Below are 65,647 nucleotides of genomic sequence, written 5' to 3' on the forward strand. Positions count from 1 at the left end.
TTGTTAGCTGGCGTGAGCTTTAAGTAGGATAAATTATTTTTATATATTTTATATCCACTGAATGTCAAGGAATTTGACCCTCGTTAGATTATTATCTCTATCAGGGTAAGAGCAGCAGAAACAGAAGATGTAGATTTCAAGATTCCAGGCATAGCCCATCAAAATGAGCAGTACTGTCAAGGAAGGTAGCGATAACTTGTGTGCCTGAAAGAAGCAATCTCTCGGTTTCCACCGATGAAGCCCCGCCAAATACGAAAGGTTAATGTTATTTTCGGAGGACCCATGATCTCATGTGCAGGATTTATGAACCTGTTGAGACAGTGGTTAGCTATCTCCATTTGAGAGTGGTCCAGTCATTGAATTGAATGCTCCTACTTCATGTTACAGACAAGTACAAAGTTGCCACTCTCTACATTCTTGATCAAAATCTTGCGTACAAAGACAATAGAGGGGACTAAAATTGATCACAAACCATAGTATATTCACTAATATTTCTTGTTCTTTTGTTTTTTCCCCACATTTACATCAGTACCTAGAGGAGGTATACTTGATAAATCGCCTAATGACTGTTAGCTGAGAAGAAAGGCAAAACAATTTGGATTAACAAGGAGATAAATATAAGAATAGCCCAAACCGACTGAGTGATCTCGAGATGAAACCCATATCACCCAACAAGAAAAAATAGGAAGAAAAAAGAAGAAAAAATCCCACCCTATACCATTAATCCCTTAGGGACATCGCACATTTCTTCCAGGTCCTCCATAGTAAAAATAATTACCCCAAACTCTATTAATACCTCCTTGTATATCATAGCAATTCGGATGATCAGCCAACACCCGTAGATTTGACAATGGAATTAAGTTATTGTCCCAATCAACAACCTGCAAATTTCTAAAATACGAGGCTTTTCCAAAACCTTCTCCTGCAAAGTGGCCACTTCCCATTTGTGTAGAAGTGTGGAATCCTGATGGCCTAGAGTTAACAATCTCTCCACCAAATTGTACCATGCTTGCATGATCCCTTAGGTGAGTGAACAAAAATGATGGCCAATACCCTACTAGAACCCCATTTCCGAATTCTAGCCACCAATTTCCATGTTTTGGATCCTGCACAAAAGTGAATTTAAATCGTTGTTAATGTTTCTTTGATATCACACAAGAATTATATAAAAATGCTCCTTGTAAAAAAGAGGGTGTAAAAGAAGGAAATCCAGTTTCTGCTAGGGACCAAAAACATGATGATTTTCTATTTTTCTTACTCACTAAGCCAGGTTGTTAAACAATTATGTAAGAAATTATAAGAAAAAAAAAGGTAAAAATACTGATGATAAAGTATAAAAAGAGAGCGTATAGAGGGGGTCATGCGTCAGGAAGCTAGCTCTTTTACTAAGGAAAAGAAGAGAATCTAATAAAGCAGAAAAAGCAGAAGGGAATTACAGACACTGTTTGAAGTTACGAGTGCACGCCAATTTTGGCCCATGTATGTTAGAGCTGCATTATGTTATAAAGTCAGTGGTATTTGATAATATTGTCTCCTAGTAGCTAGGGTCCATCATTGACCATCCGATCGGAGACCAACGGAGTTTCTTTTGCAAAACCTTTTTACATCATAGTTAAAAGTAATCGCACTGGATGGTTTAAAATCTAATTAAGATCACCCATCACTGAATTTTTCTGGTTTTTTTTTTAATAAATTGTGGGTCTAAAATTATCTTGGCAGCGGATGCTAGATTACAATCCACGCATCACATAAATGGTACGCTAATCTTTATTATCTTGTAAGAATTTTATTCTTCTTCACTCTAATTCTCTATATAAGGATACAAGTGACTAGTTTCATATCTGGAAGGGGAAAAAACAAAGAATTTAATTTTACCTTCCAAACCAATAAGCTAATATCGAACTGTCCTCCACTGTAGGAAGATGTTGGAGAGATAGCAGCCCCAATAGCAATTCTACTGTTGGTTTGAACAAAGCCTGAGCATAGCAAGTTGTAGCATCCAGTCGCTTGATAAGCGTCAGTCTGTAGTTAGAAATTAAGGTATTAGTTACAAAGTCGTCATGATTAATGTTACAGTTGAAGGTAGGAGTAGATGGAGAGAGGAGAAGAAGCCAAGTTTTATAGCATATATATACTCACAGTCCAGTATGTAAAGAACCGTGGATAGTTGTCACCGTATAGTTCTGGGCTAACCTGCAGATAAATATTTAATGCAATGGCTACATCAAAAAACAATAATGGAGTTGAGAGGTGGTTGAGTTCTGAGAACTGCTTTGAATGTGATTATGTGAATACAAGATGTTAAGCAGTCTGTTTCAAAATCTACGGTGTTTCTATAATTCATAAGTCATGTGTGTGATGAACATATGCAAAGGTAAAGACTTGGTTATTGAAGAAAAAATGAAAATAATTAAGAAAGAGAGTAATTTATTGCTAGTAGATTTCTTGAAAAGCACTTGTCGTGGGAGATCAGTTCTTTATTATACCTGCCAGCCAGCTTCAATGGTATTGAGATCATCGCCAAATGAACCAGAAATGACCCACATTTGTGACAAGCTGAATTCATATTGGTTAGAAACCCTGGGTGCCCACACATTTATGCTGGCTTTTGCTCCATAATACTGATCGCCGGTCACATATCCAACCGCATGCTGTAACCCAACAGTTTGAAAGCAAAGGACAATAAATATACGCTGGAAACTTCAAGTGTTAAGCCTACAGTCCTTTTCAAGATAATAATATCAGTGGCCCTTGAGGTTTAATAGCCTTATATACTTGATGGTACCATGCATGAATCTGAATAGCTAGATTATATGTGTTCTCTTTTCTTTTTCTTTGAATTTGGCGGGTCTGTCAGGTTAATTCACAGAGCTTGATCTTCTAGGCAATATTAGATCATAGTTCGTACATAGAGTCAAAAGAGAGCTCATTGACCAAAAACGATTTAGTTCAAAAAAAGTGAAGTAAAATGGTGAAAGTCTGAATTCTATGAATAGAAATCTGATTATGTTTTTTCTTTTCTTTTATGGTAGAATAAAAGAACAGCCAGCAGCCAGAATTCCTTTTTTTCTCATGATGGGAAACGCATGCAGATTACATATAATTGGATATTATATATCAAATCTTACATCAAATCAAATTGCATATCACCATTTAAACATGAAAAGAAAAAAAGAACAATAAGGGAGGAATTCCCTTTGTTTTAATAAATCTGAAGGCTTTAAGAATTCCAAAAAGCAGTTTTTTTGTTTCTCTTAAGCTCTTAATCTTTCTTTGTGTTTCTAATACGATGGTTGCCTTCAGAAAAAGCAACATGAAAAAAGAATAGACAGACAGCAGGTCTGACGGACCTTCACCATTTTGTTTGACCACTTTCTTTTGTGTTGTTGAGTTCATCAAGGCTTAACCAACAGGAAAGGAAGGGAAAAGAAGAGAAAGAAAATACATGTTTTGTTTCTCCTCTTCTAATGTGAGTAATTCTTATTTGGATACTAACCTCATGGCCATTGCTGTTAGTGTCTCTTCTAACATGCCTTCTTAGTTTTCTGCCAAATCTTCGAACGGAGCTTGCTCTTAGCATGTCTTGTTCAGTTGTTCTTCTGATAGGAACTGTCCCTTCTGGGCACGATTCACCAGACAAACCCCACGATTGAAAATTCTCCGTTACCATGCCTGATGGATCATGACCTTTAGGTCTCTCTGGAGGCTCCTGCAAAAAATTAAATACAAAACATCATGTATTAGTTCAGCTTGAAAGGAAGAATTTCCCAAGAAGAATTCGAAATGTATGAAGTAGTACGCTAAAATTCAAGTACCAACGGTTTTTGTCCTTTCAGTTGAGGGTGATCAAAAGCTGGTTGCAGATGGGACAAAACACAGTCTATAAGATCACCATCAGGACTCTGCAGTGACAAACAAGAACCAAACAACTACATGTTAAACCTCCAAGAACAGAACAGAAACAGGGGAAATGAAGTCAAATGGGGTTATATAGTATTAGGGACAAGAGTCGAATGCCTGAATTGACTTGACAGCAGGCTTGTTAATCTTATCAAGACGCTGTCTTATAATCTTCAACTTTTGTAACTCTTCTTGGGGTCGGAAAGTTTGGTTGGTTGCATGGCCACTGCGGGTTTCCGAGGAGAAAACTGGACAGATATTTGAAGAAGCAACAAGAAGAAAGCATAAAAAAACCGAAATGATTGATGACATCTTCTTATAACACCAACTAGAAGCCATGTTTGAGAAATTTCCCTGTCCTGTTTCTTTTGCCAAATCTGCAGTCGTTGTAGTATTTGTTTGTTGTGTACATTGATGCTGTCTTCTTCTGTGATCAAAATAACCCCGTCTATTCCTAGTTCTTGTATCCATCCAGCACATAATCACCATTCTAAGCAACCGCATTCAATTTCTCACCATTTCCAAAGCTCTTGAACCCCCAAAAATAACAAAACTAAGGCTTCTCTCCTCTCTTTATCTGTGTTTCTTATCTCTCTCTCCCTCTCTATCCTCTCGTCCTCGCAGCTTCTAAAACTCCACCTTGGTTTTATGTGTCTGACACCTTGAGTTTCTAAGCACGAGCTGATTAAAATAACAACACACTGTTGGGATGGGTTTTCTTAAAGTTTTGCCCATCTGGTCGTTGAGTTATAAATACTGGGAAGTGATGAAATCATGCTTAGTTTTTCTTTTTTTTCCTTTTTTTTTTGTAAATATAGTACTAAATTGGAAAGGAGAGAGGGAGAGGGTATGTTTCCAGCCTCCTATACAAGTACTGAAACTTTAGCTTTTGTGTGAATTTTATAGGGGTTACTGAGTTCTGTTATTCTTTACTTTGGTTTTGAGGATAGATCCTTCCCTTTCTCACTTCAAATTATTAAAATTACACTTGACTCTGCGTTTTCAAGGTTCTTTGCTTTGATGTGTTTCTCTTTCTCACTTCCCTAGATGTTCTTTGTGTCAGCAACTCTGTTTTTACGATTCTCCAATTTAATTAATTTCCGTTATTTAACAGAACAGAGTTAACCTATTCCATCAACCTAAATCTCGTTTTATCCTTAATTTTCTAGGTTTGGATAATTTTGATAACAAATAAATAAAAAAATTAAATTCACATATTGCTGCCAATAAGTGTTTCTTCATCGTGTTTGTGAACACGGTACAAAACATGTTTTTTAAAAAATTTAATTTAAAAAAAAACAAATTAATTTTTGTGTGTGTTTTGAATCATTTTGATGCGCTGATTTCAAAAATAATTTTTAAAAAATTAAAAATCATTATTTTGATACATTTCAACATGAAAAATATTTTAAAAAACAATCACAACCACACTCTCAAACAAATTCTAATAGCTCGCTTTTAACGAACAATAAAAAATGAGGATTAACCTTTTTTTTTTATATAGCTGCATTAAATTAATAATTTTTAATGATTTTGAGTTACTAATGTTAATGTTAAGAATTTAAAACTAAATTGAAAAAAATATTATTTTAATATATTTTTAATTAAAAAAAATACTATACACCATATATATATATATATTATCAAACACATTCTAAATCTACTCCAACCGCAAACAATTTGAAACCCTAGCTAGATACACAACTAGGCATGATTTAGTGGTTGAAACCTAGCAGCTTCCTTTCTTGAAATAGATTGGGTTTTAGTGAATTCACTTTATTCGACTTTTATTCTTTAGCTTAAGACCTAACGGGCTTTCTGGTGAAAAAATCCCGAGCTAAATAGCTCTAAATTTTATGTAAACTATTAAACAACTTATTAGAAACATTATAGTAAATTAAAAAATGTCACCAATTATCTAGGGATGCCTTCAATGCCAAGTAACATGAACTAGGGCGTGTGTCCATGCATGAAACTATATAAACAGTTCTACATATATAATTTATCTAATTACTTCATATTTTATTTTTTTTAGATTCGAGAAACCCCATCCCAGAAATTATAACATTTACTTCATTTTAATTAATTATAACAATCTGTCTATACAACGTTTAAATTGTGAGACCTTTTGAAGTTCTAGAGACATTCTTAGAGTTTTCTATATCTAAATTATTGTTTTTTCAACCACATAATTAAGTTTTTAAATCAAGTTTTGAAAGTAAAAGTTTTTTAACCAAATAGGTGTTTTTTTAAAACAACCATTTTCCGCGTTTCTTCAACAAACAATATGTATTTAATTTTAATAAATAATAATTAATTTCATTTATATATTTTTTAAAATACATTATTTATTTCATTAATGGTCATAATTCATTGAATTGAACATAATCTTCTATAAATTCTCCACAAGAAAAATACATTTTCAACCAAAATTCATATATCTTTACAACATCAATTTTCAACCAAAATAAAAAATAATTTAAAAAATAACCAACACGATATTAAATCTTTTTAACTCCTCGGTATTTCTTGTAACTATGCCTTTCCAGTATTTCACTGTCCCTTTTTAGTGTTCTGGCAATGATACCTACCACTTCCCCTTTAATATTTCTTATTTTGATTGTGTTTTTCCAACTCTCTCGCCTTCAGCTAGCCTTGCCCCTGAAAAAATTTATTTAATTTATATCTCTAGATTTAAAAATTTATTTTAAAAAAATAGGTTCCTTAAATAAAAAAAATTTAGATTCTATCTTGTTATTTAAAGAGAAAGTTAAATATCAAGTGACAATGCTTGACAATTCAAATTTCCCATTAATAAAATATGATAATGTCACATGTTCTTTCATTGATTTATGATAATAAAATATTCGTTTACACATTTAATTTAAAGAAAAATCATATTTTAAGAAATTAAAAAACCCTGTTTATCATATTAAATGCTGTTAAAAAATCATAATTCATCAATATTGTGGAAAGGACCATAAAATATAACCCATGCCTTGTGGCTGCCAGGATTTTGAGATCTAAACGTGTTTGGTATTTTTGGTATAAGTTATTTTTTAAATTAATTTTTATTTGAAATTTATTAATATAATATTTTTTAATTTTTAATATTAGTACATGAGAAAACATTAAAATATTAATTTAAAACTAAAATAAAATTAAAAAAAAATGGCAGAACAACAGTGCCAAGCGAGGGGTATCGATATTGTATTAGAAAGCTGTGAGCAAAGCATCTTATAATGAGTGTGGGTTGTGATGTTCGAGTGGTAGTGGATTATTATTATTTATTTATTTTTATTTTTTTGGTAATTTGAGGTGTTTGAGTCAGTTTACACGCATTATAACTAATTTTTGGATTCACTGAACACCCTACAAGCTCAATAAACATATAAGATACTGCGGAAATAACAGACATAAAACTTGAATTCAAATTACAAAAATAAAGAAACGTTACCTCTGCCGCTGGGCACCAAAAATTATTATTAATTATACTTGAATTAAGCCAAGACGTACTGCCGGAGACTAGAATTTGGAGATTAGGATGAAAATTAGTGATTTATTTTAAAGACTGAAACCGAATCATTGCGACCTATTGCTGCTTAGTCCCACCAATTTATTTATTTATTTTCTCGTACACCTCAATCTTTCCTCTTTCTAATGATTTTTTTAGCTGTCATTAGGGGCGGATTTAGGATTGATAGGTTAGAATTATTACTCTACTAAATATTATTTTATTTAACCAAACTATTATATCAAAATTGATGTAAGCCAGTCGTAAAATAGTCCATACTATTATTTCACTCGCACTTCATTGTGGATCATGTAATACGTTTTGAAAAAAAAATTATAAATAGAATGGCCTATACATATATTTAATTAAATAAATTAAAAATTATTTGTGTCAATAAATATAAAAAAAATATTAAAATATTTATTTGGCTCATCTAGCTACAGGTCGAATAATTTTTTTTCTAACATAAATAAATTAATATGTAGGCGTTATTGATATTTTTTTTTACAGTGAGTAAAAAATATAATTGTAAATAAAAAAATTAATGTTTACATATAATAAAATATAGTAAAGATCAGATACGGTAATAAAAATATGTAACATCTCAAGTTTATTTTTAATGTAGTAGAAAAATAAGATAATGTTGCAATTGCTATACTGAAACACTATTTCCTTTATCTTTGTATAATAATTTTTCAAAAAACAAAAAGTATAGGGAAAAAAAAGAAAAAATTACAAAAGAATGAAGATAAAAACAAAGAAGAATTGTATAAATATGCTAAGTGTAGAGTGATAAATATTTCAGGTGTAAATAATAAAAAATAATATTTTTTCCAAAAACAATGTGAAGAAAAAAAAGGGGAAAAACTTAAAAAATGTTAGAAAACAATAAAAATAAGAAAAAAATGGTGATGAATTGGCCAAGTGTAAAATGATAAATTAGGAAGTATAAAGAGAAAAAGTAATATAACAAAAACTTGTTTTTTTTTTAAAAAAAAAAACAGATTTGCCACCACTATGGTGAAAAAATTGGAGAAAATTCAATTATGTTATTTCTATAGTAAAACCGTGTTTCCTTTTAGTATATACTATACTGGGAACTCATGCTACGCCGCGAGCCGATAGTGTTTTGAAAGAATCAAGAAGAACTCGATACTCGAGTTATTAACTTGACTATATCAAATAAGATCAATTAATTTAATAATATGATTTTAATCGAAGGTAACAATAGAAAAAGAATAGTAAAAAAACACTTGGAAATGATAAACAAAAAATGAATCATCGATATCATATCTATAAGGAGAAGAAAGAAAAAATTGTAGGAGACCCACCGCTACTTGACCATAGACATCGCCTGCAACCAAAAAAGCTTGCTGAGTTGGTTTAAACTTCACTGCAAAAGGATACAAAACGACATCGAAAGAGATTGCATGGTTTGATAGAGTAATGTCATATAAAAACAAATTGAACAAAACACAGTGAAATGAGTATTTATTTATATTCAAATAATTAATTCTATTTAATATATATATATATATATATATATATATATATATATATATATATATATATATATAACAAAGAACAAAACATGAAAGACTCTAGATAACCCAACTAAATTAAAAAAAGATGAAGAAAACATATATAAAAATAACACAGAGCTTATTCTTCAAAAAAATAAATATCAAATAATAAAATCTTAAAAAAAACATTAGCTTAAAAGAATAATAAAAAGAAAAGGCAACCCCTAGCAAACATCCTTAAATTTGGTTAATTTTCCAAACTGAAATATGTGAAATTCTAAAATAAGGTTAATCAAGAAGCTCAAATTTAAATCAATTTAATGTTGAAGAATTAAATGAATGTAAAAAAAAACACAACAAAAAATTTTAGCAAAGCAAAAAAAAATCAAAAGAATAAAGATGAAATCTTGTAGGAAAAAAAATGATTGAGGGTGAAATCGTCAAAAAAATACACTATAGAAATTATCTCATTTGACATAAATAACAATTAAAAGAATGGGGACTAAATAAGATAAATTTATAAAATCAAATAAGGATGAAATTTAAAAAAAAAATTAATTTTCATAAGTTATTTCAAATAAAAGAAATATCAACTAAAAGATTAGGGACTAAACAATAAATAAATAGAAGTAAAAAAAAATAAATGAGGATGAAATTGAAACAAATTTAGATTTTTTTAAGTTATTTAAAATAAAACAAATATCAACCTAAAGATTAGAGATAGAATGAAAAACAAAGAGAAGCTAAGGTGCCAATTTGAGAAATTGTACGACAGGGTGCAATAGTCCAAGGAGATAAAGGAAAAAAAGAAGAAAAAATAGAAATGGCGACTAAAGTCAAATCGAAGCTTTGTTTTCTGCATGCGCTATTTCTATATGGAAGAGACATCAAGATGATTCTAATGACGCCTTAGAATGACATTTTGGTCGTTGAAATCAACCGCATACACCGTCCAAAGATGATGGAGCGGCTAATGTGTGCCTAGAACATACATCCCTTTAATTTATTTAAAGACAAAACTAACCCCCACATTACCCAATAACCAAAAAAAAAAAAACCAATAATACAATAACCAAAATACCCTTAGATCCAAAGCATAAAAAATTAAAACTCATGAGCAAAGAGATATTTTTACCATGCAAATAAAAATAATAAGACAAAAACACCACTCCTCTAGCCAAAGTACTTTTGCATATAAGGTTAAATTAATTATTTTATTGTGCACTTTATAAGTAAAAATAATAGTTTACTAAGGTAACATTTGATTATTGTTGGAGATATAAAAATAAATACTTGGTTGGAGATATAAAAATAAATATGTCTCTAGAATAATTTTAGAGTGAATTTTAGTACTTACAAAACATGAGATGTAAAGAGGATATGTCTTCAGAGATAATATTTTTTATTTTTTATTCATAAAATATCCTTGTAAAAAACTATTAATTTCAAAATTGTTCAACTAAGACATGTAAAAATAAAAATTATTATTATTATAGTTTTAAAACCTAACGTCAGGGCTGATCTGGGCAAATCTCGAGTCACTAGTCGAGACTCTGATTGACCTAAGTCAATGTAAGAATAAAAATATTTATTATTATAGTTTTAAAATCCGATTTGGGGGTCGACTTAGGGCAAGACCTAGGTTATGAGTAAGGTTGACTATTGACTCAAGTTAATGTGAGAATAAAAGTGGTTATTATCATAGTTTTAAAACTCGACTTGGGAGTCGGTCTGGGGTAAGGCCTAGGTCACGTGTTAGAAATGTCAACCTAGGTTAATATAATATAAAATATGATTATTATCATAGTTTTAAACTTGATTTAGGGGTCAAATCGGGACAAAGTTCGGGTCATGTATTAGGAGGGTCAACTCGGGTGAATGTAAGAATAAAAAATGCTATTATTATAGTATTAAAACTCAACTTGAGGGTCAACATGAGTTGACTTAAGTCAATGTATGGATACAAATAATAATTATTATAGTTTTAAAACCCCACCAGGGACGGTTAGCCTGATTGGCTTAATTTGTTTTTAAAATAATCATAGCAACCTTATTTTAACTTTTTTTTTCAAAAAAAATTAACAGGTCTTTGACCCATGTTTTATCCTAGGTTAACCTGAGTTTTTGACCAGATCAAGTTGAGTCAATCATTTTTTTTTTAAACTCGAACAAATCTAGGTCCCAGGTCGACCTGTCAAGTCAGTCTTGATTTTATAATTAGAGTTATTATAATATCATTAATTTTAACACTCAATATAAATTAAAGTTAAAAAAAATATATAATTATTTTCTTAAATACTTGAGTTTGATAATAAAATAAATTTTTTTATATTTTATTTTGTCTTATCTATAATAACCAAATATAATATAGATAATCACTCTATCTTATATATTATTATGAACAAAATTTTATCTTCAATTTTTTTTTCTATCCTATCTCTCCTATTTTTTGTCTCTCTATCTCAAAATATTAACCGCGAAGTACTCAAAAGCATTCGCTAGCTTCTTACTGTGTAGCCAAAGAAAAAAGAAGAAGAAGTTGGTCTCAAAATCGCTAATAAACCCGGAGCAAATGGAGCATAACTAGGACAGGGCATGGTCCCCTGATGCATAAAAAATGTCGGTGATCCCCTACAGGTTACTTTGCCATATCATTAGCAGCTGTCATCCTGTCGCTCCATTGATGGTCAACCCAACACTAAAGCAGCGGCATCAGACGGTGGTCTCCGAATGACTGGAGAGACAACTATACTCTTTTGACAAAACTTGGTAAATATAATCTTTGGAAAAAGACAGAGTGATTCTCGACTTGACATGGACAGTGAAAGAATGAAACTTGTATTTTAATATTTAGAATTTGATTGTAATTTAAAGTAATTTTTATTTAAAAATATATATATTTTTTATTTTTAAGATTAGTATATCAAAATAATTTAAAAATATAAAAAAATAATTTTTAATAAAAATAAATTTTAAAATGTGAGGGAAACCACGTTCCCAAACAAAGTTTTAGTTAATTTAAATTTTAAATTTTAAATTTTAAAAAGAAAAACCTTAATGTAATCTTAAACGTGTTATACATCTCGTTATTAATTAAATATCAAATCTTTTGATTTATTTAATTTATTATTATAATCAAATCATATGTTAGAGGTATGCTTTTAAAAAATAGTTTTTACCTTTTTGATTTAATTTTTGGCATTGTGATTTTTGTTTTTTTAAAAAGAATTAATTTACTCATAAGAGATTAGTTTAATATATAGTTATGTGCAAATTAACACATAAATTTCTTCAATGAAGTAGCTAAAAGGGCTATCCTTGTTAATTATTTATAGTTCAAATCAAATCCTTTAGATCAATATCATCGATAAAAACCAAAACAAAACAGTTTTGCTTTGATGTGATCATTCAAGCTGATAATTATGCAATTTCCTTTTTGAGGGGAACTCGAAGCAAGGGAAGTTTTACAGAGAAAAAAAAAAAGTTTTGGTGTTCATAATTAGATGACCTGCCGCAATGCTATTGTGAACACAAATTTCAAAAACCATATATATATATATATATATATATATATATATATATAGAGAGAGAGAGAGAGAGAGAGAGAGAGAGAGAGAGAGAGAGGAACAAGCTAGCTAGTCATCAAATGACCAGGCCATGCGTGTGGTGGGCAGCTGAGCTTGCATAATGCGCTCACACCGAACATATATAAAACCATGTTGTTATAATAATCAAACCCTACCTACCTGGTCGGGTCGGATAGGTAGATTGAGTTAAAAAAAATAAATGAAAATTAATATAATTAAACCTAGATGACTTGATAGATAAAATCTCTATCCGTTCAAAATTTAATTTAACTTTTAATTTTTTCATCTTATGAAAGTACTTAACTTTGAATTTTCAACCACGGATCGACCAGGATACGATCTCCAAGCATATGATGTTGCTTGGCTTGACAACGTAATTTTAAGGTTTAGATGGTATTTTATATTGATTATTGTTTAATTATTATGAAATTTTATATATTAAAAATATATATTCCTTTGAAAAATGAACTAAAATTTATAAATTGACTATAGAATGTTATACAATGATCAATTTCTTTATAAAATGTTTACACAGACCAGAAACAAGAAAATAAAATTAAAAAATATATTTTTATAAAATATTTTATACAAAACAAACACCCTCTTGATAATTTATCTCTTTGAACTTGCCCCTCGATTCTTAACCAGGCGTGATATTGTTAATTTGCATGGCAAGTTAATTTTAAAGGGAGAGACCGCCGACTGGTAATATAACAGGAAAGACTGCTATAACAAGTACGGCCACCGAAGGCTTTTCACATGCCAAAGCACTTGCACATTTTTTTTACTTTTCGAAACATTTGCTCGTCACAAATTCGTCATTCACGTTCCTTTTAATTATTTCACTCCCTGTATAGCAGTATGTATTGATAATACAGAGAGACAAACTGCTTCCTGGTAGAATCTACATGTACGGGATTCAGTGTTTTCTTTTTTTCGTCATCTTGAGAGGAGGAAAGGCTGGCGTTGGTATGGCAAAAAGATGACAATAAAAAACACCAAATTGAGGAAATTTAGGATGTGTGGCTACTTTGACTATTGACCTGAAATTTATACAAGCTCAGTCAATTGTTGCTTCCCTCGGGTCCTCACCTAGGCACCTGGGAGTTTCTAATGTCGAGCAAGGAGCGCACTGTTTTTAGTCGAAGAAAAAGTTTAGCCGAAGTTTCTTGTCTAGGCACGCAAGTGATTAATCAACCTTCTGATCCATTGAAGATGATTTTTTATTAGAGGGGCCGAACGGCACTAATTTAGCGTACTCCATACCATTGAATTGTGATTGGAGACATACCTATCTGTAATCATGGTGTCTCCTACTCGAAGCCATTAATTTGGCTTGAGGGCCACACCCGTAGAGAAAGGGCCACAAGTATGAATGTTGCGAATTGACATTTCTTTCTCGATAAATTCTAATTTGACACTTCAGAGTGGAAGCAAAGTTCTTGGATGGTTGCATTGACTCTAGAAGATGAGTCGAATGACATGAGAGGTCACATCAGAGGATTTGTAATGGGTCAACATTGTTCATTGTTCATGGGTTTAATGTTATTGCATGGAACAGTAATTCTGATGATGATGCATGCAGTTGTAGCCGGAATTTTTGTCAGCAGAACCAGGTCCTCCACACACGTATGCTTCTCTTGACGATCAGCCCCTGTAGCCAGATCGTGTCCCTATCATGAATTACATATGATATGAAATTAAAATCCCTTATAATCTCTCTTATCTCTGCAATCTTCTGATCTTATTTATGGTAATTTTGAGGACGTTTTCAATCTTAGAGAACAAAACATGTTTTGGAAAAATCTGCAAAGGCTTATGTCATCTGGTGCAATGCTGAAAAGCTTGGTCGATCAAGCAATTTAGCTAGCTAGCACTAGCGATATTCAAAAGCCAGTTGACCAGGACATGACATTGTTAATGGCTTAGAGAAAGTCTGACCAAGACAAATTCATGTGCGTGATCGAGCGATAAACCCCACAAGGAAACAAAGGTGAGCTTTTTAGGACTGGACAATGGATACACACACACACACACACTCTAGAAACCTTGAAAAAGATGAGCAGATAAGAAATATGTGAAAGAGAATGTAAGGTTCAATTCCACTTCGAGTGGGCTGATCTGCTGGTCTTCACATTCAACTCTCTCCCGTAGGATAGGAATTATACCAGCCTGTTTCTTGTAATCATTATCAGAACCATAGTTCCTTGACTTAATTTACATGGGCCGCTTATTCTGGTCAGACCCTTCGGTTTATTTTTCCAAGTTTATATTTTTAAATCAGTATTTAGAAAAAAAAAAAAAAACTTATTCAGTGTTCTTAAAATAACTTGAAAAGAAAACCTTGATTTAATTGATGTATAAAGTTGATCCGAAAATGTAATGTTTCTTATTGATGGAATAAAAAATATGAAATGGTATACCTGATCACTAAAGATTTGAGAAAGTAAATAATAATAAAAATAAACACGCATGATGTTAGAAATTAGGGCCTGTATTTGATGATACATGCATATAGGTTTCATTATCCCTTACAAAAGAATAGCATCAAAGCATCTAGCTTTTGAACAGTAGCCAAAAGGTGGAAGAAAATAAAGAGAATTCCACTCGGACCCATATGAAAAGAAGAGACGGAATAGAATATCATGATAAAGAATGGTTTTGGTAATGATGAACTCAGAACCACTGGACAATATCCTTTTTTATATGTCAAAACTCCTAACATCTTCCCCTCTGCGAGTACTGTGATTTGTATACACACCAGAGCAGGAAGACATGATTCATTTGGGCGATCGTTTCTCTGAATGCGTGTAGCATAGGAGTATTTAATAGTAAAGGTTTTTGAAAGGTGAAGAAAAAGAAGATGGCAAAGGTTTCCAGGCATGGAACAGTGAGGCCAAGCAATCATTTTGTCCAGGGAGCATGGGCAGCTTTCCTAGCTAAAAATCACACGAAGAACAGCGATTGACATGTAAATGCCTAAACTATGATTTAAGGGGGTGGGTGTAGCATGCATGTTTAAGTTAATTTGCTACCAACTCGTACTTTGTTAATGTGAGCATAACATGCTGCTTAAGGTATCATTTTTATGGTCCATCTCTCCTTAAAATGGTCATGTGTATCATGATGATGTTGCTCGGACAAAGTACATCTGAATGGGAAAGCCTTTCCAGAATTGCTTGCTATGGGGAAGACACTTGAGGATTTTCATGTTGGTGTGTTTTGATTCATTTATTACCTTGCGTGCATAAACTTGTCCCAACCCGAGAACAGACCAGCTGGTTTAAGGGCTTGGTTTACAGGATAATTAATTTAAATTAATCATTTTCTTTAAAATGTTAAACTGATGTTATTTTATATTTTTTAAAAAAATAAAATCTGAATCCTGACTAGATCACAAGATGATTTTTTGGTTCGATTAGGTTAATTTTAGATTGATGTTTTTTTGACATTCAATTAAGGCCGGGGATGGGTCGAGCAGTTCCTAATTGACATGCCGAGCCGAGCCGAGCCGGTTAATAACAGTTCTTAACACCTGTGACGTGAATACAGAATCTAGCTTGCATAATTTCTTCTTTATTACATGATTAATGTTGCTAATACTGCTAAAGATCAAGTCACAGTGTCTTCGAGTTCTTTACAGGTTCAAATTATAAACAACTGAAATGGCATTGGAGTACATTCGCTTATAATGGTCCAGCCCTGAACATAATGATTCCACATAAAACTTGAACGAAGCAGATCATGACCAGAACAGAGTCATAGACAAGACAAGAAGCCCTTTACAGCCTATGGGCCCAAATTAAGCCCACCTGAGATAACGCTGTTGCCATATGGAGCCGGGCAAGAGTCCAGTCCTCTAAAAGCCCATCAATGTTAGAGCCATAATTCCCCACTTCGTGTTTAGGCTTCCATTTAAACCCTTTTTTATGCTTATGCCAATTAAAATTTTAGTGTACCTAATACACATAATTAGCTTCCCATTTACTCCTCCTTTTTTTTTTTCACCTCCTTCAATCTCGAATTCTTATTCTCAAGCAATTTAATCAAATTAGCCGTGTGTTTTTTAATTTTATTTTTTATTTTTTATTTGATGAGTATAAATAATCCAAATGGAAAGTTGCTGAATTATAACCTATAATATGATTTAAAGTTGACAAGAGCTAATCTTAATGGGTATAACTTAATCGGTCATGCTCTGAGTTTGCTCCTTAGAGGTCACTAATTTGAGTTTCATAAACTTCAAAGCTATTAGAGGTTTACATGATCGTTAATTTTAAGACCTATAAGATTAATTAAAATACGCACAGATTAATCCAACCACTCACCTTAATAAATAAATAAATAAAGTTAACAAGAGCTTAGTGAGAACACGCCTAGACGTTTTCTTTCGGAATACAGAATCGATTCTTTGGTATGTAGTATTTAAATCGGAATGATTCAAAAATCGATAGTGATACATTGTGGCTGTTTTATTGTTGATAGTTTTGGCATTTTTCTGTGTGCCAAAAAGGAAAAGAGAGTAGGCAGCTGCCAGGAACAACCACTAGTGTTTCCATGTCCAAGTGCGTCTATGGCTCCAATAAATATATATATATATATATATATATATATATATATATATATATATATATATAAATTAGTTTTTTTTTTAAGTAAAAAGAGTTTGAAAAACAAGTTGAGCAGCAAAGAATAAGTCATGATTTAAAATACAACACCTTTTTAATAAAGTTAATATAAATAAATAGATAAAAAAAAAAGAGAAAGAGAATGGGTGGTTCGGAGAATATATTAGAGATTGTTTTTCAAAGTGTTTTTTATTTAAAAATATATTAAAATAATATTTTTTATTTTATTTTTTAAAATTTATTTTTGATATCAATATATTAAAATAATTGAAAAATATTAAAAAAATAATATAAAATTTAAATTTTAATAAAAATAAATAATTCAATCTCAATTTCAAATATGTTCGAAGAGCACTCAAATTGTTAATCTACTCTTCACCTGATATCCTTGACTGAATCTTTGACCTGACAACTCTCTTAGCACTAATTGAAAGAAAATGCACCCTTGTTATGCTTTCTTTGCTGTGTATTGTGAATGGATTTATAGTTCTATTTTTCTTAATTATAAAACTTTCAAATAATATAAACTTAACATAAGATGTTTAGTATCTAAATTAAAAAACAAAAGGTATCAAAAAATATTTTCAAGAGGATTAATTTACTAATTTAATAAGAATTTTATAATTATATATATATTTCTTATCACTATATTATCTCGGCTAAATTAGAAAGACTAGTAACTGTAGATTCAATATAATTATAAGCATGGATATATATTGGTATTTGGTAATTTATAAACTTTGTAAAAGTACTTTTGTCATTTAAATTAAAAAGAGAAGTCATCCCTTCATAATTCTCAAAAAAAAAAAAAAGTGTTGATTAGGTATTCTCATACTCTTTTTAAAGAATAAACTAGTCTCATTTAAGATTTGTGACTGTCCCTCCAAATAAGTGTCGATAAAAATAACACTAATTTACAAATTTATTAAGTAATTTCAGATACTATTTAAAGCAAATTATTGAATCATTGTAATAAAAAAGAGAGAGGGAGAGGTTAAATCATAGGTGAGGATGCGAGAAATTAATTTCTTGTTAATGCACCAATAAAATATAAAAAAATTATTTAAACACCGATTAAAGAGAAATTTAATCTCAATATATGAAAACTAATTCAAAATATCATTATCACTATAACTAAAAACAAGGGAGAATTGAGAATTTTATTTTGGTTACCATATCTCATCTTAAACGTCTCCATGGATATGGACAACTGAGGTTGGAAGGCAAACTCATCAATGGGAAACAAAAGATGGTAGCTCTTTTTTTTTTCTTTTTCTTTTTCTTTTTCTTTTTCTTTTTGATGGGATCATAGCCACTTCCATAGGATCATCGAAGATTTGAATCTTAGTGTTTGTCGGGCATGGTGCCGATGCACTAAACATGTGCATTATAGCAAGTAGCAGCTACCACCATCTCTGTTTTCCTTTTTTTAAAATAAAATTAAAATAAAATGTGATGACTGCCTCTATCATTCTTGTTGCATTTCCAAAAATTATATATATCCTTTTCTTTTCTTTTTTTCTAATACAAAAAAATATAATTGATGTCATGTGAATGTTAACATTCATAAAAAAAAAATATAAACATGTAAACCTGATTTAAATTAATTTGATAATTTATTAATTTTAAACTTGATTTAGATTGGATTTTATATCAAATCGAATAAGATTTGATTTATTTAAAATTCTAATGTGAAATAATTTAACTTTTTATTTTATTTTATTTTAAATAAAATATTATGATTTGAACTATCCAACCTATAATTTAAATTTATAACCCGGGCTGGATTTTATAATTACGAGCAAGAGACATGAGACATGGTTTGTCCATAAAAGCTAGTGCAAAGTTGATGAAATTTGTTGAAGACGGAATGGAGAGTCCTTCCCCATACCACTATGCCTTAACAGCATTTCACCTCAGTTTTATTATCAACCTTGTTTTCTCTGGTCAAGCAGTTGAATCCCCGGAGTATACACTGATACACCAGCAATCAGATTTTGAGATCAGACTATACAAAGATATCTCTTGGATTTCTGCTCCTGTTCTCCAAGCAACTTCTTTTCAGAAATCTACCAAAGCTGGCTTTCACAGGTTTCCTTTCCGATTACATTATAATAAATCAGACTTTATGTATGTATGCTCTTTCTTAGTTTCTTTATGATTCTCAGGCTTTATCAGTACATTCATGGTGCAAACCTCAACTCTACTCAGCTTGCCATGACTGCTCCTGTTCTAACAACCATCACAGAGGCACCACATGGATCTTCGTTCTTCGTGAAGATGTCCCTGCCAGCTTATTACGAAGGGACCCCTCCGCAACCGAATTCTGAACTTGATTTGCAGTTGGAGAAATGGAGAGCAAAATGCATTGCAATTAGAAAGTTTTCTGGGTTTGCCAGGGATGATAACATTGGCGAAGAAGTAGAGGCTCTCGGGACCAGTCTAAATGAGCACTGGAATGGAACTTTGGAAAATAAAAGTTCCTACACGATTGCCCAGTATAATGCTTCCAACCATCTCTCTGGGCGCTTCAATGAGGTGTGGATGGCGGTTTCTGGCTTTGGTGCAGAGGGATGCTCATCTCATGGCAGCCATGATCAAGGGATATATTGATTTGCCATGCGTAGAAATTAGCAGCATCTAGACAACTGCTGATTTGGTAATGTGATTACATGATCTTGGGATGATCAGTAATTATTCTGTCCAAAACATCATCTGGACATGCCACTTATTATTGATAATAAAATGCTAATGTGATTAGATATCGGGATTTCAGGCATCATCAAACAACGAATTTAATGAATTTTGTAATCGAATTTATTAAATCCAATTTGATTATAACTACGTTAAGAAGGTTAATAGCTATGTCAATCTAATCGGATTAACCAAGTCACAAATTGATCCTATTAGTATCAGCCATGTCAACTTCAATTTGATTTTTTTTAAAAAAATCAAGCTAGATCAAGATGGTTTCTGCTGGAAAAAAAAAACACTTGGGAATAAATACAACATTATTCATGATTGTAAGCAGGTGCGTGACTATAATCAATGCTGCAGTTTGGATTTATTGTTCTTTTCATTTCCTGATTATTTATGTATGTTTCCCCCGTCTTCATTTCCCTCTCTGTTATTTTTCTAATTTATACAACCCTGACAAGCAAAATCCGATTCGGAAAAGAGAAAAAGACGATTACATCTGGGGTCTTGTTTGAACTACGTAGACATTACCATCACGTATCACGCCTTCAATGTCTTGAGGAGATCCATACAGCTCTTCAATTGCACTTCCTGCACGAGCAATGCCAGAGAGGATTCTTCGTCGGAACTTTTCATCGGTGACCAACGGATCAGATGAATAATCGAGCACAACCTTCTCTTCTTCATCCATTGGCACACTGCACAACAGATAGCTGCTAAATGAGCAAATAATAATATGATAATAACACCAATTCTTTCAGTACGATTTAGTTTTCAACTAGGCATCTTGATTGAATGCACACTGTATATCCTCCCCACCAGTTTCTCGAATGATTTTTACCTATCATAAAGGCCCGCACCGGCATAACCTTCTAGATCTTCACCATTCGAGTCGGATCGGAAGATGATAGAACGTCTTATAAAGAGCCCAATGGGTTTGCTCGGGTAACCCAACACCTGCAGCATGTCAAAGTTCAAGGGAAAATTGTAAGTAAACATTACAAAAAAATTGGGGTGCTCTCATGGGTTTGCTCACAGCTTCTTTTATTTTCAATTTTTTCCACTACTTGGAAACTGAGTAATTATACATCATATAGATTCAGTCCTCGAAGCAACAATAAAAGCAATTAGTTTACTTGAACTTGGGACTCTTCCATGTCCACTGTAAAGTTCAAACAACCTTTAAAAGTTCAACCACCATTGAAAATACTGTATAATTGGTATAAGGGGCGCACTACGGGTTAGATCAATTATTTTTTAATATATAAAAAATATTTAAACATTGCTAAAACTATTCTAATAAAAAATAAATAATCATAAGCTCAAAATATAATTAATAGTTAACATCTTTTAAAAATATTTGATGCAATGACAATGTGACATATTGAATGTTATTTATTTTTAAATATTAAAATAATGATATATTAATATCCGAAACTCGGGTCGTGAAATTGGAATAACCCTACAGAAAACAAATCAAAAAAAATTACAAAATCTAGTTTTCAACTAATTAAATATTAAATATTGAATGGTGATAGAAAATAAATATCAAAAAACAAATCTCAGGTCACCATGAACTAACCTATTAAACTCGTGACAACTTCATAAAAAACATATAACAAAATTATAAAGCTCCATTTTTAATATATTCAATATTAAAATCAAGAAAAGAAATTAAAAATTGAGAAAAAATACGAAGCTAAATTGAAAAAAAAACTAAATAAAAAAAATTTGTTGTTGGATGGTGAAATTGAAAAAATTTTCAATTAGAAACAAGCATAAAAATAAACCGAGTCAACACGGTTTAACTTATCAAACATCCAATCCAGATCCTGAGATTAGAATAACCTTATGGAAAGCAAATAAAAACAAATCACAAAGCCCATTTAAAAAATAATCAATTAAAAAATAACTCATGGTCAACCTGAATCAGCCTATCAAACTCACAAACCGGATAATGAGATTGGAATAACTCTATAGAAAGCAAATCGAAAAAATTTTGAAACTCAATTTTCAACCAACTTATTATTAAAGAATGGAATAAAAAAAATAATTTAGAAAAAGTAAGAAAAAAATTATTCGAGTCAGAATAGATTAACCGATTAAACTTGCAACCTAAATCATGAGATCATGATAAATTCATAAAAAATAAATAAAAAAAATTATAAAGCCTCACTTTCAACTAATCTAATGTTGAAGGTTAAGATCAAGAAAAAAAAAAAACCTAAATCTAAGAGACCAGAAGGTTGAAATCAAGAAAAAAAATTAAATCCATGAAACCAATATATAACCTAACATAAAAAAAATAAAAATTATAGAGCATTAATCTCAAAATAAATCTTATATTAAAGGATAAAATTAAAAAAAAATTTGGTTATTGAAGGGTGAAATTACCAAAAAAAAAAAACAAAAAACAAAAACATCACAAAACACTATTCTAATAAATAGTATTTTATGGTTGTGGCAAAGTGATTTAGCCTCACCCTTTAATATTTTGTTAATAATAAAAAGCCCTTTAGTAGTTTGTTAATAATATAAAGGTGCTTACCTGAGGACTGTTTAAATCATTTTTCTTGCAGATAAAACTCAATGCACGGCCAGGATAAGCTCCGACTAGAGTTTCTCCAAGTCCCTTCACCACCTATGTCAAGAAGGAGCGATCAATCAATGCCTTTTGCTTCTTCCAGCTATATTGTGAGTGAATTTCCACTAGGAAAAGCAAACAGTGTACCAAATATACAATACCTCAGCATATATCTCGGATGAATCCCCCGAAGATGGATTGGTTGTATGAATAACAAATGCATAATCAGCATTTATTACTTCCTGAACCAGGACGGCCATGCAGAGATAATCATGGTCTAACTTCACTTTTCTCGTGCTGAAGTATGCTCTCTCATTCCATTTTGAAGCCCAGACCTGACAGGAATTATGTAACAGATCAATGTCATGAACAGAGAAATAAAATAGTCAAACATAATAAAATATGCTTGGAAAGAATTGGAAGGAAACACTGTAAGCACAAGCTACAGCAAGCATTCGCAATGATCAAAATACAGCACATGCATGCCATGTTTGAACATAGACAAGTTTAGGGGACTCCAGCTAAGCATTGAACATTTAGGAAAAGTGTAACTGTCAACATCTACAACAAGCAAGCACGAGAAACTATTCCAGTTATACAACCAAAGATTTAGTTCTCTCCAAGGTAGGCTCTCAAGAAAATCACAACATGCCATGCTTACCTTATCACAAAGAGTTAATGGAATGGAATTGCATGAGTAAACCACAAACCATCATAAGGATGTGAGGGTTCTTCTACCAAGAAGCGACAGAGACTACATTGACAATTATTTGAAGATCAAAATGGTCATCTCCAGTAAAGGAAAGCAGTCTACCTTCTTTATAGCCATCCATGCTTGGTCCCATCGTTGTTCACCTTCATCACCAGGCCATGGCATCTCAGAACTTTGCATCTTGGTCTTCAGCTCTCGAACCTAAAATTTACTCTAGCTTAGGTATTACATTTCAATTGAAGTACTCTTTCCTGATACAGCAGTATAGTTTACAAGATACAACATTTATATACACTATATTCAACAAAAAAGTCGCTGCCAATTATGTCACTTCCATGTATATGGACCTTTTTCTTCTAATAAAACAATTGATTACCAAAAACAAACGTAGCTTGTACCAAAATAATAAAAAGGTTCAGGCAAAAATCTGTTTTATTGAGAGGTTTAGCAAAAGGATATCCTCATTGCCAGAATTTTACAACCAAAGTTAAAGAGGCTAATTTTTGGTTGATTGATAGTTCAGAGGATGGGGGCATAGAGAAACACTACTGAGAACTCTTTGAATAACAGGTTTTTTTTTTTTTTTTTAAAAAAAAAAGGCACTTTAAAATACATAATGACTTTAACAACTGAAATTGTTTTCTAGAGAACTGAAGACCTAGGAGGAAATATATTATTTTATGATTGATATCCTCAGCAGGAGATGTAAAGATATCCATGTATATTGACTGAAATATATCTCAGGCATCATTAGTAGAAAGCACATACCAGTTGCGGCGGTGCTGTCAGCTGTAAAACTGTTTGGCGAATCTCCCTGAGAGCACTCAACTCTTCTCCTAAGTTTTTCTTCAACAGTTGCAACTTATTGGCCACTTCCTGCCGGTAAAAAAGAGGGGGAGACAGAGAGAGAATCAGGCAGAAAATTCCTAAACAACTCAGGAGTGCATGCCAAAAAATCAGATATCTTCTGAAGCTGACAAAAACTAAATCTCGGCTGACCATTGTGCAACTTCAACTCATCCTCGTTTAGACAGTTAGAATATTTAATTGAAGTAAAAGTTCATTTTGCACATTCAGGAATATCTTACTATTTTCTCAAAGGTATCAACGAAGGATAGCAGAAAGAACACATCAAAGAGGGGTTCTCTTCCACATTTAAGACTTTCAAGAGCAATACAGTAACATCCCCTGATCATCAAGAGGTTTCATAATAACTAATCTGGACACCTAGCACAAAATGTTAACTGGTGGACGTATCATATATATGCATCATACAAATGTCCTCTCATTCCTTTCAGGTTAGGCCTATGTTTTACTCAAATTCTATTTTGTCAAAAATAATTCATTTGCAAGTCAGTTAATAAATTTTATGCCTTCCAATTGAATTTCTACATTAGCTGAGCATGCATCCATTACACAACAGAAATGGTGTTCACCCCATCATGCAATCATTATCTGAATTGAGCAGCTAGTGTTGTCGATGTATACAACTAAAACTGCTAGCAAAAGACAAAATGAAATTCAGAGATTGCAATTACCTGATTCGAATCTTCAGATAGAACCTTCTCAAAAACTCCAAATGGTAAAGCAACTGATGTAGGAATCCCAATCCAAGACGGCACTTTTCCTTTCAAATATGAGATGTTGCGTGATTTGGCACCAACCTATAAGAGAATCCCAGAAACATTTCTAAAAATCCATAAATACAGTTCAAATGACAGTTGGGGTGTTGTATTGATTTCTAGAATGAGAAAAGGGAAGAAGGCGGTTCATTAAACATGGATTGGATCCCATTTTAAAGCCTAACCATTTCACTGGTAAACTCCTCAGAAGATATGGCATATCTGCCACTGAACTCCTTTCTGACCAACTTTATAGGTGAAGGACTGCCTTCTGTTAAGTTAGTTGAACTTGAATCTGCTAGTTCACCCTCCTTAAGCTCACTGTGATTCATCATTAGTAATATGAATTTCAGTACAACAGTTGCAAAACATGTTCGATGCAGATTGTGAGAAACAATGGATAAGGATGGCATGGAACAATAGGATAACCTATAAACTATATCTGCTGATGTCGGTTTCAGACGCAACAATTTCCCTTCATATGCTTGAAGGTTGGCCAGAATATCGGGATCAAAGCATGTAGCAAAGCAAACCTGCCATTGACAATGTTATCCTCTTAACATCACCCGGAAAAGATTTGGGCATAAATTCAATGTAACAGTTGCTTACCTTGCTATTTCTTGCTCGCACAGAAACATGAGATAGTACGTCAGGCATGTCAGGCGTCAGCAAAGCAACTGCACCATCTGGAATTTCTTCTTCTCCTTTTACTCGATTTGCTACTAAGATTGTTGGGAGATTGTAAGTTTTATTCTGCACAGTGAGCAACTCATCCACGGCAACAACATATCCAACAGCTTCAACTGGGCTAATAACCTGCCAGCTGTTTGAGGCCAACAACAATTGCATTTCAGAGTTACAGTTTGTAACCGGCAGGTATTCCTTATCCTATGTTTACTGTTCAGATGTGTGATCACTCTCATTAAGACTAACATCCCTAATTTCCTAGTAATCCAACAGGAGCTAGTTGCATAGGCATGGCATGAATAACATGCTAACCTTCCAAGATGAGCAGTCTGCCGAAGAACCGGATCAAGTCGATTAAGAAGTACAGATAACGCCGCAGCTGATCCAGCACGGATAATTTCTTCAGTGAATATGCTCACCTGAAAGAATTGACAGTGAGGGTTTGTAAGCAAATAATCTAGAGTATGAGGGAAAAAGTTTTGGACTTTGAGACAATTAAAAACATACAGCCCCCTGGTCCACTCCAAGCAGTGATCCAAGATACTCCGCTGATGGTTGCAAAACCTGCTGGTACCATTCTGCCTTGCTAGCAAGGGCAAGGCGAGTTCTGTCAAGGACTGATTTTGAATATAATGCCCAGTGATCACTTTTGCTATTTGACATACTTAGTGCATGTTTCCATTCCTGCATATACAGTGAAGGTAATTTCAAATGATAATGGAAAGTTTCCATTATCTAAATAATTGTGTGCTACCACATGTTTACTTCATGCAAGTCGTCACATATATTTCAGGGTACTAAAGTGAAATTTTACCTTCACGCAGTAAATAAGATCTTCATTATCATCTGAAGAAAGTGCGAGATTTTCAAGAACCAAAGTGATGAAGTACATAATTTTCTGCCATCAAGGAAGTAATTAAGAATATAAAAATTAGAGAGTGAAACTAAAGCAGCACATATGTAGAGAAGAATTAATATAAGAATCCATTAAGACTAACACAAACTGAACAGAGTCTATATCCAAAGATAATTGTTGATAAGATAGATTTACCTCCGGTCCAGCATTGCTTAATTCTTCGTACCCCCGTTCAATAGCTGTCCTAACAGTGGAATCAAGTGCAATATCCAAAAATAAAAGATCCTTAAGACGATTGTTGGACTTAAATAGCAAAGGTCTAAGCTCCTGACGAGCCTCTAGCAAACCCTGTATTAAAAATAAGCAAATAGGCCAAGGTTAAAGTATAAGTGCAAATCATAGTTACAACTTCTGACATTTAATTTTCAATTACCTCTATAAGTGCTTCTACATTCTTATCTTCAACGTGTTTTAGTACAAATTGAAGCAATTCCTGTTTCAAAAGATACAGAACATACACAGATTGTTTTATCATTCTGTATTGTATAGATGGCATCTAGATTGAACATTCAAAATGAAGTTCAAAACATTACTGGGAAACCAGATGGCAAGCCTGGAATGGGATTTATCTGCACTCCAACCATGAAGCCTTGACCCTGAGGAGAGAGGAGAGAGGAGAGAGGAGAAAAGTATTATCAAACTCTACGAAAAGAAAACATTGCAGAGAAGCTTCAGCAAGTGGCATTACCTCGGATCTGTAGCCCATACAATTCGTAATAGCAGACTCAAGATCTGCACCTGAATGAACTGCCTAAATTCAAAATAGAAAAAATAGATTGAAATCAAGATAATGAAGCCAAAGGTGAAAATCCGAGGAAGTTCACATGGCATCAAAAGCAAATAGTACAATTTAATGGACTCATAAACACAATGGAGAATTCTTATCACTAAAACCTATGTGATCAGCTCCAGTCAACTTGGTTAGGGTTGGCTACATGGATCCACTTCCTCCATTTAGTTTTCTTACTAGCTAAACTTCTTATACACTGCTTTAACAACAGCAGAACAATACTTTGGAATGATCATCTTGTATCGCTTCAGCTTGTTTCATTTTGGTCTACCTCTCCCAATTCTCTCTTTCAAAACTATAATTCTGAAATGGTCAGTCATCATAGTCATAATTGCAAGCAACTCTTAGCAAGTATCTAATGCATGAATTTTAAATGTTTCACTAAGAAACATTATCAATGAATTAATGCAGTAATCTTCACAGCAAACACAATACCTCCTTTCCTTGTTACAGGTCATGCATAGATTACTACATTGTCTTCCTTGGCCATATTTCTCATCTCAATCAAGTGAACTGGCCACCAACTTTTCCCTCTACAATGCGGCTTCCAATCTCAACCAACAACCCAGTGTGCAAGTATGTGTGTATATATGTCAAGCACTGACTCTCAAACCAATGGAGATAGGAGAACCAAAAACTATACAAGGTACTATTTTTCCGTAGCAGGTGTTTAGTGTTTCAAAGAGAATATGATCATTATTTAGCAAGTCAAAATAGAAATAATAAGACACGGTGAACTCCATTTCCATTGTGTAATGGATGTTACAATCAGTAACATGCATCATTTAGAACCATGGAGCTCCCTTCAACTTGTCTTGAATTGGTGCCACCTTCCATCTTTCCAAAGGAAGTACACATTTCTTATACAATCCTTTCTTATATTATTATAGATATATTTTAACATCCTTGTCTCATGCTAATTTACCAAGATGTTGCTTCTTCAGCACCCAACAATAACTAACATAGAGTATGGCTGGCCCGCCAACACTAACTAGGCGATCACAAACAACATAAAGTTCTAAAGACCTCATCTCATCCTAATCATATTAAGATGTTGCTTCTTCATTAACCAACACTAACCATAGAGTATGGCTGGCCGACCAACACTTCCCAGGTGATCACAGACAATATACATGGTTTCTATATATGCATAGGTCCATGCAATTCAAACCATTTGTTCTCCTATATATGTTTAACAAATTCTTAAATTGATCAGGACATAAATCACATCGTGTTTGGCACTTGATTGAAACCCATTATCTGTATGAAGGCCATGTCAGAGATATACGAGGTAAGCAATGACTGCATAAGTATAATATTGATAGCAAATCAAGTGAAGTCACTGTGTTAAAAGTGAACTAAAGACAAAGCTTTGATACTAATGACTCGAACAACTAACCTTCAAAGTCCTCATATAGTTTCCAAGATCACGCAAAAGTCCATCCCTCTGATCTCTCCTGAAGTTTGGTTCAGAATGGATGGCACGATCATAACTTAAAAGTCGCTCTTTTGTGATTCCATTTTCTTTCAAAGTTTTCCAGTACACACTGATGTCAAAGTCGCTTTTAATATGATCAATTAATGCCTGAAAGAAAAGGAATTTTTAAGGGAAAAAAAATGAAAATCACTAAAAGTGCATGTTCAAATTCCCATTTCAACCACCTGACAGATTATGACATCATCAGGGCTAGTGTTATTATGCAACTTCTGATGCCATTCCTCCATCATTCCACCCTTGCATTCATTGTTTCTCTAGAATCAACAAACAGTCACCTTATCAGTCTTACAATGAACTCACATGCTAAGGAAATAAATAGAGAAAACAAAGGAAAATTAACAAGAAAGATCCACTATAGACCTGGATAACTAGGATTTCATCCCGAATACGTTGTCCCACATCCCCTTCACCTCCTCGACCAACAGTAGACATAATCATTCGCAAGAGCTCCTGATGCTGTGGATTGCTTGCATAAATATCCTGGAGCAAGTCTGTAAGCCTATCCTGGGCTTTACTGATTTCACTGCACAGGCATGCAACTAATAAGAACTATTTTTGTTTTTGGGAATTATGGCACATGGTCATAATCATATCTGAAGAATGACAAATTGTTCATTCCACTAAGAGAGCAATGAAAAAAATAGCGCTGGGTTGGGTCATTCACTTTCAGTCCAATTTTTAGAGGAATGAAAACCGTAATTTTTCATATCACAAAGGTCTGAAGCTCATTAGATAAGATAGTCCATCATACACTTATTTAATTAAATCTTTTACCGTGGTTTGACATTGTAGTTTTTATTCCATATGAGCTGCCTCGTGGCCATAAACCGCATCCACACCAAGATCCCTGCAAGACCCAATTCGCCAGCATCCTTGGCTTTATCCATCAAGTCTGCTGCAATATTGAATCTAGCAAAATGAAAGAGAGGTATAACCTATTACTACCAGAACAACAAACAAAATTATCTTAGAAAGGTAGATATGAGCTCACATGTCAAATCAGTAAAGATCTAGTAAATTAATCGAATACATCCAAAATTTCAACAACATCATGAATAAAAAGCTAAATAAGAGACTTTCTTATGGATACTTAAGGCCACTACCCAATGTTCAATTGTTGTCCAACAAGGAGAAAATCAGGGAAAGTGGGAACAAACAGGGCTTCATGGCCATTTCTTCATTATCACCTAATTAGCATGGCACCATGACAAAAAATTTGAAAGCAAAAAATAGAAAAAGAAGACACATTAAGTTTCATGGAACTCCAAATTATTGAACACAAAACAATACAGCATTGTCACTTTCTTTTCCTCTGTGATCTTTAGTATTATTAAGATGCAAGCAAAGATCTAAGAAGAAAGAGTTTAGAGCCACTTCAAATTGCTTCTACGAGTAATCATTCTACAAGTAAATATTAAGCATTTAGCAAAGCTAGTTAATTATCTAAGAATGACAATGTAAAAAGGAACATTGTGATCCGTTGCTTAACTTTATGGAGTGGAATGTGATTCAACTAACAAGTCATATTGGATACCACTTGAAACGGGTGACAAGCTATATGAGATGGAAGCCTTTTACTGTAAATGACAAAATAACATCATAAATTTTTTAATTCCCAAGATATCAAAGTGCATATAACCCAGCTTTATTCCTATTCCTTTAAGTGTTAATGCCACTCCATAATAGTATGGAGGGACAAAATAATTTTCAATAAGAGTTTTCTTTGATTACAATTGAAATACAATGGTAGAAATTTTAAACATTATAAGAAAATCTGTTGTTATTGATAGTATTATTTTTTAGAAAAAAAAAGTTCTTAAGATGTAAAAGAAACATGCTAGTAGTGCATGTGGCGTCTTGACATGATCAGCTGTGATAATAATTATAATAAACAGTTCTGTTATTTCATATTTCATAACTTAAAATTCTAAGCATCCATGATCCTTTCTCTGCAATCTTTTCTGCACGTGTTGGGTGGAGCATCCAAAGCTGTTTTCAAAGCCTTATGCAAAGCTAGAAGCTATCAAATGAAACGTTGGGGGCTGTTTAGCATTATTTAAAATAAAAGCACTTTTAAGCATGTGTTACAGCACCTTTTACAGAACCTAAAGCCACCATTGAACCAAAAAAAGCCGAGGTAATTTCCTAATTCACCACCTGTACTTGAGCAGGATTTCCATCACAAAATGTTCTCTAAGATATTTAAGTGCTCAGCTGTATGTATTCAGTATTTCTATATGTAAGTTGCATCTCTTAAGATATTCATCACTCTTTTATTCACTTTGAATGGTTTATGACAGGCAAATAGATTCTGATTAAATGATGACTTTGTGACTTTATAAGGGCTGAACTGGAACATTTTGGAAATTATAGAGAGAGAAAATGGTTTGCACTAAAATTTTACGAAGGAGATAAAATAAAAGGGTTAGTTATTCGATCATCAAATACAAAAAAGTTTGGAAAATTAAATAGAAGCAAAAGTACAGGAAACATCCACTAACCACAGATAAAACAAAACAAGCTTAGAAAGTTATATGTCCAGAAATCTATGGCTGTTTCTCTGACACCAAAAAGGTAATAACACAGAATGGAAACACTCTCTATGGCACTTTATTCCTACAATTTCAATTGGCTTCCCAGTTGGAAAGAATCTAAGCAGCAGCTATCAGCATCCTCACCTGATTTTAAAGAAACAGAGATGCTAAGGACCGCTAATCTCTAGCTACTGAGAGCAACAAAGAAAATGAACCAATGACTCATGACAACATTTAAACAGAGAACATTAATCTAAACTAGAGTGTGCATACAACACATGCAAACAATATAAAGAAAAAAAGATGAGCATTTTGAAAGATGTTGTGTGCTATGCTGAACATAACTAGCACATATCCTGCAACAAGAGGAGCAAAACTCTCATAAACACTCTGAACTACAAAAATGATTATGAACATTTTACTGACCGGTGCATGAAAGACTTCTGTGCCTCACTCTCCAGTTCTGCAATTTTATCCAACAACGCCCTGGCTGTTCCTTTGCCATCACCAGCATCCTTTGTCGAGAAAATTTCAGTTAGTTAAAATGATGAAAGAAACACAGAAGAATATAAAAAATACTTGTTGGAATACGAAACTGAGGACAACCTTTTGGACATGCTTAGATCCTCTGCTAAATTCAATATAAAAGTCCGAGCCATTATTCTTTATCCATCTTCCATTAGACAAAAGGACAAATGGCAAACCAACAAAAATATCTTCTTCAATCTCTATTTCAAAAGATTGCACCTGTTATAAGGTAGATTGTAGAATTGAAAGGCATGGTTAGATTTCAAAGCCCTATGGGGCAAAGGAAGATATAAAAAAAAATTAACATGCTCACCTGGTAAGAAAATTTAGCAGAGGACTCATTTTTAAGTTGTGTTTCAGCAGCCTCCTTGAGAGCAACTGAACCAGGAGGCAACACGGTTGGAGGTGGCTCCTGCAAAATCATGCATGCAAGCATTAAATCTGATCAAGTAACAGAGAAACTGGCTACAGGTTATAGAAGATGAAGACATTGATATTGATTCCAAAGGTCTATATCATCCTGAGTAATGTCTAAAGTTAAAAGTTATAAAAATCTTACCATCCACTCTCCAGCCTTTTTAGATAAAGCCCAGTGAAGAGTAACTGGCTCTTCAAAATCAGTGGCCAAACGAACCTTCAACTTACCACCAGGCTTTGTTACAAGTACCTTGACAATGTGTGAGGAGTTTTAAATTTGAGAGAAGTTTCATCAAGTCAAAAACTGTAATTGATGGAGCAGGGGCACACAGTTGATTAGCACATCCCTTACCAGAAGTTCCTTATCAGCAAGCTTAAATATTTTCTTGTTCAGCACAGCACCACCATCATGTTCTTCCTTTTCCTTAGCAAAAAGCTCAACAGCCTTCAAGAATTTTGGTTCTATTGAAGCTTTTTCCTCCACAGACATGAAAGCTCTGTCCTCTACTGATTTAGCAGAATGTCTGTTGATAAGCTGCGCTAAGTCTCTCCCTTTGCGCTGAATTCTTTCAGTGCTGAAATATCTTTTGTTTTGAAGTTGCTTTGACACATTAGTCTTGATTTCTCCTTTACTAATCTTCTTCCGAATCTCATCAACAGAGACACCTTTGCCCAGTTCAGCTTGCAACTCTTCTCTTGCTTTCTCAAATTCGCTCTATATGCATGGAACCATTATGCCAATAAATATCACACACAAGCAATCAGAGGCGATCTCATTAAATTGCAAAAGGAAATTAATAAGTGTCTGTTTACCCCAGCAGAAGCAACTAAAAGGAAAACATTATGGAAACTAACCGACCAAGAAAAGAAAGGAAATTTACCTGTTGCTGCTCCGGAGAAAAATTGGGTTTCCCTGCCTTTTCCCATCTCATATAAGCTTGTAATTGCACAAGATCATCAGGTAGGTTGTTTTCTATTTGAGAGACAGATGGCTCCTTAATTTCACGTATATCATTTTTGTTTGTCAGCGTTGCACGGAGATCCTCAATGGAAGTGCCTCTGGCTACTTTCTCCATTAGCTCAAAGCGAGCAGCTTCATATTCCTCCTAAGACAAGAAAATTTATCCATCAAAGTAAGACAGTGCTTGAAACATGAAAACCATAGAATTAAACTATCTGCAAGAGTTTATCAAAGGAAGTTATGGAGAATTGCATGTACAAAGAAAAAAACGGTGACACAGGTGCTTCCTTGCTAACAAAAGAAAAACTAGACAGGAAAGCACAGATGCAAAATTAAAGTACTATAACTTAGCAGTACAAATAGTTTGTCTCTTTATACTAAACGATGTTTTAACACTTGCCTTCTCTTGCTCAGGGGTATACATTTGTTTCCCATTTCTTTCCCACCTTAGATATGATTGAATCTGCACAAGTTCTTCAGGAACCGAGACATTAGGAATTGTCAACTTCTCTCTCGTGGGTAACTCAACATAAAAGTTCTGGCCATTGTTCTTAAACCTGCCAAATTAAGAGAAGTAAACGAAAAGAAATAATACCACACATTGTAATGAGCTCAAACAACATACAGGGAGCTAGCAAAAGCAAAACTTTTGAAGCTCACCATTTATTCTGGGCTTCATCAACTATAAGAAACTCTATAGCTTGTATCGCTGGATCATCAATCGCTATGTTGATGTAAGAATTGGAACCAGACTAGGGCATAAACAAAGTATAAACCAGCCAAAATTAATTATTTAGGTCAGCCAAACATTTTTCAGTAAAATGAAAGGCAAAGAATCTTATTTTTGCTTTTTCGCTCTTACCTCCATAAAAGGAGATCTGAGGGCTCTGTTCTTATAATTTTTGGTTCCATCTGGCTGAAGAGAAGGAAGCACCCATTTTCTGACACAAAAGAAAACTAACATAAGAAAGAGATATAACCAAAACTATAACGACAACGGAGAACTAAGTCAATATAGCCGAAAGCAAGTACAGGCAGACTTACTCCTTTCTATCACGTATTACACCCCAGTGTAGGAGCAAAGAATCACTACTATAATTGATCTGAATATTTACTTGTGCGATGGATGAACCAGAGGAATGGCTGACAAAAACCTGCTCATTACCAAAAAAATCAAAATCCGTATCACATCTACAATAACCAACAAACTCACCAAAACTTGGCTCCAGTAATTAAAGCCATGCTCACTCATCCCTTGTTGACTATAAATACCTGCATTTCAATATTTCCATCCAGATTGAATCTCCCTGCAAGCTGCTGCAACGAAAGAGTTTGTTATTCAATTTAGTTACCAAAGGAAGAAAAAGCATTTCATTTTATTTCATTGAAAGCTATCTCCATGTCTACAAACTCTAAAACAAAAAATTACCTCAGAAGGTGGATCCATGGCTAAGACAGCTCGCGGAGTGAATATAAAAGAGCGGCGTGCTCCGGCGATGCCTAATTTTGATTTCCTGACTTTTAAACTGTTCCCATAAAAGCTGGACAACGGCCTACGTGCAGATTGAAACAAAGAATTTGCAGGAATGCCTGTAGAATTGAGCTTGCTGCTTCGATGCTCTGAAGCCGTTGGACGAAGCAAACTCTGGTTGTTGAAAACTTTATAATGCCCGATTATGCCACTGTTATTACTCATACTCTAATTATTATTATTACTATTCCTTCAAATTGGATTCTCTTCTTTACCTTCAAGGATGATTCCAAGAATCCCCTCCTCAACTCACTTGAAAATTAAAAATTAAAACAAAAACAGATTCAGATTCATATTGTTTAAGATAAATTAGTAGAATTCAATCAGTATTAGCATGTAATCTAACTAATTGCCTAACAAGATTCAAACAATTCAGAACATTTCCAAAAACAATTTCAGGATTTCTAAAATAAAGACGGGGATTCTGTGACAGAAATTGATCAAATTTCCTTTTCTTCAAAAAAAAAAGAAATGCTTTACCTTGAATTAAGTCACAACAAGAAGAGAGAATTGAGAGTGTTTTTTTGCAAGGAAATTTTTGTAGGCAAGAGAGAAGCAGGAGGAGCTTGGAAATTTTCCACTGATTCAGTGCAGTGCAGTGCAAACCATGCAAGTTGACATGGCGTGGCCGCTTCTTATATGTCCACGTTGCTTGAAACTCGGGATTGGGAGCTTGTCACGTGCCACCACAGTGATAGCGAGTGATATGGGGAGGGAAGCGTGGGGTCCGTGACCGCCGGTGGCTTTTTGATATTTCTTCTACTAGTTTCTTTTTTTCTTTTTTAATCCTTGATTGTCCCTTGTTTACACTGCGATTTTCATGATTTACCATTTCACGTTCTCAAATATCTAATAATTATGAAAAATATTTTTATTTAATGAATTATAAATCCTTATGCTAAGTTTAGATATTCATAGGTATTTAAATGATAATTAAATTTGGTAATATTTAAACAATTTCTTTTTGAATCCCAAACATTTCATCTAATCACTTTATAATAAATATAATTATGGTGTTTAGTAATTTGATAACGATTGTTTTTTAAAATAATTTTTTAGAAATATATTAAAATAATATTTTTTATTTTTAATATTAATATATGAAAATCATCTAAAATATAAAAAAATAATTTAAAATAAAAAAATAAATTTTAACGGGGGGCTTAATATAGCATCATCCACTAACAACTACATACAACAGCCGCTAAACAGTGGCCTAAAGTGAGTCCTATTAGCCTTTTCCTTTTCTAAAAGCTAAAGGAGATTTGCTAATTATGTTTGAATTTATTTAAATATATTTTTTTAAAAAAAGTTAAATCCTTAGAACCAGAATTTTTGAAGGGTTGAAGATAATCAAGCAAATGCTTCTGGGGGCAGTGTCCAATTTGGTAAATTTGCAGCGTTTTCAAACCAACGGCATAAATTTAATCCTCACTGTACAAATTTAAGATGCACTCCATTTTGTACTCTTTGATGGATCCAAGGAACAGTAGATTCAACACCGAATTCCTTGCAGATGCATTCATGATAATATCTAGTATTTTATTGGAGGAAATATATATATATATTTAAAAAATGGAAAAAGGGTACGCCTTAAATATCTGAGCTATGGCTTTCGTCTCCACCAGGTTTTTTTTTTTTTTTCAAGTGGAACAGAGAGAAAATATCTAGGAAGTATAAGGACAGGGAGCTGGATGCGTCTTTGAAGATCTATGGCTTTTGAAAGAAAGGACCCAGAAACTAGAAAACAAATGAAGGAAAGCTGATGTGAAAGATGGACAAATGAACAAACGGCTTCTAACCGGGCAAGAAACTTACCAGCACGCAAGGAACTTTTCACTTCTTTTTATTTTAATTTTTTTGGAGCGTGTTTTACATACGGTTGTTTTATAAAAACAATTAAAATATATATATATTTAAATAACATATTTTTTATTTTTTAAAATTAATTTAAAAAATTAATTTATATTTTTTTTTTCCTGCAGCACTACCACCGCGAGTGAAGAATAATATCCCCATAAGAATCGTCAAGATTTTTTTTCTTTCTCTGGAATGATTATCATGTGTTTCAGCCGTTAATGAGAACCGTAGAAACACGACCCTATCCTTGTAGCCGACACCATAGTTTATGATGATCTAGAATTATTTTTGATCGTAAATTGAAGCTATCTCAGCTATTCCCCCCCCTTCTTTCTCCCTCTCGATCATGGTATTTAACACGTATATTAATCGTATATGATGAATAATATAAATGGGTATAAGTAAGCAACGTGAATATTCATCGTATTTCATACCTGTTTTTATTTATTAAGCACCTGCTAAGGTTGCGTTTAAGGACCTAATTGAAGAAACAAAAGTAGCAAAAGGACTGACAATATTTTGGTAAGAGATTACGAGGATAAAAATATTCTAATGGATGACTAATTTGTAAGGAATCAAATACAAGGATCAGACTATTTTCTAAGAAAGTAACAGGGACTAAAACGAACATTAGTTAGGGTAATTTATTTTTCTTAAGCGGTTATGGGCTGGGTATAAATGGGTATGGGGTCCGGCATATTTTGGACGTGAGTTTGAAGGGGATAATTTTTTAATGGTTTGAAGGATCGGGCACCGTCCATTGCCGTGATATTCTCTATTTTCATTCATTTTTTCATTTTTATGTCACCATTACAGCTTTGTTTGAGTTTGGTGTCGTAATATAATGCATTTTTTATATTTTGATGTGCTGTAATTTTTAAAAGTATTTTTTTAATTAAAAATATATTAAAATATGTTTTAATTTTTTTCATTCTCTACATTGAAATCATAAAAAAATATTTAAAAATATTAATTTGATTTGAAAAACATTTAGACAACAGAGATAGAAATGTTTTTGGTTGAAGAGATAAAGATATAAAAATAAATTTATCTTTAAAACAGTTTTAAAATGAATTTATGTACTTTTAAAATATGAAGTCCAAAAAAACATTGCTCTAGAGACAATACTTGTTATTTTTTATTTCTAAAATATTATTGTAAAAAACTCTAAATTCTAAAATTGTTCAACTAAGACATATAAGAAAAAAAAATAATTATTATCATAGTTTTAAATCTCAAATTGAGGAGTCATTCTAGAACAAAGCCTAGGCTATTAGTTAAGGCTCAAGTCACTAATCAAGTTGACCCGAGTCAACATAAAAATAAAATGTGTTATAATCGTAATTTTAAAACTCGATTTGAGGATTAATTCAAGACAAGGCTTTGGCCATAAGTGAGGTTAACTGTTGACTCAAGTCGACATAAAGACAAGAGTGATATTACCATAGTTTAAAAACTTGACTCAAGGTTGACCCAAGAGTAAAGCTTGGGTCGTGTGTCAAAAGGGTCAACCTGATTGACTCGATTCAACATAAAATAAAAATTAGTATTATAAGATTCAAGGGTTAACCCGGGGCTAGGCCTAGGTCACATATTAGAAGGGTCAACTTGGGTCAATGTAAGCATAAAAGTTATTATTATCATAAATTTAAAACTCGACTTGTCAGTTGATCGGGGCAAGACCCAGGTCATGAGTTAGGATGGGTTGACCTGAGTTAATGTATGGATAAAAATAATTATTATTATAGTTTAAAACTCGACTCGGGAGTTAGACTCAAGAAAAGGCTCTGGTCACAGGTTGAGAGGGTTAATTCGGCTGCTCTAACAAAAATTTAAAATAATCAAAGCAACCTTTTCTTGACAAAATGTTTTTTTAAAAACATCAACATGTTTTTTACTTGTGTTTTATCCCAAATTAACCTAAATTTTTGACTGAATCAATCATTTCTCTATTGTTTTCTTAAACTACGATAAATTCACGCAATCAAATTAGTTCTAATTTTATAATTAAGGTTATTATAATATTATTAATTTTAACATTCAATATATAAACTAAGAGTGTATAAGAATTTGACAATAATACATATTAAAGTTAAAGGTAAAATAATTTTTTTTATATTTTATTATATATGGTCCATCATAATTAAATAATATATAAAGATAATTATTTTATTTTGTTCATCACCACTAAATATAGTTCTATTTTTGTCTCCATTGTTTTTATTTCTTTTATCTTTGATGTCTCTGTCTCTTGTGTTACGAAACTATAACCGAAGGCTTCCTGACACAACAAATCTTTTGTATTGTTCTTACTTTTTATAAGCTGAGAGATAACACTCTTTGGTGGTCTGTTACTCAAACCTCTCAGTTATGGGTTTCCTCCGTTATGCTTTGCTTTCCTAGGATGTTGATGCAGATTTCCTGTGTATTTTTCACCATTTTTATCAAGGAGCTTTATAATATATGCATGATCTGGTTTGTCAAAAAAATCAGAACACTCCAAGAGGAAAGCGGGTGATTGCTAGCTAATTATTATTAAAAATTAAAAAACCCTTAAACTTAAATCCAAAAAAACAGTAGAAAATCATCACCTTCCCAAAATAAAAATTTGCAGAAGGGAAGCTTTGACTGAACAGAAAACAGAGGAGAAGAAGAAGAAGAAGAAGCTAATACACGCTGTTATAAATACTCATGGCTAACAAATATGTTCAGACGAGACCTTGCGGTTCCCTTTTTTTGCTGCTCTGCGACACGCGAGTGAAGAATAATATCCCCATAAGAATCGTCAAGATTTTTTTTTTCTTTCTCTAGAATGATTATGAATGTGTTTCAGCCGTTAATGAGAACCGTAGAAACACGACAACAGAGAGTGTGACCATAGCCTTCTAGCCGACACCATAGTTTCTGATGATAAAAAATTATTTTTGATCATGATTTTAAGCTATCTCAACTATTTCCCCCCTTCTTTCTCCCTCTAGATCATGGTATTTGAAGGTAAAAACACGTATATTAATCGTATATGATGAATAATATAAATGGGTATAAGTAAACAAAGTGAATATTCATCGTATTTCATACCTGTTTTTATTTATTAAGCACCTGCTAAGGTTGCGTTTAAGGACCTAATTGAAGAAACAAAAGTAGCAAAAGGACTAACAATATTTTGGTAAGAGATTACGAGGATAAAAATATTCTAATGGATGACTTATTTGTAAGGAATCAAATACAAGGACCATACTATTTTCTAAGAAAGTAACAGGGACTAAATCGAACATTAGTTATGGGATTTTTTTTTTTATTAAGCGTTCATGGGCTGGGTTTTAAATAAATGGGTATGGGGTCCGGTATATTTTGACGTGAGTTTGTAGGATAATTTTTTTAATGGTTTAAAGGATCGGGCACGGTCCATTGCCAAGATATTCTCTATTTTCTTTATTTTTATGTCAACATTACAGCTTTGTTTGTGTCTCCTGCTGTAATATAATGTATTTTTTATATTTTAATGTAATATAATTTTTAAAAGTATTTTTTAATTAAAAAACATTTAAATAATTTTTTTTATTTTTAATACCAGTATATCTAAATCATAAAAAAATTAAAAAAATATTAATTTGTTTTAAAAAATATTTTAAAAAATAAGTTGTAATACAAAAACAAACACTAAAAATAACGATTTTTTATTGTTCTAAAACAGAAGGGATGAAGATAGTAGAGATAAAAAAAAAAATTTGGTTCAAGAGATAAAGATATAAAAATAAATTTGTCTTTAAAATAAATTTAGAGTGAATTTTTATATTTTCAAAACTGGATATACAGAGAAAACATTTCTTTAGAGACAATACTTATTATTTTTTATTCCTAAAATATCTTTTCAAAAACTTTAAATTTTAAAATTGTTTAACTAAGACATATAAAATAAATTATTATCATAATTTTAAATCTCAACTCAAGGGTCGTTCTAAAACAAAATCTAGGTCACTGGTCAATACCCGGGTCATGGGTTGAGTTGATCCGAGTCAATATAAAAATAAAAATTATTATTATCATAATTTTAAAACTTGATTCAAGGGTCAATTCAGGGTAAAAACTGAGTCATGAGTGAGGTTGACTGTTGACTCGAGTCAATATAAGGACAAGAGTGATTATTACCATAGTTTTAAAATTCGACTCAAAGGTAAGGTTTGGATCGCGTGTAAGAAGGGTAAACTTGGTTGACCTGATTAAACATAAAATAAAAATGATTATTATCATAGTCTTAAAATGATTCAATGGTTAAACTGGGGCAAAACCCAAGTTACAAATCATGAGGGTCAACATGGATCAATGTAAGCATAAAAGTTATTATCATAGTTTTTAAACTCGACTTGAGGATTAGGGTAAGGTCTAGGTCATGAGTCAGGACGGGTTGACCTTGAGTCAATGTATGGATAAAAGTGGTTATTATCATAGTTTTAAAACTCGACTCAAGAAACGATCCTAGAAAAAACTTAGATCACAGTTCGAGAGAGTCAATCTGGCTAACCAAAAAAAAAAAAAATCAAAGCAACCTTTTCTTAATAATTTGTTTTTTAAAAAAACTCAACGGATTTTTGATTCGTGTTTTATCCCGGATTAACCTAGGTTTTTGACCGGGTCAGGTTAAACCAACAATTCCTCAATTTTTTTTAAATTCAAATAAATTCAGGCCCATCAAATCAGTTATGGTTTTATAACTATAACTAGTATAATATTATTAATTTTAACAATTAATATAAACTAAAGTGTGTTTATATATATATAAGTTTGATAACAATAGATAAAATAATTTTTTTTATATATTATCCATTATAATTAAATAAGATATAAAAATAATTATTTTATTTCTTACGTCACCACTAAACATAATTCTATTTATGTCTTTTATTTTTTTTATCTTCATTGTATTTATTTCTTTTATCTTTAATGTCCCTGGCTCTTGTGTTATGAAACTATAACCCAAGGCTTCCTGACACAACAAATCTTTTGTATTGCTCTTACTTTTTATAAGCTGAGAGAAAGCTCTTTGGTGGTCTGTTACTCAAACCTCTCTGTTTTGGGTTTCCTCCGTTATGCTTTGCTTTCCTAGGATGTTGATGCAGCTTTCCTGTGTATTTTTCACCATTTTTATTATGGAGCTTTATAATATATGCATGATCTGGTTTGTCAAAAAAATTAGAACACTCCAAGAGGAATGCGGGTGATTGCTAGCTAATTATAATTAAATATAAAAACACCCTTAAACTTAATTCCAAAAAAACAGCAGAAAATCATCACCTTCCCAAAATAAAAATTTGCAGAAGGGAAGCTTTGACTGAACAGAAAACAGAGGAGAAGAAGAAGAAGAAGAAGCTAATACACGCTGTTATAAATACTCATGACTAACAAATATGTTCATGATGAGACCTTGCGGTTCTCTTAACAGACCCACTTTCGGTTCTCAAGCAATAGTCGATGCTTGAAGGGACTAGGGGTGCTTGTGATTTCCCATAAGAGTTCCAACACAAAGCCTGTCGAAAACCTCCATAACCATTTGAGCTGGGCTTCAACTGAATATCAATTAGATCAACACCGGTGCATGGCACGTCATTGCTACATGCTAGATGAATCGGTTGCACTGAGTAACTCCCTTTTATGCTGTCATATTTAACACCAGATATTGCCACAGCGTCTGTCTGGTTCTTGCATGTTTTCTTGTCACAGTAGAACTGATCAATTATAACAGGATACTTCACATCTGATACTTCAATATTGGAAAATGTCACATTCTTTACCGATCCAATACCTCCCTGCAGTTATATATCAATGGAACGCTAGCTATAAAACTAAAAAAATTCTGAATAACTTTCCCCTTTCTTTTTTTGCTAATATATAGTTGTGATTTAAAATTAATTAGCTACGTACCTGCCATGTCTTTATTCTAACTCCAGATAGAGTATTTTGTAACGAGATTTTCTCTACAACAATATCCGAGACACATGCAACACTTTTATCCTTTCCGAGCCCTCCTACACTGCAGTTATGAAAAAATCCAAAAATAATTCTAAGTAATCACAGCAGTAAATGTTCTAACCATGAAACCGTGCAAATTTTTTTATCAGTACTTAAGTATTACTACTCCGTTTGGTTGGTATTCCATGGATTTCTCAGAAAATGTCATCGTTTTCTTTCATTACAGTAATTTATGACTACCTTATACCATGTCCAGGGCCGCAGTTAATGTGATGAACATGAATATTAGAGCAGCCGGTTTGTATGGATACACAATCATCCCCTGTTATAAAGTGAAAGGTCAGCGTTAGCACCCAATAACCAAAGCTATGCATCGATTTCACTAATTAGTGCAGGCTAGTTTTTAATCACCATAGCAGTACTGCTCACAAACCAGACTTAATATATGCTGGGGCATCCACTTAAGCTACAGGCTACAGCTCATTAGCATCCACATAGTAGTTGAAAATTATAGATAGATAGATGTTGGCCCTTTTTATAACGCATGCCTGTCACTAAAGTTAGTTAATTTAGGGAAGTTAAGCCGTTTAAAAAGGTTTTTTGAACCAAATTGTGCGCAAACTGCAACTTTTTAGTATTTCCTTTTTGCTACACACAAAAGGTGTTAGTTTTCTCTGCAATTCCATCGTGCAATGCACCAACTGATCGCCAACTAAAAACTACACCAGAAGATTATAATATGGAGCATGGCCTACTGTTAGGTCGGCTATGATTAACAAAACTCACTATGATTAGCAAGCTTGCTAGCACACATGTTTCATGGAAGAATATTAAATGATGGCAGCTTAGAGGTCAATGCACTTGTAGGTTCTTACCACATCCAATATTAGAATGCTGAATTTCTACATCTTTTGTGTTCTGCAGGTGAATGCCATCAGTATTTGGACTAATCTCTGGTGAATTAATCGTAATGTTATCGACTTTGATCCCACTAGAGCTGTCAAATTTGAGATGGCATTGAGGGCTGTTCACGATTTCGATGTCGCGAACTGTGATATTATGGCTGTCGTAGAATCTCAAAGCCTGTGTAAAACATGATCAGGAACTTGATTATGTTATAATAACTTGATGGAATTAATTCCAATTTATGATCATAAGGTGAAAGGAACACATTGGAAGAATATATGATCTTACAGTTGGTTTCATATCTGGATTATGTTTGAATTTCTTCTGCATTAAATACATCAAAGGAAAACAAATGTTAAGCTTTCGTTTCCTTATGCCTTTTATCTGTTCTCAAGGAGTTAATTAATTAAAACCCTACATTGACAAACCTGAATGTAGTAGACTTCAGAGGGACTCCACCAGTCAGATCCTTGACCATCAACTTTTCCAGTACCTTGAATGGTGAAGTCATGAACCCATTTGAAGTTTATCCACTGAAACAAGCTGGATTTAGGCCAAGCACCAACTCGCGGGGGAGATAAGAGAATGCCATCTATCTGTTGGAATTCCACTTGCATTACATCAGCTTTATGTGTAGAGCACTAAACAGTAAAGAATTGTACTCATACTAAAACAAGACAGACAATTTCCATTTAAAAATAGATTGTAGGGAATATACCTCATGACATCTAGATTTCTATATTCATATCTACTACTTGAGAGAAGAGTCACTCAGATAAGCTAAAAAGAAGAGAGCAAACCTCAAGTACAAGGTGAGGCATGCATGGACCTTGGAGAATTATGGGCTTGATGAGGAACTTGAATTCTGCTGGGATTTCCACTATAGCCCCAGATACCTGGCAGGCTGCTTTCCATGCTGCTAAAAGTGCCTGATTAGCTCACCGCTGATCAGTTTCCAGTAATTACAAAAATGAAAATTTAGCTAGCAATTACTAGCTCCATTTGTTGCTAAATCCAAAGAAAATGTGGAAAAAATCAAATTAAGGAATGAGAAATATGAAGATAAGTGCTTCTGCTCATAAAATTTGTAAAAAAAATCCGCCTAATAAGTGCTTCTGCTAATAGGTTGACAGGATACGGAGAAATTTGTGCCAATACGAGCATGTTCTTTCAACAGTTCCTTTGGCTATCACGTACCTTTGAATCATCTGAAACTCCATCACCCTTGGCTCCGAATGACAAAACGTCAAAAATGTTGGATTTAGTAGGGTAAGAACCGTAATGAGGAAGGGGGGCTGGAGCAGGGCCTGGAATATTTGTAGCTGGGTCTGGAGCCTTATGGCCATTGCTACCCTTGTCTTTGAGGTGCTTATGAGGTTTATGTCTGTTGTTGTGATGCTTTCTCGCCTCTACAGAAATAATGGCAAACGTAATGAAGATAGCCACTCCAACAAAAAGAAAAAATCGAACAGATGAGTGATTGGTGCTCTTCATCTTCTAACTTCTTTTTTCTTACTTTTCTTGGAAATCTCCTGGAGAACGAAGAACTCTAGCTACAGCTACGAATGAGTTTCAGGTATTGCTCTGCTTGGAACAGGGGAATGAAGCCATTATAGGCGGTTTACTAGATGGGTGGCCGCGGGCCAGGTTACTTTTTTTCTAATGTAAAATAATTTTAATGTTAGTTTTATATGAAATATAGCTAATTGGTTGGTTGCATGTGATGTGATGAATTTATCTTTAATATTTATATAATATTAAATTAATAAATTTAGAGTAAAGATAAAGTTTATGAGACAAAAATATTTTACAAATAAAATTATAAAATTGTTATAATTGTAGGATTCTTAATGCATCAAAACATTGTTTCTAAAATATTCTTGGTCGATATTTTTTTAAATATTAGACATTCATTAGAGTCGTAAAGACTGATATATATATATATATATATATAAGGAAACATTTATTCTCATAAGATGAGGTATAAGGGATACCTAGAACCAATATGTAGGTGCTTGTCATAAGATATGTACACTAGATTGATCCGCATGAGAATTTTATATTAAGAGATTATTTATGTCTATGAAAAAGTTCTTGCGACAGTTGTGTAAGTGATCCTTGAACTTGAGATTACGAAGTCATCTTATATAGAGAATGTTATATTTTGATCATGTTACATGTTATCTTAATTGAAGTAATAAAAGGGTAGGCATTTGGTGTAGTATGAACTATATGAAGGTATTTGAGTAATCAATAGAGGATTCATCACCCTAAGTGAATTAGAAAAAATATTTCATCTTTTCTTAAATAGTATTGATTGAAAAATCCTTGGCCGAGATGGAATGAGATTTGAATATATATATATATATATATATATATATATATATATATATATATATATATATATATATATATATATATATATATATATATATATATATATATATATATATATAAAGGAAACAGTTGTTCTCATAAGATGAGGTATAAGGGATACCTAGAATCAATATGTAGGTGCTTGTCATAAGATATGTACATTAGATTGATCCGCATGAGAATTTTATATTAAGAGATTACTTATGTCTATGAAAAAGTTCTTGCAACAGTTATGTAAGTGATCCTTGAACTTGAGATTACGAAGTCATCTTATATAGAGAATGTTATATTTTGATCCTGTTACATGTTATCTTAATTGAGGTAATAAAAGGGTAGGCATTTGGTGTAGTATGAACTATATGAAGGTATTTGAGTGATCAATAGAGGATTCATCACCCTAAGTGAATTAGAAAAAATATTTCATCTGTTCTTAAATAGTATTGATTGAAAAATCCTTGGACGAGGTGGAATGAGATTTGAAGAGGATTTTAAATCTTATTCAAGCGATCAATGACTATTATATAGAAAGCAAACATGATTTAACATGACAGACATATTTCATGCTTTAATGTTAAATCAGAATATTATTGATGAAATGATATTAATTACAGTGAGAAACTAATCATTGCAATGTTAAGTTAAACCACTAATTACTTTTTTAATATTTGGAGAATTATGACACGTTGCTAAATAATAAACTTGATTTTCAAATATAAATTAATTAATTGTTGAATTAATAATAAATTAAATTGTTTAATTTTATTTAATTATAATTATAATTTATATTTGGGCTAATATATTAAGACCCAAATGGGTTACACACATTAAGAACCACTAGTCAGAAATTAAACTAGGATGATTTAATTAAGTATAACTTAATTAAAATATATTTTAGAAATTAAGAATTATATTATAATTAATATGTGGATTCTAGACTTAGAAAAATCAAATAAAGACTTGATTGTGTTAATTTCTAAAATTATCTTAAATTAATATATAGATATTATTTAGGGGGCAAATTGATATTTTGCTAATTTATAAAGTTTTTCAGATTTCTCTATAAATATTAAGTTATGTCTCTTATTTATTAGAGTGAGGAGTGATTGTTTATTAGACAAAAAAACTACGTATACACAATATTAAAGCTAGCACTTTAAACATAGCAATCTCTCTCTCTTAAATAAGAATTTAAGAGATTTCTCATGGGTAGTTCGTGTGGATTACCGTTGGATGTTGGACAATTGAATGACTTGTGAACCCGGACTTTAAGGAATTATTCAAAGCTAAAAAAGATCGGATCTTCAGGTAATAAATTCCTAAATAACTCTAGATCTATCTAATGAGATCGTAGGGATTCCCGAATAATTTTGTTTCATAGTTTCCGCTGCGTGTATGATATTCAGGAACCCAATAGTTCAAACAATGAATGATAACCCGAGACAACTCTAGTTAACTTGACTAACCCATCACCCATGATATGAGACTGAGATAAAAAAAATAACTATTAAAAAATATTGAAGTTAAATCAATAAAAAAAAACATCCGAAAAAAAAATGAGTCCACCCAGGTTAACTTGACTAGCCAGCAATCCATAATAGGCTACCATAAAAAACAAAAACAAAAATAAATCACAAAGTTCAAAGTCTAATGACCTAACATTAAAGAATAAAATTGAAAAAAAAATTTCAAAAATAAAAACATAAAAAAATGAGTTAACTTGACTACTCATGACTGCGATATGAGATCGGGATAAAAAACTATTTTTTCTTAAAAAGACTTAGAAAAAAAGACCAAATCTAAATCAATAAAAAAAATTGTGTTAACCCCACAAAAAACAAAGCAGAAAGAATCGCAAACCTCAATGGCCAATAACCAAATCCCAAAACATGAAAAAAAAATCAACTGCAAGAAAAGAAATGTTGGGGAAAAAATCTCTAGTCAATCTGGGTTACCTTGATTAATCCACGACATGCAATATAAGATCAGGATAACTTGATTAATCCACGACATGTGATATAAGATCAGGATAACAAATTGATTTAAAAAAAAAACCTAGAAAACACCTAAGTTAAATCAATAAAAAAACATTAAAAAAAATTGAGTTAAGTCCGATTAACTTAACCAACCATGACCAGGTTTAACCTTAATTAAAGGAAAGCATAAGAAATTACAAAGCCTATGACCGAATAACCGAATGCAAAATTAGAAAATTAGAGAAAATAAGTAATTTAAAAAAAAACCCGATTCAACCCAAGTTAACTTGACTCACCCACTGTACAAAATATGAGGATCAAATCTGGTATAAAAATAATGAAGAAAAATTCATAATCATAAAATTTTTTAAAACAAAACAAATAATTATCAAATAATGATGATCAAATCTGGTATAGAAACTAATGAAAAAAAATAATTAGGAACTAATTTGAAAAATATAAAAATATAAAAAATCAAATGAATAAAGATCAAAACTGAATACAAAGTTTAAATCAAATAATAATTGAGAGACAAAATTAAAAAACATAAAATAAATCAAGAAAATAGTAAAAACAATAGCAATCAAAAGAACATGGAAAAATTGAATACAAAAATTAAATCAAATAAAATTTTGAGGGACAAAATTGAAAAACATAAATAAATCAAGAAATGGATAAAAAATAGCAATCAAAATAACAAGGACCAAAATTGAATAATAAAATGAAATATTGAGGGACAAAATAAAAAAATAGTAATAAATCAAGAAAGGGATAAAAAATAGTAATAAAAAGAATGAGGGTCAAATTAGATACAAAAACTAAATGAAATAAAATGCCTAGAGATTAAATTGAATAAAAAATAAACTTCAATAAGCATTAACAACAAAATAAATAACAATAAAAAAAATAAGAATCAAATTGAATACAAAAATCAAATGAAAGGAATCTCTTATATTTTTCCAGGGAGAAGAGAGAGAAAATGAGGAGGAGGAGAAGGAGAAAAAAAGCTCATTATAGAAAGAATGACAATTCATTGCTATCACATGACAGTTGATTGGAAAAACCATGGTGAGCCACTTCTAACTCCATTGTAGAAGGTGGTTTTTAACAATCGAAGAAGCCCACACATACTGTCAAAATAGTGTAGCTTCCTCTCACTCGTTGACACGTGCAATTTTTCAATTTTTTTTTGTATTTATTAAAAGACCAAGCTAAACCTCATCAAATTTAACAATAACAAAAAAAAAATAAAAAAAAATAAAGCCTATGGATAACAACTATAGGATTTTTGTGTTGAAGGATACTTTAGTTATTTTACTTTTTTTTTTAAAATTAAAAACTAAAAAAATACCCCTATACAAAAGTTGATTAAACTATGCTTCTAAGCAGAGTTTTAAAACCTGAACCGGCCCGATGACCAGATCGGATTTCAAAACTATACTTCTAAGGGTATTTAAGTTATTACACTATTTAAAAAAGAAAAAGAAAAATACTAATGTATCCCTATTCAATTTTATAATAACAAACATGTCTCATTGAAAATATCATGCTGCTCCTAGGACAAAGTTATTTAGCTTTGTTTAACAAGGAAATTTGTCAATTAACCATGAAAGTCCACGTTGAATTGTGAGGTAATGACCGAGTAGGTTTATTTTTTTAAAAAATATATTATAATTAATAGCTACAAACAAAAGCAACTCTATCATGACACTAATTGGAACAAGACTGAGTCAAGCAAGCCCTATCTTATTCCATCTCGGTTTGCAGTGATTTTAATTTCGTGCGGTTATTATTTTTTAAAGTATTTGTTATTTTAAAATAATATTTTTTATTAATATTTATTTTTAATTTTAATATATCAAAACGATAAAAAAATACTAAAATAATAATTAAAAAAAGTTTTTATTAACAAACAGTAGTTTAACGCAATTTTAAACATGCTATTAAAAGCTTTATCAGTAACTATGAAGTTGGGGAATTGATTTTTCAATGTTGTGTAAGTGTTAGTGTCCAACATTTGTTATTGTTTAAGAGTATGTTTGGCAGTATAGTAATGGTTGTTTTTTAAATAATTTTTCATGTCGAAATGCATGTTAATAATTTTTTTTATTTTTTAAAAATTATTTTTGACATAAACACATCAAAACGATTCAAAACATACAAATAACATTAAATTTTAACAAAAAAAATTGATTTTTTTTAAAAATATAGTTTATATCGCATTTCCAAACAGTTTCTTAAAAAAGACTAACATGGCTAAACCAAAATTGTTTGTGTTGTTATACATATGCTGGGAATGGTGTTTTCTGTAAAAATAATATAATTATAAATTTCACTATTTTTTTTCTAACAGTGGCAAAATTGTATTTTAATTATTTTTTTGGCAAAATATTTTTTTCTTATATATTTTCCTTTTTTATCAATTTACATTTAGTCTATTTATCACTATTTTTTCATCTTTATTTTTTTATAATACTTTTTTAGTTTCTACTTTTTTTTCTTTACATTATTTTTTTTGAAAAAAAATATTATTTTTTATTCTTTACACTTTGAACACTTATTACTTTACACTTGATTTATTTATATGATTTTTGGTTTATTTATATTATTTTTATTGTTCTTCTCTTTATTTTTTTGTAATTTGTTTTTCCTTAAAATTTTTTTTTAAATTATTATACAATGACTAAGAAAACAGTATTTCACGGTAACAGTTACAATATTTGTCCATTCTTCTATTATGTTAAATATTATTAACATTTTACATATTTTTATTAACGTATATATTTTTTATTATATTTTATTATATGTAAGAATTAATTTTTTAATTCATAGTTATATTTTTTATACGATGTTAAAAAACATAAAATCAGAATTCATCACCTGGTCCATGGTTCTACGTAATAAAATCAGAACCATTAGAATTTGAGGTATTGGTCTAGTGGTGGTAGGGACTTGTTTCCTTCCTCTGCACCCGGGTTCGAACCTCACTGTGCACGCCTGTTACCCCCGCGATGCCTTACATGCTCACTGGGTTTGCAGAATGTTCAATGGGCCGTGAGATTAGTCGTGGTGCGCGCAAGCTGGTCCGGATACCCACATAAATCAAAAAAAAAAATCAGAACCATTATCCAAGCATGGAAGACAAATTAATAAAATGAGCTGAACGCAAATCAGAGAGCCATTGAGATAATCTCTCCATCAGCCATCACCACTTCAAAAACAAGAAAAAGCGACTCTTCCGACTGCAGAAAAATTGTCGATTTTTCCAAGCTGACAATTTGCTCTGAATTCTCTCAACAATATCTTTTGAGGTCAGATATCAATATAAAACCATCTCCATGGCTGATTGCATTAGATACCTGTTCATAAGTGTTTTTGGAGAAGAAACTTTTGGTTTTCAAAACACCAATTTTTTTGACCAAATGAGGCGCAAAATTTTGGAGAAGAATTAATAGCATCTGTAAGCCAAGCACGAAATCCATAAGAACATGAAATGCACAAACACGAAGAACTCTTATCAAAGCCTAGCCTCTTTCATCCACCTGACCCAAACATCATTTAAATTGTATGTTTTTCTAGAACTTGTTCTGAGTTGTCGAAACCATACTTTTATATGCATGCATGGACATAATTAAGGTATTTTTTTTGGTATATATCTTGTATAGCCTAGCGATCCATCTTTGGATAAATTTTCCTTTTTAGATTATTTTTGAGCTAATGGACTTTTTTTCTTTGATTATAATCCTGTTTTACAAGCCTTAAATCAATTAATGTCTTACTCAAGCCATAGAATTAGTGGAGCATCATATATAATTATAAAAACATGAGAATATATGAAATAAGTGTGGAGTGTCTTAAATTCTGTAGTGGCTATGTTAGGTGTAGAGGAACAAGTTGTTAATTTGAAATTATGGAGAAAATTAAAAAAAAAAGAATTTGTTCTACCTTTTATATCATTGGTTCCTCTAAAAAATATCTAGTAAAGGATTGAAGTTTTAGAAGGATGAAAGATCGTTTTTTAGTTTGAATAAAAATTTTCATCTGTTTGAACAATCGATTTTTCAATAAAGAAGGTTATTATAGCTTTAATATTTGCCAAGTTCAAAATGGCTGGAGGGAGTGTTTAATATTTTTATGTCTGGTTTTGAGTATTTTGCTCCATTGATTTTAACAACTTTTAAGCTACCTTACCGAATATTTCCTACCTTGAACCAAGCCGTATTACAACTTTTAGAAAGAACTTATAATTTGTGTAATGCATGTAATCTAAATGGTGGAGAGCGAGATGACTTGCAAAGTGGAGAGTGAGACTTTGTGAATTAATTAATAAAAAATAAGAAATTTTGTATTTTATATTTCGAACTTTACTTCTTATGACAAATTTTTCACCAAGTTAGCGTTCCAGAATGTGAATGTCAACTCAATCTAAGTAGAACTACACATATCAAGTTTTTCAAAAAAGATATTATGAGCAGATATCCGAGTTAGTTTAAACCTTTAAATAGACCTGCAAAAATTGGATTGAAATCTTACTTGCAGTAGAATTCTTTGTTTTTATACTTAATATTCAAACGGGCATATCTTAAGTTTCAAATATTGAAATAAGGCGATTCCAAGTCCAAATTCATTTACACATTCAGGGCTACAACTTTTATGAAGAGCTCCAGATCAGACATAATCGTTTTCAAGATGAAAATACTAATGCAAGATGAAGGATGAGTTTTATCTCTTAATATGATGAGAAACTAATAGTTTGAGAGTCTCGTTTTAAGAAGAAATCTTATAGGACTAGATGGATTTTATCTATAGCCTTTAACCTCCTAATTTTTAGCCTTAATAGCTTATTATGAAGGTTCTTTATTGGGATACAAAAAGGAGGAGATAAAACAACTAGGATATTCTTTGTGTACGAGAATTTTGGGAAAAATAATCTTTGCTGTTAAAATTTTCAGAGACCATGAGCAACTAATTCTCAATTTCAATTCAAGAAGAATAAACACCATCTTTATTATCAAGTTGTGAGAAGTAACGTTGACATTGTAATTCTTTCATGTTTAAGTACTTATTTTTTCTTATTTCAAAATTATACTATTGATTTCTATTTAAGATAATTGCATTATTTTGAGATGATTTGTATGTTTTTTAGTTTCTTTCAATCTGTAATTGTTGTTAGGGACTATAGTTAGAAGTAAAAAAATTAACTTCATTGCTACTTCTCTTATTTTAATATATTAGAGAAAGATAAGCTAAGTTAAATTACTAAGAATAAATTATCAAGCTTTTGAACAATTACTTAGAATAAATTTAACAGACTTTGCTCCTAAGACTATTGCTGCTTCATTGAATATTTTTTTCATAAAAGAAATATACATTCAAATTTTTACAAAGTATTTTTATATATAAAAAAATCTCAAGTAGAATTCAAAAAGTTTATGCATTCTTTTAATGAAATAAATCAATAATTATTTATGTAAAAAAAATTATAAAGTCCAATCCTAACCTAACTAAAGTTAACTAGTCAAACCCATGATTCGGGTCATGGATTTAATTGGGTTCAATAATTTTTTATTTAAAATAGATACTTATAAAATTAAAAACCAACCGAATATCAAGACAATTGAAAAAAAATCAAATTGGAATAAATTACATTGCCTAATTAATAATCAATCAAATATTAAGCCTTGTCCCTACCTAACCAAAATTAATCAGTCAAACCTGTAATCCGTCTTATAGATTTAATTGAGTTCAACAATTTTTTATTTAAAATAGACACTTACAAAATTAAGAAGCAACTAAAAATCAAGGCAATTGAAAAAAAAATCAAATTGAAATAAATTACATTGTTCAATTAATAATCAACCAAATATTAAATGATTAAATTAAAAAAAATTTAAAAGAAATTCAACTATAATATATATATATATAAAGACCTAGTATCACGGACTAGGAAGACCCAAAGCTTATGGGCCACCTGAAAAAGGCTCAAGCGCGCGGGCCTAGAGCAACTCATGCGCCTAAACCTTGTTTTTTTAAAAAAATTCTTAAGTCATCTACCCTTTAAATCTTTGAAAAAAAAAGTAGGTGATATATGACCTATCTTGCTCAAATTTTGGTGACCTTTGGTCACCGGAAATCAAGCTAGTCTGTTTCAAACCAGAATGCATTACCATCATATTTCGACTTGAAAAAACAAAAAATAAACAATATATATATCTTGTAAAACATGTCTATAGCTTTTAAAAACCCAAAAATTGTCTTCAAAACTCACAATTAATTTAAAATCAAAATTCTTTTTAGCTTCAGATCTAATATTTTTGGTAAGTTTAAGGAAAAAAATATTTTGGATAAACTCTCCCATTCAAAAAGAACTCATTGACACCAAAATCATCAGTTTTCGTGGCTAGAATCGTTATCAAATAAGACATTTTCTCTCTACCATTTAAATCTAATAACTTTCTCTCTCCTCTATTAAATTAAAAATTAAAAAATAAATAAAATAAAATTTGGGATCAAAATAGAATTTCATAAAGTATTAGGGATTGAATATTTATAATTTAAAAAGTTGAAGGACTTAATGTTTACATTTAACCCTAAATTTAAAAAAACTATATTTTTTTTATAGTGTTTTTTATTTTAGTTTTTTATCTTTAAGTCTTGTTTTTTTATATATTAAATATGCTTTAATTGACCATTAATTTAGACGTATAATAATTTATAATAATTAGATAAAAAAACACGGCAATGAATAGCATGTGAAACAATATTTTCCTCTTATTTTTTAGAGTAAAGTTTTAACTATAATATAATATTAATGCAAGCCAATGGGCATTGGTCTGATGGTCAATTTTTAAAAGAAAAAAAATCCAACGGTCGGTTTAGATCCACCGACCTCGCCCCCATGTTCTTAAGAGATAATAATAATAAAAAAAAAAGAGACTTGGTTTTCAAAGCAACTTAATACTTAAGGTTTGGTGTCAATAAAAAATAAATCACCTTAGGAAAAAAAAACATATGAAAAAGAAACGAAATAATTTTGTTTTTCTCGTATTACCTTGAATCAATTGGAAATGGTCTGATTTCTAATTTATTTAGATATTTAAAAGGGTAGTATCTTTTATTTTTTGGATTTTTTTAAAAGTAAATTTGTCTTAAAAAAATATTAAATTTATATATTTTTAATAAAACATCTAAAAAAATATTTTTAAAAATATCTGCTAATACCAAACACGGACTAATGACGACAAATTGAAAAGTTTTGCACATCGAGGTACAAATCGAAATTAGTTATAAACTCAACAACCGGTTTGTACTTTCTACGAACATATCTGCTCTTTCTAACCATTGACTTTGTAGTCAGAACTCAGAAACCGAAATTCTTGCGGCTTGTCTCTATCTCTCTCTGTTTAGTGAGAGACAGAAGTTGACGCAGGTATGGCTTCTAGTTCTAGTGTTTCCCTTTAAGCCGTATCACGCGTTTACGTCTCCACCGTTGAAAATCGACCTCTTGAATGGGATGATACCTCATCAATGTGTCGTCTCTTACCCGTCTTCGTTTTATTTCCTCTCTGATTTTAATTTCGCTTAATTCCTCCTTTATTGCTTTAAATGTATCCTTCTTTCTTAATTCTGCTTTCTTTTCTATGTTTCTTTGTAAATCTTTCTCTGTCTGATCCAAGAGCTACCCAGGCAGCTCTGATATGCACAAACAGAACAGCAACGGTGCCAGAGAGGCAAACCTTCATTGCAAACTTCTTGGCAGCGTTGGACGCAGTGACACCGCTGATTTTGAGACAAAAATATGCAGCTGTTATTAATGGGACGGGAAACACTACAGTTTATGCTTTTGGTGAGTGCATGAAAGATCTTGATGGAACAGATTGCAACCTCTGTTTTGCTCAGTGCAAGACTCAGGTTTTGAGGTGCCTCCCTTTCCAGCGAGCCATTCGTGGAGGTAGACTTTTCTATGATGGGTGCTATTTAAGGTACGATGATTATGATTTCTTTAACGAGACATTGAGTACACAAGATAAGACTATTTGTGCAAGTGCGGATTTCAGTGGTGGTAATAAGACTGTTTTCAGCGCTAATGTTTTGGAGTTAGTGAGGAATTTGAGTGTATCAGCTCCAAAGAATGATGGGTTCTATGTTGGGTCTGTGGATAGAGGGAATGTTTCAGTTTTTGGGTTGGCTCAGTGCTGGGAGTTTGTGAATGGAAGTGCTTGTGAGACTTGTTTAACAAATGCTGTGTCTAAGATTGGTTCATGTACTCCAAAGGAAGAAGGCAGAGCTTTGAATGCTGGTTGTTACTTGAGATACTCAACTCATAAATTTTATGATAATTCAACCTCTCCAATTGGAAGAAATAAAAGTGAGATGGCTCTTCTTCAATTCTGCTCGTCTTTTTCTATTTGCTGCTAATTTTCGTTGTTTTTCTTCGTTATGCACTATCAATTACGGTATGGTTATTGCTGATAATTAGCATTTGTAGGTTTGATAATTAAATTCAAAAGATTATGTTCATTTTGGGCTTCTTATAAACTGTAAATTGGATAGTTCAATCAATCAATTGATGTTTGTAATTTGCTGTAATCATTGATGGAAGATACAAGATCATTTTAGAAAAGTTAATTAGTGCATCTTGCCTGAACCTAGTTGAGCATCACAAGACAAATCTATAGCTATAACTTGACTCCTGCACTGACATTCGTATCATCGTGGTGCTTATTAGGTCGGGGCCGCTTGACGGTTATTCTGGCTGTGACATCTTCCAGTGTGGCTGTTGCTTTGATGATTGCAACAACTGTTTTCTTTGTGAGGAGGAGAGTCGTGGAAAAGAGGAGAGGCAAGTATTTATGACTATTTAGATTGTCATTTTCTTTCGATTCTGATTATCAACATGAAGTTTAACATACTTCTCTGATCTTGTATTTGTACAGCAAGGAAGGAACTTGGTGCTTTACTGGTCACAGTGAACAAGTCCAAGCTCAATTTCTCATATGAATCTCTTGAAAAAGCTACAAATTACTTCCACCTTTCAAACAAACTGGGACAAGGAGGATCTGGATCAGTTTACAAAGTAAAGTCTTATATTAGCTTTTATTCATTTTGCAGGTAGCCAAATGATCCTTACTTGTGGAATTAATTAAGCACATTCACTCTCTTTTTCTTTCTTTCTAATCAAGTAGGGAACGTTGTCGGATGGGACTACTGTTGCTATAAAGAGGCTTCTATTCAACACAAGGCAATGGGTGGATCACTTCTTTAACGAAGTGAATTTGATCAGTGGCATTCAACATAAGAATCTTGCGAAGTTGCTGGGATGTAGCATTACAGGACCAGAAAGCCTTCTTGTTTATGAATATGTGCCAAATCAAAGCCTTCACGATTACTTCTCTGGTTGTTATCTCATCTCTAAATGCTAACATTGGTCTCATATTTGTAAGCATTCTTACTGAGGAGTTTTCATTTAATCTGCTTCAGCCAAAACGAATCTCCGACCGTTATCATGGGCAATGAGGTTTAACATCATATTGGGTACAGCTGAGGGCTTAGCCTATCTTCATGAGGAATCAGAGTTGAGAATCATACATAGAGACATTAAACTGAGCAATATTCTGCTCGATGAGGATTTTAACCCAAAAATAGCTGATTTTGGACTTGCTAGGCTATTTCCAGAAGACAAGTCTCACATCAGCACGGCAATTGCTGGCACATTGTAAGATAAATGCTCCCTTCAATTATGTTTATTAGTCCTCCTTCACAGGGTGTTTCTTCTTGTAATTATTCTCACTTCATCTGAGAAATGCAAAAAGGATGTCAATGATCTACTACTTTTCTTGCTATATAATATACATTACAGTATTTTTTCCATCTCCTATAAGCTTAACATATGGTTCGCAGTGCTAAAACGTAGTGCAATGGTAAGAAAAGGGATTTATTATTACTTATGGCCAACAGCTTCTATATTCAAGTTTTATTATCAGCTAACAGTTTCTATCCATACCCAAATTAATAAGGTTTACATTTACTGATGCATCTGGCTCACATACCTGATATATAATAGAGAGAGAGATGTTATTCATACTTACATGTCGAATCACCAAGACAATTAATTAAATTGTTGCAGAGGTTACATGGCCCCAGAGTATGTTGTTCGTGGAAAACTGACCGAGAAGGTTGACGTTTACAGTTTTGGAGTTCTTGTGATTGAGGTTGTCAGCGGAAAAGGGAAAAATTCCGTCCCTCAAGATTCACGATCTATCCTACAAAAGGTGATTCTTTTTCTCATATGGGATGAGTAAATGTATTCTGCACTGGTAAATGCTCACTTTTTGCCCTTTCCTTTTTGCTCTTTCGAAAAGGTATGGAGCCTGTATGGAAATGGTAGACTATGTGAAGCTGTTGATCCAGTCCTAGAAGGAAATTTTCAAGAAGACGAAGCATCACGATTACTTCAAATAGGCCTACTTTGTGTACAAGCTTCGCCAGAGCTGCGTCCATCGATGTCGATCATTGTTAAAATGATTAATGACAACCATGAAATTCCTCAGCCAACACAACCACCATTTCTCAGTCCTCCTACTACGGAGAGCAGCCCATTGAGGCAGCCTGAGTCTTCTACTACCCACTCTTCAGGGAATAACATGACACAAAGCTGGATCGAGCCCAGATGACATCCTTGGGCAGTTCTGACAGCTTGAAACTTGGTTGCTCCTAGTTGATCTCATATAACTTGCTCGAATTCTTCCCCTGCTCGTTCTTTCTTGAGTTGTGAAGGCCGATGAATATAGGAAACAGGCAAATACTCTACAGTGAGGGAACTCGAGTGACCTGTTAATACTGAAACAGTTAAATAGAAATGGTTTTCCGTGTTGATATCATATAAAGCAGCCATTCTATAAAATTATACGTTTATGATATTCTTTTTATTGTATAGAAATCAGATTGATCTGCACTTTACACTGAATAAGATTGTCTTCTCCTCTTCCCCCCATTTTGATGGCCACATTCGAAAGAATCCATTGCTCTTCATTGTGCAATTTAGTGAACAATGCCAGAAAAGTATTTTTTTTATTTTTAAAATTTTGTTTTTTATTGCAGCATATTAAAACAATTTAAAATTAAAAAAAATATATTTTTAACGAAAAACAGGTTTCGCCTGAAACGGGATCTTCAAAATTTAAAGGCAACTAATGTAATAACTTTCGAAGCACCCACATTTAATTCTGTTAGCTGTACTCGATTGATCATTGTAAGAAAATATCAGATTAAATTAAGAAAGAAAGAAAAAAAAGAGGAAAGAATAAAACAAACGTGTCAGTGTGAAGTCAAATATGGTTAGCTTGAGATTTTTCGGTGGACAACGCCCGAAGGCTGAGGTTGTTTTCAACGTTGAAAAACATTTAAGGATGCATTAATAAGTTATAAATTGTCGAGTATGCAGAGGGGGGACTAGAAGTTTATTGACGGTGATGATGATGCGTGATGAATCAACAAGTTATGACAGCGTCACGATAATCAAAACGGTGGTGATTATAGCCACAATTTGTCCCTGGAATAATCAATATTTTCACAGTAGTGGGATAGGAAGTAAAATCATGAGGAAATTTCTTCTTCTAATAAATGGATTAATCTGAGTGCATAAGAACCCGAATCTAGCAAAAAGATGAGCACCGGTTCGGCTAATTATCCTTCCGATAGATTATGGAGAAATTTCCGTTGGTTTTCCGTCGAGATTCCAAGTAACCTATATGGCTTTGTTTGGGATTAAAACACTACCGCAAGTTACATGGCACCGAAAACATGATTACGCGGCTTGCAGGGCGTTGCGATGATGGTTTTAAGAATATGTTTGAAAGTGTGGTATAAATACAATACAAAATGCAAGACTAGAAGTCAACAGTTAATTTTATTTCTAGGCTCTCATGGATGACAAGACAAGTAGTGCCTTCCTCTGTATCCATTCATCCAGGAAGGCACTCCGATCTATACATATTATTGTCTTCCAAAGCCATTCTCTGGTAAGAATATATATATACTCCTGAAAACACTGCTCTCATTGCCATTAGACTGTAATTGAAAGGGAAATGATTTGCCATGGTTTTTAACTTTTTATGGTGGGTATGAATTGCTTTGAAATCGAGTAACATTTGAATCCATCTGGGCTCAATTGATCAGATTATGAATGTAGAGCTCAAGTTGCCAAATTGAGATAAAAAAAAGGGCTGAAATTTATATTGGATTACTTACCGTCAAAGGACAGAGTTGAAGAGTGTAGAACCGCGTTTCTGCCATATTTTTTTATTGGTTTTTGGAACGACTTTCGTTCTCCTTCTTCCTTCTCACTATTCTTCCCTTCCCTTTTGAGTTTTTAGAGAGATAGAGAGAGAGAGACATTGTTGTCGTTTGTATCTTCACTTTGACTTCAGCGCGCTACCTTAGCAATCTTGTATTCAACTACTCAGATAATAATAATATTCTTCTTCTTCTTCATCTTCTTCAGTTGTAAAGTTAGAAACAGATAAAGCTAAGACTTTCTCCATTATTGCTCAAGATCTCTCAGTTCAGCTACTCTACACAACACTAATTAAGGTATGTATGTATGCATGCAAATCTATATATACAATTTCTTGTCTTTTTATCTTTTATTTTCTTTGATAGACTGATAATTCTATAAAAAAAGAAAAAGAAAAAAAATCTTGACGTTGCAGAGGCAGCTAGGAAGGAAGCTTAATTTAATTAGAAACCCATCTCGCCCTGCTAGTCCAGTATGATAAAGAAAAACAATATTAACATGAATCATTTTATTTTATTTTTTTGTAAGAAAGGTAGCCGTTCCTTCTTTCAGTTCCTTCTACTTTGATTTGGCTGCCCGACATAGCTGTCGAAGCTGGAATATTGGATCGGAATCGTGTAATCAGGGACATTTTTATGTTTTTTCTCTGTTCCTCTCACAAAAAAAAAGATAGACAAACTACTCAACCACGTGTTCGAGGTTTTATCAGTAGTTTTGTATAGGCCTGGGCTTAGGCGTAGCCTAGCTGTCACCGTCTTAATGTCTTGCTAAAACATTTAAGAGGATGGATGCGATCCAAGAGAGGGTGGGGCTGGCCTTGGAGTGCAGGAATGGTCCATTGCCTTTTTGGATAATTAATGTCCCACACTGCTTCTGGATCATTTAAGAATTTGACGGCAAATTCTTCTTTAATCAAGATGAGCATCGGTTTGCTAGTACCATTGGATCTTGCCCAGCACGCATACGTACGGCTGAGGTGGCTTTTTTCATTTCATCTTGTTTCCTTCCTTGTGAGATATATCGTGTGAAAATGGTGAAGAAAAACAGGTGTGAAATCAGGAAACTCCATCTGGGCTGTTTGGCACCAAAAGAGTACCTACTTTTTTTGACTTGAAAAATGAAGGAACCCATGATCTGCAATCTGTTCGAGAGTGCCACCAATAAAAAGCCGGCAACAACTCCACGCCTTATTTATGCTCAGCCCATTTCCCTTTCTCGAGTGGTTACTCAATCCATAGTTTTGACAGTTCTGGTCTTTGTTGTGTTTTCATTACTCTCGACGTGCTAACCCTTTTTGATCTTAGTCATGACTTGAGATTTTCTAACGACCTGATCCACCTTGCACAGCCAATCCTATAATCGAAGCCAAAGATGACAAAAGCAAACCAATCGATCCCTTACCAAAGGATTTTCTTCTGCTTTTTTGGGTATGTTTTGTTGCGTGAACTGGTGGTGGTCGGAGATCCTAGATCCCAGACGGTCCAGGTTATGTGTGGACGCCAACTGGAGCACAACGCAACTATCTTCGTGCCAAATTTTGTTGCCACAATGGAAAACATCAGTGAACAGATGCGTGCATCAGGCTTTGGAGTAGCAGTTTCAGGCTCTGGACCTGACATTAACTATGGCCTTGCCCAATGCTATGGGGACCTGTCGTTACTTGACTGTGTACTATGCTATGCCGAGGCACGTACGATTCTTCCACAATGCTATCCTTATAATGGGGGTCGCATTTACCTTGATGGCTGCTTCATGCGAGCTGAGAATTATAGTTTCTATGAAGAATATCTAGGACCTGGAGATAAGGCTGTTTGTGGAAATACAACGCGTAAGAATTCAACCTTTGCGGAAACGACAAGGCAGGCTGTCTCACAAGCAGTCACTAGCGCATCAAATAATCAAGGTTATGCACGGTTACAGCTCACAGTTCCGGGCACAAATGAGTCAGCTTATGTGTTAGCTAATTGCTGGAAGACATTAAATGCAAGCTCTTGCAGGGCATGCTTGGAGAATGCCACTGCATCTATATTGGGATGTTTGCCTTGGTCGGAGGGCAGAGCACTATATACTGGGTGTTTCATGAGGTACTCGGATATAGATTTTCTCAACGACGAACTTGGGAATGGAAGTTCCAGAGGTAAAGGAATTGCATTCTCTTGTATTGCAAAGTTGCTATGACTGAATGCGGTTCATGTATATATTTGAAGTTCATACACTAATAAACATGGCCCCTTGTATCTGGATGAATGAACTGCAGGGAGCATTGTAATAATAGTTGTTTCAGTTATCAGCTCTCTGGTGGTTTTAGGACTTGGAGTAACTATAGGAGTTTATATATGGAAACGCAGATATATAATGAAGAAAAGAAGAGGTAACAAACTCCCGTAGCGTGTGTTATCTGCTTCGGAAAATATATAACGCTCATAATCTGACAACTTAGAACTGATTGGTTATCTTTGACATTTTCCTTGACTTCTGGGATGCTTGTGTCTTCATCTTACAGGTTCTAATGAGGCTCAAAAGTTGGCCAGAACCCTCAATGACAGTAGCTTGAACTTCAAGTACTCGACACTAGAGAAGGCTACTGGATCTTTTGATGACACCAACAAGCTTGGACAAGGAGGATTTGGATCTGTTTACAAGGTTGTTCTCTACTAGTTTCATTATGATATGTTAGTACTAATCAAATTCTTCTAATAACTAAATTAGACCAGGGTTTTTCTAAGTTTTATTTGTTCATTGCAGGGAGCTTTACCTGATGGAAGGGAGATTGCAGTGAAGAGGCTTTTCTTTAACAACAGACATAGAGCTGCGGATTTCTACAATGAAGTAAACATGATAAGTAGTGTGGAACACAAAAATCTGGTCAGGTTGTTGGGGTGCAGTTGTTCTGGACCTGAAAGCCTTCTTGTCTATGAATTCCTGCCTAACAGGAGTCTCGATCGTTTCATCTTCGGTAAATGCTATAAATCTACATTTAAACCTTAATTCTGATATTGCAAAAATGCTATCAATAGAGTACCAACAAAGAATACTTGCCTTACTGCATTGCTGATATTGTCACTGTTTTAAGTCTGTGTCGGAGTTGGAATGCTGACTGAAATGGAACTTGATGGTGTTTTGCATATCTAAATGTGGCAGATCAAAACAAAGGCAAGGAGCTGACCTGGGAGAAGAGATATGAGATAATTACTGGCACTGCAGAAGGTTTAGCCTACCTTCATATGAACTCCAGTATCAGAATCATTCACAGAGATATAAAGGCCAGCAATATCTTGTTAGATTCAAGGCTTCGCGCTAAAATTGCTGATTTTGGGTTGGCCAGGTCTTTCCAAGACGATAAGAGTCACATCAGCACAGCCATTGCAGGAACATTGTAAGTATCTTTTTTTCAGATATTTCCAAAGTGCTCGAAAGACAATTAGCTGGCTCAGAAATCTTGCAGTGCTTTAAATGTAAATTAAAGTCCTTGAATATTCGAACAAGCAATGAATTCAAATAATTTGCAGAGGTTACATGGCTCCGGAATACCTAGCCCATGGTCAGTTAACAGAAAAGGTAGATGTCTACGGCTTTGGGGTGCTTTTGTTGGAGATTGTTACAGGACGGCAGAATAACAGGAGCAAAAACTCAGAATACACGGAGAGTCTAGTCATACTAGTAAGTTTCAGATGCTTTCCATACTACTCTTTTATTGTCTTTAATTTATAAAGTATTTAAGAAAGGCCGGTCATTTAACTTATCCATAAATCCTCTCTTTTGTGGGAGAAAACAGACGTGGAAAAAATTCCAGGCAGGAACTGTGGAGGAGCTTTATGACCCAAATCTGATGCTGCATAACCACCATGATAACAATGCTATGAATGATGTTAAGAGAGCAGTGCATGTGGGCCTTCTGTGCACCCAAGAAATCCCATCACTTCGACCAACAATGTCTAAGGCTCTACAAATGCTAACAACTGAGGAACATCTCCCTCGGCCCTCTAATCCCCCCTTCATAGACGAAATGACCATGGAACTCAATGACACATGCGAGGATCCATGTTACCCCCTTAATTCTGGTACTTCGGCATCAATTGCCACCATTGAAAATAGTTCCTTCCACCCAAGATAACCTCAAGACGGATGAAAGGTAGATTTCACAAAGGAACAGTGCACCATACTGCTTCTATTTATTGAAACTGGCCAAACATCTGAGGCCACAGTTCACTAATTCAAGCACCTTGTCAGAAGCATTTGCAAAAAGAGTATGATGATGGGCATATGAGAAGTTGTCAGTAAATTATACAGTTGTAAAGATGAGATTGAGTGCAGCAATGCCAATTCCTTTATCCATCATGGAGTTGGACAAGAGTGCATGACATTGTAAAGTTTTACTGACTGATTTAGGAAATTTTGTAGGTTTAAATAAACAAATCTAGCTGAGGAAAATTAGAATTACAAGTTTTAAGATCTTTTTGAAAATAAAAATCATGTAAGAATACAAACTTCTTGATTGAGGGGTTGACATGCATTTCCTCTTCCATCGAGGATTCTCTTGGGGCAGGAAGCTCCCGACGAAAAATAATACAATGGAAATTCATCATCCATGTAGCCAGATTGTTTGTGGCTTTTAGCTTATCATTTGTAATGCCTGAGTTGCAGTGAACATTCTGAACATAAAAATCATCAACCCCTATATATAATATGTCCTTACCCAACAAAACTTTGAACCATCCTCATCTAGCGTGTGGCTCCTACATTCCCCATTAGGCCTCCACTAATCTCATAGTGTTTGGTAGTACAAAATCCTATTTCCAGAGCAAGTTCTTCCCCCTACAGTTATCAATCATCATAGATAAAAGGACAAATATTAATGCAAAAGCATTCGTTGCTAAGGATCGAATTTCATTCCTCTGAGTCCAACAGGCACATTATATCAACAAACATGGAGAGCGAGAGAAAAGACAGAAAAGCACTCTTCATTTTGCAATTAAAATCAAGGACTGATGCTTTAGAACTTGTATATCAACACAAGGGTGAGAAATGTCACGATTTGTTAATTCAAATACGAGGGAAGAAGATAGGACCTGGTCTCAGTACTCTAAACATCTCCTGCAAGGCCTTCCGCTTATCCACCGCATTTTCGAAACCCATAACGTACGGTATAGCATCAAAGTAACAATCTGGGAAGGGCACATCAGTTGCCTCGCCCTCAACCCACCTGTGATCAATCAATGCAATGAAAATCAGGTTATCCAAAATGTTAAAATCACTAGGTGCGAAAAAAATCTTTTACCAATGCTCACTCGATGCTCTTGCAGTAAGCCTTTGCAAGCAAATGTTGCCGGGACGAAGCCATAAACAGCTGCTCCTTTGAGAAATCAAGATTACTCACCTGCAAATCTTGACAAGAGATTATTTTCCATTGCTACACTCACGCAATGTGATGATTCAACCACAACTGAGGATTCAAAAAGGAACCTTGCCGCCACTGGAGCCAACTTTTTCAGACAAGTGAAATGCTAAATCCCCACTTCCAAAACACAGGTCCAGCACACAGTCTCCCATTTTCGGTGTCCCAATATCATTCTATTTTTTTCTTACAAGAAAAAAACGAAAGAAAGAAAGAACGTTAATTACCCAGTCGAAGATACGGCCA

General features: G+C 32.9%; 7 protein-coding genes across 9 annotated transcripts; 3 read left to right on the forward strand and 4 right to left on the reverse strand.

Annotated features, from left to right (window-relative positions):
- Positions 1 to 460: 460 nt before the first annotated feature.
- LOC133697931 (protein neprosin-like) lies at positions 461 to 4,784 on the reverse strand. Its single transcript, XM_062120763.1, has 7 exons — positions 4,018 to 4,784; positions 3,816 to 3,902; positions 3,497 to 3,709; positions 2,487 to 2,651; positions 2,140 to 2,193; positions 1,876 to 2,022; positions 461 to 1,106 (listed from the first exon to the last, which is right to left on the reverse strand). Exons 1-7 carry the CDS (start codon positions 4,402 to 4,404, stop codon positions 729 to 731), a joined length of 1,431 nt encoding a protein of 476 aa, XP_061976747.1. The 5' UTR covers positions 4,405 to 4,784; the 3' UTR covers positions 461 to 728.
- A 14,176-nt stretch (positions 4,785 to 18,960) lies between these two features.
- Positions 18,961 to 20,011, forward strand: LOC133697811 (uncharacterized). The gene is made up of 2 exons (XM_062120605.1): positions 18,961 to 19,243; positions 19,321 to 20,011. The coding sequence occupies exons 1-2, from the start codon at positions 18,963 to 18,965 to the stop codon at positions 19,763 to 19,765; spliced, it is 726 nt and encodes a 241-aa protein (XP_061976589.1). The 5' UTR covers positions 18,961 to 18,962; the 3' UTR covers positions 19,766 to 20,011.
- Positions 20,012 to 20,152: 141 nt separating this feature from the next.
- LOC133697810 (alpha-glucan water dikinase, chloroplastic-like) lies at positions 20,153 to 35,268 on the reverse strand. Of its 2 annotated transcripts, none has more exons than XM_062120604.1 (34): positions 35,110 to 35,268; positions 34,528 to 34,881; positions 34,371 to 34,412; positions 34,143 to 34,252; positions 33,961 to 34,039; positions 33,759 to 33,850; positions 33,499 to 33,655; positions 33,019 to 33,243; positions 32,490 to 32,852; positions 32,280 to 32,387; positions 32,034 to 32,132; positions 31,799 to 31,939; positions 31,619 to 31,707; positions 29,433 to 29,567; positions 29,019 to 29,181; positions 28,823 to 28,912; positions 28,560 to 28,745; positions 27,059 to 27,121; positions 26,904 to 26,966; positions 26,744 to 26,803; positions 26,506 to 26,658; positions 26,269 to 26,352; positions 25,962 to 26,138; positions 25,767 to 25,873; positions 25,377 to 25,590; positions 25,197 to 25,300; positions 24,953 to 25,088; positions 24,684 to 24,809; positions 23,914 to 24,021; positions 23,248 to 23,346; positions 22,595 to 22,768; positions 22,398 to 22,490; positions 20,691 to 20,806; positions 20,153 to 20,547 (listed from the first exon to the last, which is right to left on the reverse strand). In XM_062120604.1, the coding sequence occupies exons 2-34, from the start codon at positions 34,792 to 34,794 to the stop codon at positions 20,343 to 20,345; spliced, it is 4,428 nt and encodes a 1,475-aa protein (XP_061976588.1). In that variant the 5' UTR covers positions 34,795 to 34,881; positions 35,110 to 35,268; the 3' UTR covers positions 20,153 to 20,342. The 2 variants fall into 2 exon arrangements, with proteins under 2 accessions (XP_061976588.1, XP_061976587.1); XM_062120603.1 differs by having other exon boundaries at positions 34,371 to 34,415.
- Positions 35,269 to 41,749: 6,481 nt separating this feature from the next.
- On the reverse strand, positions 41,750 to 44,856 carry LOC133697306 (polygalacturonase At1g48100-like). The gene is made up of 8 exons (XM_062119782.1): positions 44,560 to 44,856; positions 44,163 to 44,291; positions 43,791 to 43,958; positions 43,651 to 43,686; positions 43,332 to 43,539; positions 42,697 to 42,778; positions 42,409 to 42,517; positions 41,750 to 42,293 (listed from the first exon to the last, which is right to left on the reverse strand). The coding sequence occupies exons 1-8, from the start codon at positions 44,854 to 44,856 to the stop codon at positions 41,886 to 41,888; spliced, it is 1,437 nt and encodes a 478-aa protein (XP_061975766.1). The 3' UTR covers positions 41,750 to 41,885.
- Positions 44,857 to 55,032: 10,176 nt separating this feature from the next.
- On the forward strand, positions 55,033 to 58,633 carry LOC133696447 (cysteine-rich receptor-like protein kinase 3). The gene is made up of 7 exons (XM_062118635.1): positions 55,033 to 56,079; positions 56,440 to 56,557; positions 56,652 to 56,787; positions 56,897 to 57,107; positions 57,192 to 57,426; positions 57,838 to 57,982; positions 58,073 to 58,633. The coding sequence occupies exons 1-7, from the start codon at positions 55,317 to 55,319 to the stop codon at positions 58,382 to 58,384; spliced, it is 1,920 nt and encodes a 639-aa protein (XP_061974619.1). The 5' UTR covers positions 55,033 to 55,316; the 3' UTR covers positions 58,385 to 58,633.
- Positions 58,634 to 60,007: 1,374 nt separating this feature from the next.
- Positions 60,008 to 64,591, forward strand: LOC133697968 (cysteine-rich receptor-like protein kinase 2). Its single transcript, XM_062120812.1, has 8 exons — positions 60,008 to 60,302; positions 61,354 to 62,143; positions 62,264 to 62,377; positions 62,510 to 62,649; positions 62,752 to 62,962; positions 63,148 to 63,382; positions 63,516 to 63,666; positions 63,782 to 64,591. The coding sequence occupies exons 2-8, from the start codon at positions 61,378 to 61,380 to the stop codon at positions 64,118 to 64,120; spliced, it is 1,956 nt and encodes a 651-aa protein (XP_061976796.1). The 5' UTR covers positions 60,008 to 60,302; positions 61,354 to 61,377; the 3' UTR covers positions 64,121 to 64,591.
- On the reverse strand, positions 64,391 to 65,641 carry LOC133697969 (2-phytyl-1,4-beta-naphthoquinone methyltransferase, chloroplastic-like). Of its 2 annotated transcripts, XM_062120813.1 has the most exons (4): positions 65,470 to 65,641; positions 65,295 to 65,383; positions 65,076 to 65,209; positions 64,391 to 64,821 (listed from the first exon to the last, which is right to left on the reverse strand). In XM_062120813.1, the coding sequence occupies exons 1-4, from the start codon at positions 65,554 to 65,556 to the stop codon at positions 64,772 to 64,774; spliced, it is 360 nt and encodes a 119-aa protein (XP_061976797.1). In that variant the 5' UTR covers positions 65,557 to 65,641; the 3' UTR covers positions 64,391 to 64,771. The 2 variants fall into 2 exon arrangements, 1 of the variants encoding a protein (XP_061976797.1); XR_009842966.1 differs by having other exon boundaries at positions 64,391 to 65,209; positions 65,285 to 65,383.
- Between the last annotated feature and the right edge of the window lie 6 nt (positions 65,642 to 65,647).

Source organism: Populus nigra, chromosome 6, assembly GCF_951802175.1.
Source record: "Populus nigra chromosome 6, ddPopNigr1.1, whole genome shotgun sequence".
NCBI lineage: Eukaryota > Viridiplantae > Streptophyta > Magnoliopsida > Malpighiales > Salicaceae > Populus > Populus nigra.

Bases quoted from the DNA above. Each gene is read 5' to 3' on its own strand.
- LOC133697931 (XM_062120763.1), bottom strand. From the start codon at position 4,404: ATGCGGTTGCTTAGAATGGTGATTATGTGCTGGATGGATACAAGAACT. The intron at 2,652-3,496 runs GTTAGTATCCAA...GTTGGGTTACAG, and splicing joins CTAACAGCAATGGCCATGAG to CATGCGGTTGGATATGTGAC. The intron at 1,107-1,875 runs GTAAAATTAAAT...ACTTTTGTGCAG, and splicing joins TTAGCTTATTGGTTTGGAAG to GATCCAAAACATGGAAATTG.
- LOC133697969 (XM_062120813.1), bottom strand. From the start codon at position 65,556: ATGGGAGACTGTGTGCTGGACCTGTGTTTTGGAAGTGGGGATTTAGCA. The intron at 65,210-65,294 runs GTGAGCATTGGT...GATTGATCACAG, and splicing joins GCTTACTGCAAGAGCATCGA to GTGGGTTGAGGGCGAGGCAA. The intron at 64,822-65,075 runs GTCCTATCTTCT...TGATAACTGTAG, and splicing joins GTTTAGAGTACTGAGACCAG to GGGGAAGAACTTGCTCTGGA.
- LOC133696447 (XM_062118635.1), top strand. From the start codon at position 55,317: ATGTATCCTTCTTTCTTAATTCTGCTTTCTTTTCTATGTTTCTTTGTA. The intron at 56,080-56,439 runs GTGAGATGGCTC...GGTGCTTATTAG, and splicing joins TCCAATTGGAAGAAATAAAA to GTCGGGGCCGCTTGACGGTT. The intron at 57,108-57,191 runs GTTGTTATCTCA...AATCTGCTTCAG, and splicing joins CCTTCACGATTACTTCTCTG to CCAAAACGAATCTCCGACCG.
- LOC133697811 (XM_062120605.1), top strand. From the start codon at position 18,963: ATGAGACATGGTTTGTCCATAAAAGCTAGTGCAAAGTTGATGAAATTT. The intron at 19,244-19,320 runs GTTTCCTTTCCG...TATGATTCTCAG, and splicing joins ACCAAAGCTGGCTTTCACAG to GCTTTATCAGTACATTCATG.
- LOC133697810 (XM_062120603.1), bottom strand. From the start codon at position 34,794: ATGAGTAATAACAGTGGCATAATCGGGCATTATAAAGTTTTCAACAAC. The intron at 33,244-33,498 runs GCAAGTGTTAAA...TTCTTGTCTTAG, and splicing joins ATACCCCTGAGCAAGAGAAG to GAGGAATATGAAGCTGCTCG. The intron at 20,548-20,690 runs GTAAAAATCATT...TCTGTTGTGCAG, and splicing joins GGTGCGGGCCTTTATGATAG to TGTGCCAATGGATGAAGAAG.
- LOC133697968 (XM_062120812.1), top strand. From the start codon at position 61,378: ATGACAAAAGCAAACCAATCGATCCCTTACCAAAGGATTTTCTTCTGC. The intron at 62,650-62,751 runs GTTGTTCTCTAC...TGTTCATTGCAG, and splicing joins GATTTGGATCTGTTTACAAG to GGAGCTTTACCTGATGGAAG. The intron at 63,667-63,781 runs GTAAGTTTCAGA...GGGAGAAAACAG, and splicing joins CGGAGAGTCTAGTCATACTA to ACGTGGAAAAAATTCCAGGC.
- LOC133697306 (XM_062119782.1), bottom strand. From the start codon at position 44,856: ATGAAGAGCACCAATCACTCATCTGTTCGATTTTTTCTTTTTGTTGGA. The intron at 43,540-43,650 runs GTAAGATCATAT...TGTTTTACACAG, and splicing joins ATCCAGATATGAAACCAACT to GCTTTGAGATTCTACGACAG. The intron at 42,294-42,408 runs GTACGTAGCTAA...ATATAACTGCAG, and splicing joins TTAGAATAAAGACATGGCAG to GGAGGTATTGGATCGGTAAA.